Genomic DNA, 67,284 nt, shown 5'->3' with positions numbered 1-67,284 from the left:
GTGGCCCATCACCCAAAGGATTACCCTTGATTCAATGTAACTCTTGATTTTTCTAAGCTTTTTACTAATCCATTTTTCCCATGGTTTAGCAATGGCAAGATGCTGTTTATAAATATTCTGGGGTGGGGAGAGAGCTAGTCACCACCAAACAAAAGAAACAATTTCTCTTCTGTTTGCTCTGGAGGGAAAAGGATTATTACCACCAAAAATACCATTTAAATTCTGTGCAAACCTAAGAAGAGAGGTGAGTGCATAGCTCATTTCACAGTGGGAAGAGGATTGGCTAAAATAAGGCTGTGTGTATTAAGGGCTGCCCTTAACACTAACATTTCTAAAATGAAAAGGCAAGATAAGCATTATTGTATGAATGTTAAAAGATGGACAGAGTGTTTTAAAACCACACCTAAATTCTCAAAATTAACTTGTACAGAAATTTTGACTTTTTTTTTAAATGAAGAAATAATATAGCTCTCTAGCAGGCTAAAAGGCTACATTTTATTCTGCCATTTTTCTGACCTTTTTTAAAACCATGAACTCCTGAATGTAAATCTTTTAAAAAGTTTTTCTGCAATGGCTGTTATGGTTCAATCTAAATAACTATGTGTACTTAAAACCAAATGCTGATTATTTTCTTATGTTCTGTGTAGCAATGGTACATTTGCCCTTTCCGTGAAAAGATTTGGCTTTTGTGGACTGGATATATCCTTCAAAAAGAAAATCTGCTATCCAGAATGATGATTTTTTTTGAAGCATGTTTCCCTGCTCATATAAGAAGTAAAATGGAGTTGAGACAAAGGACTGAAATTGAAGAATGGGCTTATAGTTCATTCTTCAATTTCAGTTGAAATTTGGCTTTTTATAATGATGAATCTGTGGTATTATCAATACCATACATCATAAATATTTATGCTGTTAATGTTTTTTAAGAACTGTCACTTTTATTGTATAGGACCAAAGTTTAAATTGCAAAGGATTGAAATTCAAGTATCTTTTTTTATAAGTGAAACCCAAAAGGCCATGAAGCGGAAGTACAAACACAAATAAAAACAAAATGAAAAAAAATCAAAACAGAAATGATCCCATCAGATTGAGGTATAGCAATGGAGACACCGAGTGAAGATTAGTACATACTGAGTCCTTTCAAAATGCCCTCAGATTAAAACCCACTCTGAGCTGCTGGTACAAGTGATTATGGTCCCAGAGAGATGGCCTCATAGTTTATTTATCGTGTTTTGCGAAAGGCCCTCCTTGGTTGCCTCTCAAACAGATACTCCTGGGTTGGAAAATGAGCTCATTAGAGAGCAATGACATCATCATATTAACTGTCATGGGGTTAAGATGGGGAAGATTATTCCACCGGCCTGACATTGTTTACCTTTCCTCGCCTTGCCAATGAATATTTTGGAACAAAGTGAAGCTCTTAAAACTTATGATTCTCATTATTGTAGGTGTGATATAATAATTGTGTAAGACTTACACTTTAATTAAGAAAGATGAAAACCTTTTTTCTTTCCTTAAGTCAGCCCAAAGGTGCTATTTTACATATCAATACAGTTGCAAGGATGTCTTGTTATTTTGGGCTGCAGTGTTTCCTTACATCTGAAGAAAGCCCATTTTTGAAATTGGATCTTGCATTAAAACAAACAAGAAAAAATTATTTTAACTGTGTGCACTTTTTCAGAGTGAGCATTTGTACTTTTTTGGTTTTATCTGATTCTCTTGCATTAACAACTTACTGTTTTGTGAATAATGTGTCCTAAGGCAAATTAAGGAAAAGAAAATAATTATCTGTGAAAGCCTTTGTATAATAAACAAGTGACTCATACATTTGTTGTGGTTTCTTTAGTTTTTGATGAAGTTACCAGGATTTCTGCTGATTTGTATCTGCAACATTCAAATGTGCTTGTGTTCTTCAGGTTAATCTCCATATAATTTTTTTAAATATTTGTTCTATATCTGTGAAATACATCATTGGTATTTTAATAGGGATTGTGTTGAATCCATAAATTGCTTTGGGTAGTATGGACATTTGGATGTTAACTCTTTCAGTCCATGAACACAGTATATTCTTCCATTTATTGTGTCTTCCTTAATTTCTTTCTTCAGTTTTGTATAGTTTTCTGTACAGGTCTTTTACCCCCTTGATTAAGTTTATTCCCAGGTACTTTATTTCTCTTGTTGCTATAGCAAATATAGCGATTTTTTTTCCTGATTTCTGATTCTGATATTTCATTGTTGGTGTACAAAAATGCCCTCGATTTCTGAATATTGACTTTGTATCCTGCTGTTTTGCCAAATTCACTTATTAGGTCGAGTAGTTTTTTGGTGGAGTCTATGGCGTTTTCTCTGTACACTATCATGTTATCTGCAAACAATGATAGTTTTACTTCCTCCTTTCCAATTTGGATGCCTTTTATTTCTTTTTCTTGTCTGATCGCTCTGGCTAAGACTTCCAATACTATGTTGAATAGAAGTGGTGAAAGTGGACAACCTTGCCTTGTTCCTGATCTTAGTGGGAAAGTTTTAGTTTTTGCCCATAGAGTATGATGTTGGTTGTAGGTTTTCATATATGGCCTTTATTATGTTGAGGTTTGCCCCTTTTATTCCCACTTTGCTGAGTGTTTGTATCACAAATGGATGCTGTACTTTATCAAATGCTTTTTCCGTATCTATTGATATGATCGTATGGTTTTTGTCTTTCCTTTTTTTTATGTGATGTATTAAGTTTATTGATTTGTGAATATCGAACCATCCTTGCATCCCTGGGATGAATCCCACTTGATCATGGTGGATGATCTTTTTAATGTATTGCTGGATGTGGTTTGCCAATATTTTGTTGAGCATTTTAGTGTCTGTGTTCATCAGTGATATTGGCCTGCAGTTTTCTTTCCTGCTTGTGTCTTTATCTGTTTTTGCGATTGTGATGCTGCTGGCCTCATTAAAAGAGTTTGGGAGTCTTCCTTCTTCTTGGATTTTTTGGAATAGTCTGTGAAGGACAGTAGTTAGCTCTTTCTTAAATGTTTTGTAAAACTCTCCTGTAAAACTGTCTGGCTCAGGATTTTGTGTACCGGGAGTTCTCTGATTACTGCTTCAATTTTACCAGCTGTTTTCGGTCTGTTCTGGCTTTTTGCTTCTTCTTCATTCAGTGTTGGAAGGTTTTACTTTTCTAGAAATTTGTCCATTTCATCAAGGTTTTCAAATATTTTGGCATATGATTGCTCATAGCAATTTCTTACAATCCTTTGTGTTTCTGTGGTATCAGTTGTTATTTCTCCTTTTTCATTTCTGGTATTATTTATTTGGGTCCTCTCCCTTTTTATCTTGATGTGTCTGCTTAAAGGCTTGTTGATTTTGTTTATCTTTTCAAAGAACTAGCTCCTGGATTTGTTGATCCTTTGAATTGTTCTTTTAGTCTCTATGTCATTCAATTCTGCTCTGATCTTGATTATTTCCTTTCTTCTACTCATTCTGGGCTTTGTTTGTTGTTGTTTCTCCAGCTCTTGAAGCTGTAGGGTTAGGTTGTTTATTTAAAATGTTTCTACCTTTTTTAGGTAGGCCTGTATTGCTATGAACTTCCCTCTCAGGACTGCCTTCACTGTGTCCCATAGGTTTTGGACTGTTGTGTGTTCATTATCATTTGTTTCCAGAAACTTTTTGATACCTCCTTTGATCTCATTATTGACCCATTCATTGTTTAATAGCATGCTATTCAGCCTCCATGAATTTGAATGTTTTTGAGTTTTTTCCTTGAGGTTGGTTCCTAGTTTCAAGCCCTTGTGGTCTGAGAAAATGCTTGTTATGATTTCAATTTTCTTGCATTCGTTGAAGCTTGTTTTGTGTCCTGTCATGTGGTCTATCTTTGAAAATGTTCCATGTGCATTTGAAAAGAATGTGTATTTTGCTTCTTTGGGATGGAAGGTTCTATATACATTAGTTAAGCCCATTCGATTTAATACATCATTCAGTTCCACAATATCCCTGTTGATGTTTTGTTTGGGAGATATATCCATTGTTGAGAGTGGGGTGTTAAAATCCCCTACTGTCAGTGTGTTGCTGCCTATATCTTTCTAGAAGTCCTCCAAATTTCCCTTATGTATTTGGGGGCTCCTATGTTGGGTGCATATAGGTTTACAATGTGTATTTCTTCTCAATGGATTCTTATTTTGAGTATTATGAAGTGTCCTTCTGGGTCTCTTTTTATGGCCTTTGTTTTGAAATCTACTTTGTCTGATATGAGTATTACTACCCCTCCTTTTTTTTTCCTGTCCGCTTGCTTGGAATAGTTTTTTCCATCCCTTTACTTGCAGTCTGTGTAGGTCCTTTGTTCTGAGGTGGGTCTATTGTAGGCAGCATATATGTGGGTTATGTTTCCTTATCCATTTGGCTACCCTGTCTTTTGATTGGAGCATTTAATCCATTTACATTTAAGGTTATTATTGATAAGTACTTATTCATTTTTTCCCTTTGTACCTGTGTTCGCCTCTCTCTCACTCTTTTTCTTCATCTTCTTAAGGCATTCCCTTTAGCATATCTTGTAGTGCTGGTTTGGTGGAGGTATACTCTTTTAGCCTTGTCTGGGAAACTCCTTATTTTGCCTTCCATTTTAATTGAGAGCCTTGCTGGGTAGAGCAGTCTTGGTTGCAGGCCTTTGCTTTTTATTACTTGGAATATTTCTTACCATTCCCTTCTGGCTTGTAATGTTTCTCTTGAGAAGTTAGCTGCTAGCCGTATCGGGGCTCCCTTGTATGTTACTACCTCTTTCTCCCTTGCTGTCGTTAGGATTCTCTGTTTGTCTTTGATATTTGCGATTTTAATGATGATGTGTCTTGGAGTGGACCTCACTGGGTTCCTCTTGAATGGAACCCTCTGTGCTTCCTGGACTTGTGTGACTTTTTCTCTCCAACTAGTGAAGTTTTCCATCATGACTTTTTCAAACAGGTTCTCTATCCCTTGCTCCTCTTCTTTGCCTTCTGGTATCCCTATTATATGGATATCATTACGTTTCAGGTTGTCCTGCATTTCCCTAAACGCCTCTTCATTCTTTTTGAGTCTTTTTTTCATTTTCTTGCTCTTCATGGGAGCTTTTTTCCACCTTATCCTCCAGTTCACTGATTCGGTCCTCAGGCTCATCTAGCCTGCTTTTGATTCCTTCTACTCTGTTCTTCAATTCAGAAATGGTATTCTTCATTTCCTCCTACCTCTTATTGATAGTTTCTATGTCCTTTTTCATGCTGATATAGTTTGCAGTAAGTTCCTCATAGTTTCCCTGTAGTTTTTGGTAATTCTCTTTGAGCTCACTGAGCTTCCTTAGAACCATTGTTTTGAACCCAATATCTGACAGTTTACTTGCCTCTATTTCATTTAGTTCTCTTTCTGGGGATTTCTCCTTTCCCTTTGACTGGGGCGTGTTTCTTTGTCTTCCCATTATTTGTGAGACTCTTCTTTTTTACTGCTGCTTCTTAAATTGATCTGTCTTGATTTCCTGACTTTGTGGTGTGAACTTCTATGGTAGGAGACCACTGTTTTTTCTTTCTGGATCTGCCTCTGATGATATCAGATGTTGACCCCATCTGACCTTAGGCAGTCTGTAGGAGACTTCCAGGAATCAATCATCCGTGGCCATCTCCTTAAGCTGTTAATCTAGTCACTCTGTACTGAGCAGTCAGGCTGAGGCACCACAGGGCGGGTCAGAGTCCCTCCTGGGGGCAGGGTTATTGTGTCTTTTCATACTGTTGCCTCTCAGGGGAGGGGTCTGCCTGAGCCAAATGGCTGCTGCCATATGGGGAGGAGTTAGCCCCAGGATCCTGCCAGGTAATCCCTCAGTTCTCTCCCCAAAGCCTCCGTCTCCTGTCTCATCAAGTGTCTCTAGACCACTCTGTGCCTTTTTTAGCCAGGGATCTACTATCTGTGACTGCCACTCTGCACTCAGCAGTCAGGCTTACACACCACAGGGTGGGGTAGAGTCCCTCCTGGGGGTGGGACTATTGTGTTCTCTCACGCTGCTGCTGCTGCTCAGGGGAGTAGTTTGCCTGAGTAAGATGGCTGCTGCTGTATGAGGGATGAGTCAGCACCAGGATCCTGCCAGCTATTCTCTCAGTTCTCTGCCCAAAGCCTTCTTCCCCAGTCTCTTCTCAGATGTCTCCAGCCCACCCTGCCCCTGCCTTCGCTGGAACCCAGGGTAAGTGGCTGCAAACAAAAATGTATGTGTTGGCCCTTTAAACAGCTCTGCATTTCCAGCTGCCTGTCTCTGGCGGAGAACAACCCTGCTGTTTTTTGCAGCTGGCTGTTTTTCTGTATACTTTTTGGGCTCTGGCACTGTAGGCTGGAGATCCCCTAGGGTTCGGACCCTACTCTTCTCAGGGGGATCCAACTGGCTGTTTAAATATCCCTCTGGCGCTGCCGCCCGTGAGCGCCCCGCCAGCCTTCTTGAGTCTCTACCATGTTCCTTATCAGTCAGGTTGTGCTAGAGCCAATTCCTCTATCTGTCTGAGGTTATAAGGCTCCTCTCTCGCTATTGTTCAGTTGTTTGTTCCAGGTGATCTCTCTACAATTTAGTTGTAATTCCAGATTGGTCCTGGGAGTAGGTCTGTGTGACTTCCCTTCACTCCTCCACCAACTTGAAGTCTAGAATCTATTTCTAATCTGAGAGGTTCAGTGATTAGCGAGGAAAATGTTGCTTGCCAAAGCCCCTACTTGTAAGGCAGAATCAGGGGGAAGAGATTGCCAGGCCCAAGGTGCCTCTGGACATTCAATAAGACTGCATATTGTATGTGTTCATTCTCTGGCCAAATTGGATATTCGAACTTAGTCTTCTCCCATCTCCCAAAGTACAACAAACACTCCTCCATCACAAGTCATTGTTACTGTGTGCTCAGCTAATAATCCTATGACAGAGTTGTGACAGAGATAACATGGGCAACAAGGGTACGGGCAGAGATTAACTCAGGTAAATGATAATGCAAACAGAGAAAACAGCAAGTGCAAGTCCTGGATGGAAACCATCAAGCAAGACTCAGACAAGCCCTTGTTAGGGTCAGACAGTTCATAACTAAGAGACGACAAAGGAAGGGTGAACTAAGGTGTCAGGTCTCCATTAGTCTTGCCCCAAGGAGAGAAAGACACAAAAAGCCAAAGTACCAGACGTTAGGTTACGAGAACCCAAGGGCTGCGGCCCTATTACTGAGATGCTGATTCCGCGTGCAGCTCAGCAGATTCATAGTCTGCAGCTGCACCCTAATAAGATGACAAGGTGGGAAAACTCATCCTCATCAGAACCAAGGAGGCAATGAACTGTGCCTTAGGGACTCCCTGGGAGATAGGGGGGCAAATGTGAAGTGGCCTATGGTACTTTCTCCCAAGTGTCCCAGATTGTGTTCCAGGAAGATCACAGGGCATTCTCCTGAGGCTCAGGTCAGCTGGGACCAAACCCAGCCCAAGGGAGCAAAATGGACACACACACGGTCATCAGAGTGCCAGCAGAGCTGTCCCACTGTAGGAAACAGCTTGGATATTTCAGGAATATCCTGAAGGCCGGGGTGCTGGAGCACAGTAAGCCAAGGGCTAGTGGAAACAAGCTAAGGTTGCAGAAATAGGAATCAAATCATTCCAGGCCTCGCTGGTTGCAGTATAGAAGATGAATTTCATTCAAAACGTGAGAGATGTCATCGTGGGTTCCTCACTTGTACCAAATTACCACTCTGGTGCAGAATAATGGGAGAGGCTATGCACTTGTGAGGGCAGATGGTATGTGGGAGATCTCTTTTTCACCTTTTTCTCAATTTTGATATGAACCTAAAACTACTCTATAAAAATAAAATGTTTTTTAAAAAGTGGTTAGAAACAAAATTATAGCACTTCAAGTAAACATACCATTAAAAATGTGATGGAATGATATTGTAACAATACTGAACCCACATATTTTAATGCATATTTTAATGTTTTTAAATGAGCAAGTCTGGATAATGGAGTAAGTGGAGCAAGAATGTGTTATGAAGGCCAGTCAGGAAGCTCCTGCACACTGTACAGCCACACACACAGTGGCTGAGGTAAGCGAGAAAGTGGCGATGGCCGGACTGGGTGGATTTGACTTTCTGTTTTTGGAAATAGAACAAGAAATATCCACTAATTAAATTAGACTGGGAGAGGGCGTGGGCGAGAGAAAGGGAAGAAACAAGGATGACTGATAGGCATTTTTCTGGCTTGAGAAATCGGGAAAATCATGGGGAAAGTCAAGGTTCCAGAGAGGACAAGTGGGAGCAGGATCCAGAACACAGGTGGGAGGACTGGCCTTTTAAAGGAAAAAAGCTACTACGCCCATTAAATGAAAATAAGTTTCTATTTTCTCAATTATGTATAAAAAGTTAACAGCTTAATACTGAGGAAGGCAGTATTAAAGTCAAGCTAGAAAGTATGAAAAAATAGTAAAAAAAAATTATCTCAAAGGTGGAAAATGAGCTTCTTAGGGAAACCCAGGAAAATTGCTAAGCAGTATTGAAAATCCCCTTCAGCTCTGTAAGCATGAATCGGAAAATGGTCTATTATTCTCCAGCAAGGCTGAGCTTCTTAGGAACAGGCATGAAGCAGACATAAATCAAGCCTTAGTTGGTTTGGGTTTTAAAGAGGAATACTGTAAAGTCAGGGCAGAGGAAGTGAGGGCGTATACAAGGAAGCAACTGGGAACTCTGAATGAGAAAGAATCTGAGGACCAGAGGTGGGTGATATGTAATGAGACAATGAGGTTAAAGTGCAGAACTTCGGCAATGGAGAGGGAGGGGAGACAGGGAATGGAAAAGGAAATGCTCATAGTCAAGCTTACAGAAATTTCAGGGGCTGACAAGGATCTGGGCAGCTGTCAGCACTGAGGGCTCTAATGGGAAAAAGAAAATGACAGAAACTTCAAGGTCACGTGGTTAGATTTGTTATCCACAAGGCCAATGGAATGACTAAAATTACTGAAATAGTAAAGAAGAAACTGAGCCAAGAGAAAGTCTTGAAGGCATGAGCAGAAGGTTCTTCTGGGAGGTAAGACAATAAGGAAAGGAAGACGAGAACTTCAAAAAACTAAGGGAGAAATTACTTGGAAGTGGAACTAGAGCAAAGAGGATACCTATCTAACCTGCCCCTGAAGCACAAGGTATGAGTAGGAAAAAGCTTCTATTTTTGGCTAGAGAGTCCTAAATAGATACCTATGTTGGTAAGACGAGGAAGTGACTAGGATATTAGGAAAAGAGACCACAGATGTCAGAGTTAGTTGCTCTGAGCTTGAAGCTATCACTGGCCTATGTCCATGGAAGTTCAGCTTGCTGGTTTAGACCAGCAGTTGGCAAACTATGGCAAGCAAGACAAATCCAGCCTGCAGCCTATTGGTGAATGGCAATGCGGTAAGACTGGTTTTTACATTTTTAAAGGGTGGTAAAATATACAAACAAGATTATGTAACAGAAAGTGCATTTGGCCTGAAACATCTAAAATATTTACAACCTGGCTCTTACAAAAAAAATAATTTTTTTTTTTTTTTTTGTGCCAAGCCCTAGTTTATACAGAGATGCCAACAAAGTGAGTTACCAATACTCTTCCATGGCCGTGGGCTGCAGAAGCTAGACTCCTGACCTCACGGAGCCTAGGTTAAGGGGGCAGGAGTCAAGGCGGCAGGAAGAACACGTTCTATGGTCAATGATTAAGGGCTACTTGGGTCCTGCAAGGAGTGACATGACATAGTCCAAGATGGTAAATTCATTCATTCAACAAATATTTATCTGCTCTAGTTCCAAGCATTGTGACTTGTTATAAATTTTTTTTTTTTTTTACTTTTATAGCACAGGGAAAACTAGAAAAAATGTTTGAGGGGAAGGATGGTATGCCGTTTTCACAAGTTATTCGTCTAACAGTATGGCTTTTTAAATATCAAACCAGAAAAAACATTTATTATTCGCTGTACTGTAATTTATGACTCAATTTTTATAGCCATTTGAGACTAAATATGAACACCCAAAAAGGAAATTTTCCAAAGACTAAAGAAACCTCCATATGTAACCATAAAACCATACTGTCACACAGATTACTAAAGCAAAAGTCAGACAGCATCGGTTACATCTCTGCAAATGAAGTAATTAGAACCTTAAGAAGTTACAGAAATAAATTTTATTTTTAACTTTCAAAAGTAAAAATGCCATACCACTTTTAATAAATTGTTAACAAAACTTAGTTGATACCTAGTTAACCTCATACAGCATTAAATTTTATTTTTTTTCTTGAAAAAGACTTGCATTACATCCTTTAGAAATAGATTAAAGGATATTTGCACACAAGTTCTATGAAGAACAACATTCTACAGTATCCATGATATTCATGATTTTTAGAATTATGAATTATAGTAGATGCCATTTAACCTATCTTTTAGAAGAAAAAAAACCACACAGTCAGAAAAACTGATGCTCTAATCTTTAGGTCTGTTTCCACAAATAAAACCTATCACTTTTCACAATGAGAAAGCAGAAAATAATACACAAACAAAAAGAGTTATCCCTTTAACAAAAGATAGCTGATTACGTGTGGGAGACTAACAAAACAAGAATTGTCCCTGCATTTTTTTTTTACCACTTAACTCTAACTCAAAGATAATAAATAAAAATAATGTATAATCCATCAGTATATATGATTTCCATATCAAAATTTCCCTATTTTATAAGGAAAGAAAATAGGCTTAATGTTTAGGAGGACGATTACTGAAATATTGTTACTGAAAGGCAATTTTGTTATTATCACTGCTTAAGAAGTACCCACAGACCCTCTTAGAAAACAGGTTGCTGTCCAAGCCCCAAAATGTGAGATTAGGAGATCCTAAGTAAACATGAGGAAAAGAAGTAAAGCATTTTTTGTCCTTATTTATATTGCTCCTTCCAGCCCCAGATATTTAGATAAAGCAGTTCTCAAAGATTACTATTTTATTTTATTTCACTATATTTTAGCAACTTAATGTAAATAACATTCACTTTTAAATAAAAATAATAGTTTTTAAAACTGCGAGTGGGATTCTCATCTTGTAAGAGGGGCTAAATAGCAAATCCTTGTACCTAGGCAATTATTTACCATAATCAATTCAAGTGTGACTTGAGGTTCTCAAATTATTTATTTTCAACTCAAGTAAAGAACAATTAGGCCACCGCAGTCATTTCCTCATCGGAGTCACTTGATTCATCATTTAGTTCCAATTCCCCTAAGTCTTTGTCCACAGCTGTACCAGTTTCCTTCTTGCGCTTCTTGGGAACTGCATCATTGGCACACATTTTTCTCATTTTAATGTTTGGCAATTTCTTCAGGTCAAGATCCCATTCCCTACACAAAAGAAAGAGTATACAGGGTTGGCAGAGTCTGAGGTGGGGAAGTAGGAAAAAGTCAATATTCAAAACTCTGAAAGTAGCAAAATAATTTTTTTTAATTTACAGCAGATTCAAATACACTAGAAAGAAACAGTATAAATGCATTAAAGAGGATTCCCACATATTTAAACTCCCAAAGCAACACAGGAAACTGATACACACAAGTTACAAGGAGGCTCTGTTCCGCTGTTACCCTCCCCAACCTGAGCACTTCCGTCTGTCAGGCTCTACGGTACCAAGACTCTCACGAGTAGGAACTATATCACACCTGGCATATCTCCAAAATGCATAGTCAGAAAGGTGTTCTTTTTACACACAGGTAGTAAATCACAGGTAGGTTTCAGTAATCAAGCAACTTGTATGGTTATCATAGAAAATTTAGTTTTTCAACCTCAGAAATTTACTGTGACAATCCTGTGTTCATTTTCTTTAGCAGCAATGTGAAGACTGCTTTGAGAACTGAACTCCAGCAATACTAATAAATAGTCTAATGCTGGATTCTTCTCTCTCTTCTGGCTTTCTTCGGGAGAGGCAAAATGTTATTTTAGAAAAAAAATAGCACACACAAATGTAGCTAAATTAATTACTGTTTCAGGTAAAAACAATAACTAAGGTATAAAAAGAATCTTAAGCTCCATGTATCTAAATTATAAATATATATACATGAGCAAAAAAGTAAACTAACTTCTTAAACATGATTGGTGAATTTCCTAAGAATATTTTATAAGTATTAATAAGTACTAGGTATTTTTCTATGAATTCATAAGTATTAAAATATAAAATGAGCTTAAAGGTGTCAAAGAATATGAGACTTAATTTATCTAATTTGAATTAACAAAATTTCAGACCCATCAACACAGTCAAGATAAAAATATATATATTTTTTAGATTTTATTTATTTTTAGAGAAAAGGGAGGGAGGGGGGGAGAAACATGAATGTGTGGTTGCCTCTCATGCACCCCTAAATAGGGACCTGGCTCAGGCATGTGCCCTGATTAGGAATTGAACGGATGACCCTTTGATTCACAGGCCAGCATTCAATCCACTGATCCATACCACGAGGGCAAGATAAAAATATTTAATAAAAATCATTTTTTTAAAAACAAAGAAGCTGCCCTGGTGGGTGTGGCTCAGTGGATTTAGCCTCAGCCTATGAACGGAAAGGTCACTGGTTTGGTTCCCCATCACGACACATGCCTGGGTTGCCAGTCAGGTACCCAGGTGGAGGCGAGACAACCAAACAATGTATCTCTCACGCATTGATTTTCTCTCTCTCCTCCCTTCCTTCCACTGTCTCTAAAAGTAAATAAATAAAATCTTTAAAAAAAAAGAAAAGGAAAGCCATGTTAAAAAAAATTGACATCCTCCTCAGTGGTCTCTCAGTCAAAAAAGAGTACTATTAGCCCTAGCCAGTGTGGGCCAGTTGGTTGGAGCATCATCCTGCAGACCAAAAGGTCGTGGGCTCGATTCCTGGTCAAGGCACCTGCCTAGGTTGCAGGTTCAGTCCCTTGGCGGGGCACGTACCAAACAACTGATTGATGTTTCTCTCCCTCCCTTCTCCTTAAAATCAAGCATGTCCTCAGGTGAAGATTAAAAAAAAAAAAAAAGTGCTATTAGAGAAACCACGGACCCCCCGGTTCCGGGGACCTGCACCCTTTTCCAGGCATCACTTTCCATTAACCAGCTTCTCCAAAAGAGGGCACTGCAAACAGTCTGGGGTTTGACTCGGAACCATCAAACCTGTTGCTCTTACTTCTTCTTTTTAAAACATAAGAATTGGGGGAGGAATAGTTAAAATCGAGTTCTTGTAAGTATTACAGTAAGGTATTCTAAAATATTTTGAAAAGGAAATAAAAGCCTCATGACACTCTCATTGTACATCTGATGTTACAAATAGACACAACTTAGGAAAATTCTACTTTGTTTGATCAAAGAGAAAAAGTTTAAAAAACCTGATTTTCTGTCAACTCTGATGTCTAGACTCAAAAGAGAAGAAATTTTACGTCTCATGTATTTTACATGCTGTTTCAAAGAACAATCAAAGTAACAGACTCACCTAAAAGTTTTCAGATTACCTGCATTTACAATATCTGGAATCTCTGGGAAAGAAAATAATTTATATCCATTAGGCAAGGTTTCTAAATTACAACATTTCATAGTTTCCTCATTCATTATCTCAGAGGCAACAAATAATATTTGACAGCAAGAACATTCAAGGTAAAACAATTTCAAAGCAGTGTTACAATGCTATATGAAAGCCTTACAAGAATAAACAGCTTAGTTTAGGAAGGTGATTGAAGCAGAACACTATTAAATAATAAATTCTAGCATAGAGTCTGTAAAAGAAGACAAACCTACAGTAGTCCCCTCATCTGCAATTTCACTTCTCCAAGTTTCAGTCATCCGAGGTTAAGCGCAGTTCAAAAGTATGAAATGGAAAGTTACAGAAATGATTTCTAAGTTTTAAACTGCAAACCATTCTGACCAGCTTGATGAAATCTCGCAACATCCCACCCCATCCTGCCTGGGACATGAACCATCCCTCTGTTCCGTGCGTCAACCTACCTGCCTGTTGGCCACGGAGTAGCTGCCGTGGTCATCTGAACTACCGTTGTGGTATTGCATTGCTGTGTTCAAGTACGCCTTTTTTTTACTTAATAATGTCCCCAACACACAAGTAGTGATGCCAGCAATTTGCACAGGCCAAAGAGAAGCCATAAAGGGCTTCCTTTAAATGAAAAGGTAAGCACAGCACATCGGGCAGATTATGTTGCCAGACCATCTGAGTTTTTAAGACAAGCCAGAAATCTACATTTTTCATGTGAAATCACCAGATTTTTTAAATGTTGACAATTAATAAGCCAATCAAATACTATTTGTAGGCCATATGTATAGACTTTGGGTTATCACCTGGTTGTAGGTTTTGCAAGCTGTAAGTACCTTCTTCTATTAAGTGCTTTTCTTCAGGAAGTACTGGTAAACTAGTAACACACTTGTCTTAAAGAATGGTAAGAAGAGTTATTGTGCCCAAAATGAATATTTGATCTGTATAGTTTCTCAAGAATGACTGCAACAAGTATAGCTTGGTTCTACAAGAATTACAAAGACGAGAAGGACACAGCGCCTTCTCTAGAAACTTAGATGTAGTTGGAGATGGGCGCGTAGCAACTCTAACGCAGCACGTAGGTACGTCCCAGAGGGGAGAGGAAAACTGTACTCACAGGAGAAGGACATCATGTCGCTGTCACAACGGACAGTTTTGGGGAACGCAGGGGAAAAAAGAATGAATTGAAAACTGATTCCATATACTCACAAAAGAAAGGAAATCAAAGGAAGAAAATCAAAGTGAACTACTAAATGAAATAATAAACCTTTGAAACAAATTACAAATCTGATACTGCTACATGTTTTAGAAAGAAAAACAGAAAATCACAGTGAGCACACCGAGGCCATATCCTTCATACTGCTGCCGCTCACGCTCCATCGTCTGTCTGATGACTGTCTCCCGGGAAAAGTGCCGCCTGCCCTGCCTGTCTTTGATGCTGTTATGTAATTCAATCTGCTCCAGCTCACTGCTGAATCGGTTTAAATACCTGAAGAAGAAGAAAATGATCTGAGTTACAAAGTCTGTATATTCGGCTTATGTATTTCATTCAAAACCTAACCCCCAGCCTTCATCTGTCCTTTAAACGTTTAGATTCCTCTGAGTTCACGTTCTCAGACCTCACACCTTCCCTAGATAACGTAACCATTCTCAAAATTTCAGCAACCAAATCACGGCCTGCTATTGAAGTGCCTGTTTAACTCCCGATGCTCATTCAACCACCTCCTGAACGTCTCCGTCCGGGAAGTCCTGCAGAGGCTCAACGCTTCAAAGCTGCGCTTGTCCTCACCCCGTCCCCGCCAAACCTGCCCCTCCTCTTTTTCTCTCTATCCCAGGAAAGAGTCGGACCATTCGACCATTCATCCCATTGCCCAACTAGAGTGCTCTCCTTCACTTCTCCCCCTCCCTTTAGGGCACGTCTACGTTTTCACCAAGATCGAGGCTTCTGCCTTCTTTGTGTCTCCAGAATCCTTCACTTCTCTTTCACCGCAATGCTACTAATCTAGCAGAGGCTACCACCATCTCTTGCCTGGAGTGTTTAATCAGCCTCTCAAGGTCTCCTGGCCAGTCATGTCCCCCTAGGCCATTACCCTCATTCTCACTACTGTGACTTTTCTAAATTTTAAACATGATCATCTCAGGTGCTTGCTGTAAAAGCCTTCCATGGCTCTGAATGTCCTTTGATAAAGTCTAAATTCTTACAATGATAACTGAGGTCTTTCATGAGTTGATTGCCATCTATCATACCTGTCACAATTCCCTCCTCGAACCTATTATTTCAGTTCTATTAGATGTCGGGCAGATCCCTATATATGGCAAAGATCTCTCACCTCGGGGCCTGTCAGATACTGGTCTCTGCCTAGTGGCTCCTCAAATGACTTACCTCAATCTTCTGACTCCTACCCTTCAGGTGTCACTTTAGATGATATTTCCCCAGGAAGCCTTTACTGATCCCAAGGGATGAGCTTCCACTATGAGGTACAGAAAGGTTACAACCCTCAAGTGAAGAGGCTAGGGCACAGATCCAAAGGTTTTTTGACAACAAAGCCCATTTACTTTTTTCTCTAAAGCAAGATCAGAATTATCTCTTGAAGAACCAAACTGAAAAATTCCTTTTTCTGACTCTTTGCTCATAACATGCCAAGTGTTTACCTTTCAATTAATTCACAAGCATCTTTCTTTGAATAGCCTGCTTTTTTGGGATCAAGATGATTTTGAAACCACTGCAATTTTTCACCTATAGCAACAAGGGGCAAGATAAACATCACAGTTATCATTTAAGCAAAGAGGTATTCATTATAATTTTCAATATCAACGTGTTCTTAACAGTATCAAAATTTATTTCAATGCTAAATATAAAGCTTTGCGTAGGCTCAAAGCTAATTAAACCAGTCTGTAAGAAATTAAATTGTCACATCTTAATTTGGAGAGTAGATAGGAGAGGAATGTTCTTCTGTGTATATTTCTTACTCAATAAATATGCAGTAAGTTTTTTTAAAGGAATACTTTAAACATGAACATGAAATTTTAAGTGTTTAAAAAGCAAAGGACAGAACTTGTATGAAACTATAACATGAAGACATTAATGATGGAAATGGTATTTGCTGAATACTTAAGAAGCAGCAAGCACTAAGACAAGGGCTCCACAATCCTGTGATTTTAGTACTATTATTATTCCCACTCACACATGAGGAAGGTTAAGTCACCTGTTCAGGGCCTCACAGTTAGTAAATATATTAAGCATACAAGATACTCATTCCTGTGAGTAAATCAGACCATCACGGTCACTTACAGTGAGATTTCTCAAAATCAGAGATGAAGAAATGATACCCTACCTCAGATACTGATAATCCACTTAGAAATACCACTCCACTACCTGATGAAGTATTAGTTAAGGGTTCAGATACCTTTAATTTTAGTAATAAAGCCCAATAGTCACTATTTTGAAGTGTCAGGCTTATTAGTAAAAATCTCTAACAAATTTAATCCCCCCTTCTCTCCCATCCCCCGCAAAAAGGTTGTGAACACTGAGATACAGACTGAATATCTGGAAACATTACATAGGAATTGCTACTCCAAAAATACTTAGGCCATCATTCTAATGGTTAGACAGCTAATATTAAACTTCATTTATAAAAAGACAGACAGGTATAGGTAGGCAGACAGACAGACAGGCGGACAGAGATATATAGGTAAATAGGTAGCTAGGTAGTTAAGTAGGTGATTATAAACCTAACAATTCCTGAAAAACTAAGCAAGATATTATTAACATTATTCTAAGAGTTTAATGATTAATTTTATTTTGTTTTATTATAATCAAGTCTGGTAAAGAAAATTCACCTAGAAATATTATTTCACTAGAAGAGTCAAAACAAAAATAAGTATAGGGCAGAATTTCACTATACTCGAGACAAAATGTCAAAAAAAGTAAATCCACTTACCAATAAGATTAAGACGCAATGCTTTCTCATTCTTCAACCTTGGAAGAAAAGGTTCATGTGTTAGACAATTTCCAAAGCACATTTTAAAAATCTGTCAAAACAACAAAAAGAAAAACTGCCTAAAGAATCTTAACTCAAAGATCACTCTTTCAAAAATGTGAATTTAATTTGATCGATATAGAAACACTGAATATTTTGCTTCTTTTTTAAATCCCTGGGACAAAATGTTATTAGGAAATTTTTCTTAGCTCTTCAAAGACTCAAGGACACCTATAGAACAATCAGTTTTAAAAACACAAGTGAGAGCTTGACTGGATTATGAATGTTCAGGCAGGTATTGTATTATGCAGAATACTTGTGTACAAAAGAGTAATGAATACCATCTATAAGACTGAGTGCTGCCACCAAGACCAAAATACATTATTGTTGTCTTTCAAACTTTCAACAAGAACAAAACAGAATGTTCACTCTTCATAAATTTGAAAAAGAAATATAACAGTCCTGGCTGGTGTGGCTCAGTGGATTGAGTGCCGGCCTACAAACCAAAAGATCGTTGATTCAGTTTCCAGTCAGAGCACGTGTCTGGGTTGTGGACCAGGCTGCCAGTTAGAGGTACACAAGAGGCAACCACACAATGATGTTTCTCTCCCTCTCTTTCTCCCTCCCTTCCCTCTCTCTAAAAATATATACATAAAATCTTGAAAAGAAAATTATAACAAAGAAAAAGAACTCATCTACTCTCAGAGAACAGTCTAGGTAACATAGGCCTCCTTTTGTTGATATTCTGAATACTAATTCCTTCAGAAGAGACCTTTGGGTAGCTAGTGTTTGCCACACTATATGCCACTCACTAGGGATATACTGTCCCTGCCCCAACAAAGCAGACCAGATTTATTCTCCTACTTAAAACAATTAAAAAACTGGAAAATAAAATGAAGCTTCTTTTACAAAAATTTCTTTAGCCACAGAATAAAACATTACAATACAAAAAATTTAAAAAGGACCTGTATTCAGAACATACAAACAATTCTTCCTACCTAATGAGAGACCAAAAAACCCAATACAAAAAAGCATAAAAGATTTTAAGATTTCTCTCATCAAAGCAAAGGCATACAAATAACCAATAAACATACAAAAAGGTACGTAACATCGTTAGCCATCAAGATTACTAAGTGTGCAAATTAAAACCACACTGAAATACTACTATATTGGCTAAATGAAAACAAAACAAAAAAATAACTGATGCTGCATGGTTCAGTGGTTTGAGCGCCAGTCTGCGACTGGGAGGTCACAGGTTCAATTCCCAGTCAGGGCACATGCCTGGGTTGCACACCAGGTCCCCAGCTGGTGAAGTGTGAGAGGGAACCAACTGATCTTGCACATGTTTCTCTCCCTCTCTTTCTCCTTCTCTTCCCCATCTCTAAAAATAAATAAAGTCTAAAAAAAAAAAACCTGATAATGTTACCGTACGTCAGATGGAGTGCAGGTGAATTTCCCTCATTGGCAAAGTTGAGGCAGGGGGAGGTTCTTACACTGAGCATGTGAAAAGCCAGCAAGATAATTATGTAGACAAAAAAAGCCTTCCTTTAAGTACCAGACTGGGGATGGGACCACAGGAAAGCAGGCACATAAGCCACAGAAGTCAAAACAGCACAGGGGGAGGTGCTGGGCCAAAGACGCCTGTCAGTCTAGTATGGGGAAAGAAGGGATTGGTTGGAAGGTGACCCCACCCAAATTGTGCAAAAGTGTGGGAAGTTGATTGGTCATTTTGAGAAAGCACCTGCTCCATCCCAAACCCAAGCTAATGAAATCCCAGGGGAACATAGCTCTCTTGTTTGTGACCTGCACTCACACAGTGACACAGTGGACACTTGCCTGTCCTCTCCATGGCCATGTGGCTCATGACCTTGAGGAGGGACCCTCTCGCTCTCTCTTGCCCACCTGGTGATGCGCTCACCAGCGCGTCCCACGCTCTCGTGGGAGCACACAATCCTGTGGCCCTAACGGCCGCATGACCCATGGCCATGGGGGCTCCACAAGGGACCTTGAAGTGAAGAGCAGCCAGAAATAAAAGCAGCTACCTGCATGGGGACCAGGACCGCTTGGCAGCCACCTGCAAGCTCCACAGGACTCTACTTTTAAATGGAGAAGGAACTCTGGACTCTGGTTTTATGCTGGTCTTGCGAAGGAAACAGGCTGTGTGGTAGAAACCCACCATTCTCCCAGATCCTGCAGCACCTGAATAAAACCTCTTTCCTTTTGCACCTGCATCTGCCACATGAGTTTGGCTTTTATGGCAACAGGGAGCCGAACCTCCATCTTTGTTTGGTTAAAATAATACAATGTGTTTTAAAGGATATGGAGTAAATGTAACACATACACTGATGGTTAAAATCTAAAATGGGACAGTCATTTTGGATAAGGCAATTTCTTACATACTTAAACATTACACCTCTCATATAACCAACAATTCTTATAAACTTAATTTCTTATAAATAAAATGTCTTATATTCTTAAGTATAGCTCTACCATGTGACCCAGAGATTCCAGTTCTAGGAACTAAAATAAAAATAAAAATATATATCCACACAAATATTGTTTGTGAATGCTCAGGACAGCTTTATTTATAATAGTGGGGGCCAGCAAATTTTTTTCTTAAATGCCCAGAGAGTAAGATGTTAATACTTTGTAGGCCATGGGCCTGTCTCCATGGCAACTACTCATCTCTGCCATTGCAACCCAAAAGCAGCCACGGACAATGCAAAAGGAATGGGCATAGCTCCCTCCCAAGAAAACTTTTTTTTAACATGAAAGTGAGGGCTGGTCCCTTAGTTTGCAGACCCCGATAACAGCCAAAAACTCTAAACAATCCAAATGACCATCAACTTGTAAACAGATAAACAAATTGCATATTCATACAATGGAATACTATTCAGCAATAAAAGAGAAAGACAACTAATATGTAAAATGACATGGGTAAATTTCACAAACCTCATGCTAAGTGGAAAAAACTGGCACAAAATATTATATACAATATGATTTCATTTATACGAGACATTAGGAAAGACAAATCTCATCTATCAAAATAAAGAGCTGGGGGTGAAGGGGAGGGTTGTATGGGAAGATGCTCAGGGAATGTTCTGGGGGATGAAAATGCATTATATACTAATGATGGGGGTTACAACAGTGTATTGTCAAAACCCCAACTCTATACACTTAAAACATACCTGTTTTATTGTGTTATTCATACCTCAAAGTTGATTTTTAAAAAATAATGAATACTTTATAACAAGGTAGAAAACGGCTTTGAGAAAAATTCATTCTTTTCCAATAAGCCTGGAGGGTAGAATCTAGTTAGAAATCAGGTCGAATGAATTCAGTGAGGGCCTAAACTAGAGAGGTATGAGTTGGGATTAAGAGAAGTAAAGAAACACAAGATTAATTCTCAAAAGTAGTTATTTCCTAGGTATTTACCAATTAAGCTTCATTTCCCTTTGTTAATTTTTCATACTAAGTCATTTCATTCAGTATTGAGAACTCTTTACTACATTCCCTGGAGGATGATGTGTCAGTTCACAGCAACAAAATACTGAGAGATCCTAAAATAAAGCTAGAATCACGATACATGGCCATTTGCTGCCTGATGCTGAGATCCTAAAGTAAAGCTAAAACCATGATATAGCCGTTTGCCGCCTGTAAACTGAACTTTGCTTGAAATGTGCTAGTCTTTAAATCATACTAGTTCCTTTTCATGTGAATGGGAAGTATTTCACATAGTTCTAAATTAGAGCATTCAAATACTGAACCTGAAGAACATGTCTGAACTCTTACTCTGATGCTGTCCACTCCTGCAGCATCTTTAAGTCATCAGAGGCCATCAGCAAGAGCCAATCTGACCAACCCGGCAGGTCTGGTTTTGTAGCCTTCACCACTGGGGAAAGGCACTGCACCCTAACACACACCTTCCCAGGTCCCTGTCCCCCTTTCTCTCTAAAAAGAAACCTTAGGAAGTGGTACAAAGAATCCTGGGTTCTGTGAAAAAGTATAGAGACTAGATGCTCCAAGCTGCCTGGCTACCTTTGTTCCTTAGAAAACCAAATGTCTTTGGTAGGCAGACAGTAACAAAAGGTGGCAGTATCTAAAATGGTCCCCACAGATTCCTGCCTCTTCACATTCATGTCCTCACTCTCCATCCCATAGTCCTTTTTGGTTTTTCTTCACTGCACTCGTCAGAACCTATTTAAATGTATGTGTGTTTTAGATAAGCTCTGTAAGAGCTGAATTCTGGTTTACTGTTTTACCTTCAGTGCATAAGACATACTTAACATACTTATTAAAGGAAGAAGAAAAATAGTGATGAAGGGGAAATGTGTAAATGTACTTTTCACCAACACGTAATACAAATAATAAAAAGACACTTACTTCTCCTTTTTTTCTTGTTTGTGGGCCTCCCTCGTGATTTGAGCTGCTTTTCTACTATACGGATGGATGACTTTTTTTTCCCGTCCTACATTTTTTCCCTTTAGTGCTTTAGGCTAAAATGCAGGAAAACATATGACATGTAAGTCAGATACATAGGATTTCTGTCAAAAAGTTTTACAAATTTTTTAAAATTTTGAAATTTTAAATTCAGATATAAATGTTAAAAACAGTAACATAACAGAAATACTTTGAGATAGAAACACTACACCAGGACTCAGGAGATAAGCCAGACCTGTTAAATAATTCAAACAGTCTTTGTTTCCATGGTCATAGTAGAAATGATCTATTCAGAAATATTCTCCATGATGTAAAAAAATAAAGAAAGGGTCGAGAAAGCCAGTTCTACAATTGTTCCATCCTCAAAATAGACACAGAGAAGCAGATAGTGAGGGGACTCACAGCTGGAAATCTGTTACAGTTAAGAAAGTTAAGGGGGTGGCGGGAGGAAGGAACACAGGCTGCTAATGGGAGCTTGACTGGGGAAGTTGTACATGGAACAGAGTGGGCGGTGAATCAAACAAAATCGAAGCTGGGCTCCTAGGAAAAGAGGAACAGAGGAAATACTAGAAGCCATCTCAAAAGAAGCATGCCCAAAAGGAAACAAATTATTTTCCCTTTCAAGCTTTATGCCAATTAACTAGGTCATAATTCATTCCATTCTCTAGACATTTCAGTAAGTCTTTAATCCTGTATGACTCTATATCTTATCACACCTATTATTATTTAGGAAATAGATCTGGCTTCCTATAATAAAAAAAACCCAAACAATAACAACTTAACCGAAAAAATTTAGTTCTCATGGAAAAAGTAGCAGCTGGAGGCTCTGCCCCATTAGTCCCTCAGAAATCCAGGCTCCTTCCAGCTTGTTATCTACTATCTTTAGGCTATAACCTCCTGCACCTACACATGGTTCAAGACAGTGTACTACCAAGCCTAAACTCCAGCCAGTGAGCAGTAGAAAAGAAAATCAAAAGGCATAAGAGCAAGATCTGGGAAGTTGCTGAGCCTTCTGCTGACCAAAATTTAATCAGAGCTGTATGAGGGAGAAATGTAAATATAACCTTTATTCTCAGAAAAAAAATAAATTACTATAGAAGAAAAAGGAAGAGTCTATTAGAAGACAGCTAGCAGTCTCTAACATACCTAATATTCAAAAAGATCAAGTGTTTCTAGAATCTTCTCTTCAAAATACTGTCATTGCCTCAATTCGGCCTCATGCTCCTTCATGACAGGGGTGGCCTTCAGAGGCCCCCTTCTGACCCTTTCCTCAGAGGGCACAGAGCTTGTTTTCTCTATAACACTGACTCTACTAGCTCATAGCTAGGTCCTCAGTCCGTAACATGGAAAACAATCTACCTCAACCTACTTCTCCATTATTATCTCTCTTCCTTCAAAATATCCATCTTTCCATTCTCACTGAACTGCCCACCATTTCCAGAACACGCCTTGCTGTTTTACAACTTCTTGAGACTGTACTATTTATCTCTACCTGCAAAATCCTTTTCTTTGCTTGTCCTTTGGTAAGACACAGCTCAAAGTCACTTCCTTTGTAAAATTAATGAACAGGACCACCAATTCCTTATTCACACATGTATTCATTCCTTCAACAAATATTTAGTAAAATATTTGACAAAGATTTTCTGCTCACTTCTTGATAAACGTGGCCAGAGAAGAGAGCTCCAAGTCTGAAACCCAGATGGCGCTGTTGGTTGGTTTCAGGGAAAAGGGAGTTAAGAGTAAAACCATCATAAAACAGTATGTGCATTCTTTTGTGTGTCTCTGCTCACGTGGAGGTGAGAGGCAGTGAAGAAGAAGGTGTGAGGAGAATTTTTTGTATGTGAAGCTTACCTAGTAAACATGAATCAAGTAAAAACTTCCAGAACTGATGATTGGCTGCCTCTAAGATGGCCCCCCATGAATCCCAACCCCTGATATTCATGCCCATATCTAATCCCCTCCCCTTGAGTGTAGACCTAGTGACTCGCTTTCAATAAACAGCATTTGGCAAAAGCAATGAGATTTCAACCCCGAGCTTAGGTTTTGAAAGGACTCTGGCTTCTGTCTTAGCTACTGTCTGCTGGAGACCAGTTCTCATGCAGTGAGCTGCCCTAGAGAGAGGCCTATGTGACAACTACCTGGAGACTTCCAGCAAAGAGGCAGTGCAGAACTGGGGCCCCCAGTCCAGAAGCCCATGAAGTGCTGACTGTACCAAGAATCATGGGAGTGAGCTGGGCAGTGGATCCTCTCCAGCTGTGCCTCAGGGTTAAGTCACAGCCCAGATTATACCTTCATTGCAACCTTGTAAGAAACTCAGAGGCAAAAACCTGGTAAACCATGCTTGATCCTTGACCCAGAGAAACCGTGCAATAATAAATGCTATTGTTTTAAGCCACTAAATTTTGGGATAGTCTTGTTGCACAGAAAGAGATAAACTAATGCAAGACCAAAAAACCAAACAAAAAAAACTAAAGCCAAAGTGTGCTCTTTGAAAAGATACTTGTTTCACTTCCTAACAAACAAGTCACAAAAACCTCAAGAAAAAAAAAAAAATCTCTGAAGCTGCTAAAACTTAACTGAAGTTAGAGATATGTAACACTGTTTCAGCAATGTTTATGCATATAAACATTTCCTTTAAAGACTTAGAACTTTTTTTAGAACAAGAAATACTTTGATATCCTTAGAATATGAAAATGTCCTCATAGTTTTAGAAGATCTCAAACTCTGCGACTTAAAGAGTTGTGGCTAGGCTTTATACAAAGAATGTATAAAGAAGCTGAACTTGTATTCTCACCCAACTATAGTTTATAATTCCTTATAATAACTTATTCATAAAACAGTTGCCTCAAGGCAGAATATATACACATTCAGGCTCATGATAATCATATATATATATATCAGTGTGTGTGTGTGTGTGTGTATATATATGGCACAGAAAAATGTATAAGACACTACACTTCAAAACATTTTCCTATTTTTCAATATGACAATAAAAAAATACAACAAAATGCTTCAACAGGAAAAACTGAATTAAAACCCTATCAATAAAATGTTAATCTATTAAGCAGTCTATTCAAACTAAATATCTTAACTAAAAAGTAATTCATCTCTATTATTCAGGGGTTCTCCAAATTTATTCTGTACAGCATCTGATGATTCATGAATAGTATGGAACATAAACTGGGGGTGAGTTTAAGGTGTATTTTTTATGGGAGATTAACATTTTATGTTTTAAAAGGTACCAAATTTAACTTTTAAAGATATAGCAAAAATACAGTATCTCTTCATAGGCATAACTAATAGACTGTTTCTGAATAGATGCAACTACTTAGAAATGTTTCTGGCACCAAAGAAATATTCTAGTCAGAAAACTTGTATTGAAAGTATCTCCTTCCGATAATCTTTAGTGATTATTTTAGAAAATTTATTCTAAACTATTCTTTGAATTCAGAATTGCAAGTTACAAAAGAAAACACATAGTTTACTAAAAAAAAACAAAAGCAACAGAGGGAGTTATTTCAGGGGCACCATGTTTCATATATTCCCATTAAAAGAAAAAAATATAAAAAGAAACAGGGTGTAGGATTGTGTTCTAAGGGTAAGTGGGCGGAGGGGAATGGATGAAGGTGGTCAATGGGTACAAACTTCCAGTTATAAGATGAGTAAGTTCTGAGGACCTAAGGTACAACATGGTGATTATAGTTAAAAATATTGTACTGTATACTTGAAAGTTACAAAGGGAGTAAATCTTAGAAGTTTTCCAACAGGGGAAAAAGGGTAACTGTGAAGTAGAAGATTTGTTAACTAAGCTTATTGTGCAAGTAATTTCACAATATAATCATATATGTATGACAAACCATCACATCATACATCTTAAACTTCCACAATATTATGTCAATTATATCTCAGTACAGCTGGGAAAAAAAAAAAAACGAGAAGTATAAGCTCACACTTATGGGTGTGGCCCCAACAGCACACAATTCTTGTCATTAAGGAACATGTAGAAAGTCAATTATAATTAATGCTTATAGTAATCAAGGGAGAATGATAGCATACTTTTTCATGGTTTATAATCTAGCCAGGTAAATAAGCACATTTATACTCTATAATAACAGGCTTATACAAAAAGGAGTATACCTGTGAGTGCCCAGTGGCCTAATACACACCAAAATTAAAAGCACTAAAACCTTTTTAAAATGCAGAATAATAAGTGTTGGGTGGGATGAATTAGTTTGAAAAGATTCTTCAAGTTAGTTAAATTTTGATGTAAGGAAAAGATATAAACTTGTGAAGAAGCTCTAGGAAAGATTCACAGTAAACAAAAATAAATGATCAAGAAACAAAAATAGACAACTACAAGCTGTAATGTCACTACTGAGGACTATCACTGAAGTTCATTAACACAACTAACATTTACTAAATAATGGATCTAGGAATAATTGGTTTGCATTTAATTTTCACAATAATTCTCTGAGATAGGCATTATGGTTTCCCCATGTGAACAGGTAGAATAACTAACAGGGATTAAGTAATTTCACCAAGATCACAATTTAATAAAGATACAGGTGCCAAACCATCTTCTGGTATGCCATAGCCCACATTCTGAGCTGTACTGAAAGAAGTTTAGAGTACCTATTGTAAAAGTCTAGATGGGAAACCCCCAGTTCCAAGCTGAGTTCAAATTCAAGGGAGGACACAGCAGAGTTGCGGAAAATATACCAGTAAAATGAGAGGGCAGAAAATGTGCCAACGATCAAAGATTTATATGCCATTGTTTCGACTCTTGCAACAAGGCAATACACTCCTACCATACAGCCTGACAAAGGTTCTGATAGTCAAAGTCTGCAGGCCAATGTCAATCAACCCCTGAATCACTCACATACCATCGCATTATTGTTTTTTATGTTCCACTCTGAAAAGGCTATAATATAAAATTATAAGGGGTTGGAAAGAGGACAAGTATAGTGATAAACAAAAACTGAATTTACACAAATGTGTATGTATACAATCTGAAGCAAAACGACTAGATAGATATGAAAGACAAAAATAGCCAGACGACAAATAGAAAAAGGACCAGAGAAAGAGGAAAAAAGATGTTGCAGCCAGAGCGTCCTACTTCCTATAATGATTTTATTAAAAACTAGTTGAAAAGTATTTGTAAAACATGTTCTTATTCAAGAATTATTCTCAAAAACATAAGAATCGGTGAAAAAAGAAACCTTAGAAACAACAAATAGTTTTGTAACGCAAACTTAACTAGCAACCATTAAGAAAAGTAAGTGAATTATAAGTACATTACTTGGATACTGTTTACCTCTGAGCGTTCCTGATGGTTAGTTTCAAGAAGGGGAACACAGAGGTTTTCAAAAGCTATGTTGTTTTATCTCCTAAACTGGATAATGGATTAACAAGACTTCCTTACACCGCTAATCTTTATACTTAAGTGTTATATAAACACTCAGGTCTCGGTTTTTAATAAAAACAGCTTAATAAAGTTTCAGTGCCTTAGCAGGAATGGGGCGTCAAGGCAAGATTTAGGGCGTGAGTGGGTCCCTAGACAGCGGTGAACAGATACCAAGAGACGACCGGGCCCACGCAGTCTAAACCGGGAAGAGAAGGGGCACGAGGGTGAGGAAGCACGTGTTTACGAGTTTCGCAGAATAGCAAGTAAATGTACAGGTGCAGATTTTCCCCCGAGGGGGCAGTGATCGGTAAGAAGTTAAACACGAGGCGAGAAGCAGCAAGGCGCCCGGCGAGCACCGAGAACTCAGAAACAGAGTTCCAAGGTCCAGACGCAGCCTACCCTCCTTCCAGCGGCTTCGCCCAGCACCTCCAACCCCAGCGTACCACCCAGTGTAATCATTTCGCATCCTCCCCTCTCCCAGCTTCCCAAAACCACGCCCTTCCTCCCCCATCGGGAGCCTGCTCGCGAACCAAACAGCTTAAAAGGAGCGGGAGGGGGCCCACCATGGTGACGTCCTCGCAGCCCCGGCCGGAGCATCTGCACTCCACACCTGGGCAACTTCACCTACTGCAGCACCAGCAGCTGACAGCAGGACCCCGGCCCAAACACGTGGAGCCGCAGAAACCTAAGGCGGACCGGACAGGAAAAGGAGGGGCGAGTACGTCTCTCTAAAACGTCCGGGGGGAACCGAGACCTGGTCTTTTTGGCCCGTGGGACTTTTAAGTCCTAGTCCAGCAGGGGGCCTCCCTGCGTCCAGGGGAGAGTGCGCTGGGAGGGCGCTTGGGGCCGGAGGGTGAACCTGGCCCAGTGCGAACTGCGAGAGAGAGATTTGAGCCAGGCTCCCCGACGCCTGCGGCTACAGACCCCCAGTGTCGTAGCCGGATCAAGGGCAAGAGACCAGGTGCACAGCTCCACAGCCGGACGAGGCTCTCCTCTTGGGGGCACCGGCCTCGCAGAGGCTGGCCCCTTCCCCGGAGGGCTGCTCACGAATGACAACATGAATCCCCCCAGTTCTCTTCTTCAATCCAACACCCCACCGCCAAGGGATCACTGTAGATGGTTTGGAGATACCTTTAGAGATATTTTCCTATGCTTTAACAAATACACAGAGATGTATGTGTTTGTATATAATGGTTAAGTATTTGTTAACATTAGATATTGACACAATAAGAATACATGCTTAATTTCCAGGGTAACCATTAAAAGGATAGAAACAGTGTGCATAACGTCTAATAAGATACAAATAAGTAGAGAAAATCAATAGGATAATAACTAAAAAACGAATTCAAAGCAAGGAAATAAGGAGAAAAAAAGAAACAAGACTGTAGGGAAAATAGAAAACAAAAATAGGGTGGTAGATTTAAATCCATAGAGCAATAATTGTGGACTAAGTACCGTAATTAAAATATTAACACGACATTTTGGATTTAAAATGTAGACTGTGTCCTGTTTATGAGATTTCTAAAATATTAGGAAACAAACTTTTAAAATCAAAGATAGAAGAGGTATGCTAAGTAAATACTAATGAAAAGAATGTTAGTATAGCTATATTAATGTTAAACAAAATGGACTAAGTCAAGATGTATTATGGTAGAAAAGATTACTTCATAATAAAAAGTATCTATTTTAAATATATGTGCACTTAGTAATATAGCACCACATATATAATGGAAAACTGATAAAATCTCAAGAAGTAGAAAGACCACTGGTTTCAGTGGGGACTTACCCGTTTTTAGCACAAAAACTGATAAAATATTAAAAATGATTTAGAAGACAACCACAACACAACTAGAGCTAACAGGTCTAATTAGAATACTGCTTCCCGTGCTCGCAAGAATGCATCTCCCAGCCTCCACCTCACCGCCTGACCCTGGCAACAAACCTATTGTTTTACACATCGATCTTACCCTCACTTGCTCCATACTCAGCCTACTAAACTAACCAAATTCAAAACATGAAAGAAAAAATGAACTCAGCATCTTTCTTTTATAAAATTTTAACAAAACTCAACAGTTCAGATCAAATATAAGTAAGCTTAGGTGTTTCCATCCTCTCAATGCAACTCACCCTCACAAAGAGAATATACTTGTATTTTTTTCACAGATCACTGTGACCTCCTGAGTAATCATTATGAGTGTTGTTTTCCTACTAAAACCAAGTAGGAATTGCATTTACCAAATTCTTACAATTTATATTTTTCCCTCCAAAGCTATTTGTATTAGTGATGTGGCTAGGTTTTTTTACTTCAAGTGCACACTACAATAAATACTTTTCCATGCCATTTGAAAAAAATTAGGAAAAAAATTTAAACAAAGGTAAAACACAACGTTTATTTTTAACAGATTTTAAAATCAAGAGTCAAAACTGACAGCTTTATGGTTTTATGGTTTACTTTTTCCAACAGTTTTCAGACATTTTTAATTGTGAATACTTTTAGGTGAGTGTGTATTCTCCAGTTTGTCACAGGCCCCTCCAGCCTTGTGACACAGTATCTGACATCCACATGTACCTCCCTAGCCGAGTAGGCACTTGAGTTTGCCAATCTCTACTTTGTGTGAATAAACTAACAGTGATAAATGAATAGTTTCTTCCTATTTGCAGAAAACTTTTGACTGTATTTCGAATGACCTAAAAGGGGTAATTTTTCCAAGACAACTAAATTTTTGGCATCCTTACTTAAAAACATTTGGCCGGTCTTTTGTCAGTAACAACCTTTTCTAAATCAGCGAAATAGAATGTTGCATCATGTCTTTGATTTATTTGACTAAATTGTGTTCACAGCCACATTAGGTAATTTTGCATTATCAAATTATGCATGCTATATACTTACATGGTTATTTTCTATTGTATATTTGTAAATATATTCTAAAAGATTAAAATGCTTAAAGGAAATATTAATGACTTTTATATAACTTTTCAAACTTCCCTTTAAAAAATATCAGAACACCTTAAAATATTTTACATATACTTTACAAAATATTATTTTTTTATACTATTAAAGTCCAAGCTCATAGAATTACAGCAGGGAATTCATACTCACTATCTAGGGTATTAAATCTACAAGACCACATTCTTTTCTTAACAAAACTGACCTTTAGTAATATTAAAAGCTTTCTATTTAATACTTTGGGAAACAGTTGTGCAATACTTTGAATGAATTAAAGAATTTGGGAACTTGAAATGTTAAGCAGTTGCTATTTCTCCCATCTTTTTTCATGTGAACACTTCCTCATAGATCATTTTTAAATTATCATGTCTACCACTTGCTTGACAATTAGAACTCTTCTTAGCCAATATTAACAGCTTTCCAGTCAGCTGCAAGTAGTTTGTTCTTATAGTGCTGTGAATTCTTTTCTCTAATTTCCATCTTTACTCCTAGTCCAACTCTAGTTTGTCTTCATTTTGTTTTACTTTGTCTAATAAGATAAGCAAACATTTATTGGCAAAGGGAATTGGAAGTAATGCATAAAGGATGACTTCTTAAGGACTTTTCTTAATCCAACATTCCTTCAACAAGTGTTAAAAGCTTGTTAGTTTTTATGATTTATTCTAATATGTATCCTTAAAAATGAAAATGACAGAACTAGTTTAAATAGAAAATAATATTTTTTAAAAATTCTGAGATATAAAATAGCAAAACTCCCTGAGTTACTTTACAACCTGATTGAATACTGAAATTGTCTGAGGAGATTTTGAAATTGCAGATGTCCAGATACATCACCCAGAAATTCTAACTTAATTGGTTTGGAATGTATCCTGGATATGAGATTTTTAAAAACTCCCCAGATACCTCTAAAAGTACAACCACTATTGAGAACTACTGGCCTATCTGCAGATGATTCTCCATTCTTAACTTTGAATACACATGAAAATTAATGCATGCATTTTAAAAATATAGCTTCCCAGACTATACTTCCAGAGACTGAATTTCATTTTTTTCTGGGTGTTTTGTTTCTGTTTGGTTGGCTTTTATTTACTTTTTGTTTCTTTTTTTCAGTGTCATTATTTTAATATGAAATCAATGGTAAGAATTATTACTCAAGAATCAAGATGTTCATTGTCAGTTTTTTCATTTGTTTTGTTTTGATGACAAGTTATAACGTTTGTCAGCTAGAAGAGTTCACTGGCACAAAAATGTAGTTTTATAACTAAAGTGAATTAATTTTGTTTTAAAAATCATAATATTGTTTTAGGGTATACCAAGGAAAATGCAGCTCTAGACACTTTGCCATTGAGTGGTTTTAGATTTGATCTTCTTGTAATTTTTGGTCAAATATGTTAGTGTATTTTTGTCTATAAGTCAGAATTTTTGATTGATCTGTGAAAGCCTCTTGACAGAGTTACCACATCAGATTGGAAGTGGTTTGGGGTAATTCCTGTCATTGCTCTGCTGAAAAGAATGATGCCCCCAATACAGTATGAATGCTTACAAAAGAAGCACCAACTCACAAGTAGCTTCCTATAATACATGGACATAAAAATACCCCCTTGTGAATGTATACTATGAGGAAAGGTAAAAAGAAATTTAATTATTTTTTAAAATGCTGGCCATGCAAGTAACAAAGTTTATTTTTAAAATCCATTCAGTTGGGGCTTGCAAGGTGCAGAAAAAGAGGTGGAGACACGCGGTGCATCCCAAGTCTCACAACAGGCCCTAGTCTCGCGCGCGACAAAGTCTGGCCGCTTGCGCACCCTCTGCTGAGCTCCCAGCCTCGAGGGGGCGGGGCAAGGATGCAGGCGACAGGCGACAGAACGGTTGCGGGTAGTGCCGGTAACGTCTGCTCTGTGGGAACCATGGAGAATACCATCAAGGCAGACGACGCCAAGCCCGATGCAGACACCCTGCAGGTGCTGCGGGACCTGGCCAACCGCCTGCGGATTCACTCCATCAGGGCCACGTGTGCCTGCAACTCGGGCCACCCCACGTCGTGCTGCAGCGCGGCCGAGATCCTGTCCGTGCTCTTCTTCCACACGATGAGGTACAAACCGGCAGACCCAGGGCACCCCGACAATGACAGATTCGTCCTCTCCAAGGGCCACGCGGCTCCGATCCTCTATGCTGCTTGGGCAGAGGTGGGAGATGTCAGCGAGTCAGACTTGCTGAACTTGAGGAAGATTCACTGTGACTTGGAGGGACATCCCACCCCGAGACTGTCATTTGTTGATGTGGCAACCGGATCGCTCGGGCAAGGATTAGGTGCTGCGTGCGGCATGGCTTATACTGGCAAGTTCTTTGACGAGGCCAGCTACCGGGTGTTCTGCCTTATGGGAGACGGCGAATCCTCGGAAGGCTCCGTCTGGGAGGCGCTGGCCTTTGCTTCCCACTACAATTTGGACAATCTCGTGGCAGTCTTTGACGTGAACCGTTTGGGACAAAGTGGCCCCTCGCCCCTTGAGCACTGCACAGACATCTATCAGAAACGCTGTGAAGCCTTTGGCTGGAATACTTACGTAGTGGATGGCCATGATGTGGAGGCGTTGTGCCAAGCCTTTTGGGAAGCAGCTCAGGTGAAGAACAAACCCACTGCCATCGTTGCGAAGACCTTCAAGGGCCGGGGTATTCCAAACGTTGAAGATGCGGAAAACTGGCATGGAAAGCCAATGCCGAAAGAAAGAGCAGACGCGATCATCAAATTAATTGAGAGTCAGATACAAACCAACAGGAATCTCGTACCGAAACCCCCTGTTGAAGACTCACCCCACATCAGCATCAAGAATATAAAAATGACCTCTCTGACTGATTATAAAGTTGGTGACAAGATAGCTGCTCAGAAAGCATGTGGTTTGGCTTTGGCTAAACTGGGCCATGCAAATACAAGGGTTATTGTCCTGGATAGCGACACAAAGAACTTCACCTTTTCAGAGATATTCAAGAAAGAACACCCTGAGCGTTTTATTGAGTGTTTTATTGCTGAGCAAAACATGGTAAGTGTGGCACTGGGCTGTGCCACACGTGATCGAACGGTTGCGTTTGTTAGTACCTTTGCTGCCTTTTTAACTCGAGCATTTGATCAGATCCGGATGGGAGCCATATCTCAAACCAATATTAATCTTATTGGTTCCCACTGCGGGGTATCCATTGGTGAAGCTGAGCCCTCCCAGATGGCCCTGGAGGATCTAGCCATGTTCCGAAGCGTTCCCAATTGCACTGTTTTCTACCCAAGCGATGCAGTCTCGACAGAGCATGCTGTTTATCTGGCTGCCGATACCAAAGGGATGTGCTTCATTCGGACAAGCCCATCAGAAACTGCAGTGATCTATACCCCGCAAGAAAATTTTGAGATTGGACAGGCCAAGGTCATCCGCCACAATGCCAAAGACAAAGTCACAGTTATTGGAGCTGGAGTTACTCTGCATGAAGCCTTAGCAGCTGCCGATGATCTTTCTGAACAAGGTATTTCTATCCGCGTCATTGACCCATTTACCATTAAACCCCTGGACGCTGCCACCATCATCTCCAATGCAAAAGCTACAGGCGGTCGGGTTATCACAGTGGAGGATCACTACCGAGAAGGCGGCATTGGGGAGGCTGTATGTGCAGCTGTCTCTGGGGAGCCTGACGTCCTTGTTCGTCAGCTGGCAGTGTCAGGAGTCCCTCCGGGTGGGAAACCGAGTGAACTGCTGGATATGTTTGGAATCAGTGCCAGACACATCATAGCAGCTGTGAAATATACTTTAATGAATTAAAATCACTGTGTTCTTTAAAAGTTTCTTGGCTTTGGTCTCAAAATGCTGTTATCTAGCTCCATTACATGCATGCTCAATGTTACAAAATTATTTATATTGTATTTTTAAAAAATCATTTAACATCTTTCTTTAGTCCTAATTCAGACATTCAAGTTAACTATCCTGTTAAACTGTGACTATATACACAGATACTCTCATTTTTGAATCACTGAGTTATGTTATAACATTTTAAGTAACAACAGCAAACAAAACATCTACAATGAATACAAAGTTTTCTAGGACTATAAATGACTGGATTGAGAATCAACATAGAGGTAATAGTTTCTTAAATGGGTGTAATTTCCTTGTAAGAAAATAAAATCGGTTACTATAGGATCATTGTACAAATTTGGGGGAAAAAATACCTCAGTTGTCTTACACACACACACACACAGAAATCCAGTTGTATTTTCCAGCATGAGATCTGTAACTGTGTTTTCCAATATAGTCATTCCCATCTAGTAACATCAAATGCTACATATATCCACGAATGGGGTGCTATTGAATAACAAATCTCCATCCTTCTTTTGCAAACATTGGAGGTAATAGTGATTCAGACACAGTGTAAAATAGATAAAATGCTAGCAAAAAACCACTTGTCATAATTTGAGTGTGCATACTGGGAAAGAGCTTCAGCTTTTATAGCTTGTAACATATATGTAGGGTTCAAAATGATCTGTTTGCAACAAACATGCATAAATACACATTTAATAATGACAGTAAATCAGGGTTTGTTTTTATGACTAATGGGATCTCAGAGAACACCAAAAATATTTTTTTGTAGGAAGGGGGCAAAGCCCTTAAGAATCCTGTAAGGTTTCAGTGCATAAGGCATCAGCCACGGGCTAGCAACTCCAGAGAGAAGAAATAGGAGGTGAGATTTTTTTGTCTTGTGTCTATAATTCTTCAAGTAAGATGGTATCAATGCAGTTTTGTTTTATTATCTAGACTTAAACCCCTCAAGAGTTTCTTCTGATGAACAGAAGTGTTCACTTTAATGTAGTCCTATTTATCATTGTTTTCTCTCTCTGGTTAGCACCTTTTGTGTTACATTTAAAAAACCTTTGCCTTCCCCAAGGTTATTGAAGATACTCCCTTGTATTTTCTTCTGCACACTTTATACTTTTATCTTTCATATACAGGATCTACCATTCATTTGGAATCATTATGTGTAGTGTGAGGTTGGGGGGAATATAATTTTTGACACAATTGTATATAGCACCCTTAGAAAAATTCCTTTCCCTTACTACACCAGACTGTTACCTTTCTCATAAATCAGGTAACTGTAAATGTATGGATTTGTTTCTCTCCTATCGGTCTATTTGTTTATTTTTGTGCCAGGCTATACTGTCTTACTTATCACTGCTTTTTTCATAAGTCCTAATATTTAGTATCTTAACTCTTCCATTTCCTCCACTTTTCATTTTTCAGATTGCTTTGCCTATTCTTGGCCCTTTGAATTTTCATATGAATTCAGAAATAGGCTGTCAATTTAAAAAAAAAGTAGTTGTATCTTGATGCAATAGCATCTGGGTTATATTTCCTTTTAATATTCTTACAGAGATCTCATCAAGGTAATTTTAGAAAGTTAGATTTCAGTCTTCAAACTGAGGTAGATGTACCCTGGGGGTAGCTGGGCACCCCTTGGGGAGGGGGTAGGACATGAAGACTTTCCAAATCTTATCTAAGCACAGGATATTTTTATGGGAATCTATTTTCAGAAACTTAAATCCATGGCTTTGTTCCTAAAAAGGACCTGCCTGAGAATACCCCTGTGATTTTTTCCCAATATCTTCTTTCATAATTACCCCTCTTCTACTTTTCAGAACAAAGCCACACTTTTCACCCATCCTAACTGTCATCACTCACTGTTGGCTGTGAAGTCCTTGGAGTGCCAAACAAAGAGGCATTTCAAAATACTGATTCTGCCAAATCCTCCTTTAATGAAGTGACCATGAACCAGCAATGATCATCTGTGTCTGCTTGCCTTTCTGATAATTTTGGAAAAGGTAAAGCCTGGAATTAGAAAGTTACTTTAATCCATATGGTTATTATCTGAACACGAGGTCTTACATTTTTGAGTGGTGGCAACGATGATGACATGTTTGTTTAGGAAGTTTTTTTTTCTTCTATCCCTCACTTACTGTCAAAACATTGAGAGCCCATGCTTCGCTCTCCTGAGATCCTTTGCTCAGGAAAGCAAAGCAAAGAACATAGTAAGAAATTGTGAAGGTGGCAGCACTTCCTTCTAGTCCACGAATCCTGACAAGCCTATGCCTTATCTGCCTATGAGTTTATGGAATAGTGAGCGTTTGGGAAAAGCATTTTCAGCCTCCTCATAAAGGAGAAGATCAAGACTCTCATTGCCTTGTGTCTATAGCATGAAATTATACTTCACATGATTCCAAGGCAGAAAAAGTTAAAAGCTCCATGTTTATTTCTGATCGACCCATGGATTGCTTAGTTTTTTACACTGCTTGTTTAAATTCACAGGAGACATGTTTTTCTTGAGTTGTGAGAAGATTCCTGGATAATGTACAGCCACATACGCTATTTCATTTGGGTGTAAAGCTCAAGCTTCTTTTCACTGATAGACCACTTCCCTGCGTTTTTAAATCTTTGATATTCCTCGTTATCTCTGCTGGCGCATATTGCTTCCATGTACTTACTAGATTTAAATTGACCTAATCCAGTTTATTGTGGATTCTCCTGTATAAATAGTGCATTTAAGAGATGATTATTAATATACCTACTGTAAACCTTACATTTACTTTTGGTCCCATGTCTTCTATTATTTATTTATTATTTTCACAAATTAGATAAAAATTGCTCATAAAAGCAAAACACCTTAATGCAGGGACAAGGCAAATGTCCCCCTGTTACAACCTAGAACAATCTAAGATGTGGTGTCCTGAAGAACTCACTTCATTTAGGCAGAATTAATTTGTCCCTTTCAGATTTGATATGCCATTCTAATTCCATCAGATACATTAAAAATTCTTTAGCATTTTATTTTAAAAATCAATTATAATAAGGTAACAGAAATTATATACTTAAAATAATAATTAAAAATTAGATGTAACTTTAATGTTGGGCATATGTGAGGAAAAATTTCAAGATGACTGGTTTAGTTAATGGCTGCCCATTTGTACCAGGTAGACATGCTGGTCTAAAGGTGAATCCAGACCCCAAAAGCCATTCTATTCCAGTGTGAGATTGGAATATATATAAAAATTATTTTTTACAAAAACTAACTAAAAAGCTTTTGAGTTTCCAGGCTAACACAAGTTATCCCAAGATAACTCTGTAGTAAAAAAGAACAGCTTAAAAATTTATTTTAATTTTTTAAAAATGCTATGCCTTGTGATTCACCAATGTTACATATAAAGCAAACTTTTATTTTGTTCTATTTGAGTTTCCTTTTTCTGAACTTAAATAGATTTGCTGATCAGATAGACTAACTTTACTTTTACATAATGTTTATGATTATGACAAATTAAAATTTACTCACCTTAATTGAGTTATTATTCTGATAAGCTTTGTTTCAAAACTAATCGTGTTCTGTGGTACGTCAGCTTTACAATAATTTCCAAGACCTTCAGGTAGCTTAAAAACTTGGATTGATATTTACAATTCAGAGGATACACTCTGCGGACAAGCTCCTGAGCAGACATCAGTCAGACGGCTCTCAGACCATGTCAGTGGACTGACTGCCTCAGAATATTCAGGACTCAGCTGAGATAGAATGGGACTACTAACCCAAGACCCATCTACCTAACCAACAATGAAAATATTTAAAAATAATATCTGATTCTCATGGCCTCCTCCTTCTCAAAATTGAAAAACTCTGACTACGTCTCCCTATTTTTGTGGCAAATTAACTTCTGGTAGTTATTTCAGTAAGAAACTGTCCTCCGTCTTACCAAGTTTTGATTGGTTACATTACACAACCAGAGCGGTACCTGGATTGTCCTGTTTGAGAATGGTGTGACTAGCCATTTCAAGGAACAAATACTGATACACTTGTAAGGCCAATGTCTGCAAAGTCCTCCCAGGAAAACTGACTTGGTATAGGTGGTAAGGAAGTTAAGGAACCTTAACAAATATAAAACCCTCAAGAAAAGAAGATTTCATCCCAGTTTTTGGATTTTGTGGTGAAAATTGGCAAAGAGGGTTCTTTGGACTTGGATTCCTATTCCCAAGATAGCGAATTATGAAGGATTCTTAAACACATGGAATTATTAGACTCTGTCTCTCTCCTGCTGTTTACATACACATGTAACTCTTACCCTTCTCTGTCTTTTCTACTTTTCCTCCACACTCAGCACAACCAAAATATCTGACACCATACAAAAAAGACACGGCCTCTACAATATGCATACTTTATTGTACCAGATACCACACTTTTAGTTACTGTGAAAATGACTCCCCCTTGTTGTTTATGAAAGTAGTTCATGAATTCCTAGCCAAGACTCTTTGCTGGGTCCCACAAAGATCAGATCCTCCTCCAGTTCCGTTTCCCCACACAGTGTCACTGCAGGCTGTTGGCCACTATGCTCCCCCAGACATGGCTCAACCACGTCCTTCTTTCCATTTTGTTCTCTGGACAATTTCCCATAATTTTGACAGTTTTTCCCTCTTTACATGGCATACTTTTACCTCTTTCTTTAGCTTCCATCATTCCTCATGCTCTCTCGGACTTCATTAACTACCTTATGTTTTTTTAAACCTTCAGGAGAACAGAAGCAGTAGCTAGAGGAAGGGAGAAGCTAGATTGCAATAGGTAGGAATGGAGTAAGTAGTGAAAAAGTCAACAAGTGATTTAGGCAAGCATTCTGAGATTTTTTTTTAATCCCTAATATTACAGTCCTTTAAAAGGAAATAGGTTCATGGGTGTTTAAGATTAGTGGATACAGAGCTGTGGGTCAGGATTAGAAATCAGTGAAGAAAGCAAGCTATAAAACTTTAAAGATTAAGGCAGAAATATATTAAACCCAGAACACTGAAGGAAGTGACTTTGAATTAAGTAAAAAGAGAGAATGAGTTTCATAAAAGCTTAGAGATACTAAAAAGTGATAATGGTATTTGAATTTAAAGAAGAAAGCAGACAGGTAGTACTCATCTCAGATATATAGGAGGCCAAGTTACCCATTGGGAGCCTGGGACAAACTATACATTTATTCATGAGCTATAGAGCTTATACATCACTATTCTAAGAACTCAAAATGTCACCTCTGTCATGGTGTCAGTCATCTTCATTCTTGCCCTTTCCCAGCTTGGCTGTTATTAGTCTACCTTAAAAATTTATCTCTTGTAAGTCAGTCACAGGAAGACAAATATCACATGATTTCACATAGATGTGGAATCTAAAGAACAATTTAAATGAGCAAACAGGACAAAAACAAACTCATAGATACAGAGAGCAGACTAATGGTTGCCAGAGGGAAGGCAGGTTGAGGGACCGAGTACAAAAGGTGAAAAGATTGAGAAGTACAAAGTGGTCGTTACAAAACAGTCACCTGGATGTAAAGTACAGCATAGGGAATATAGTCAATAACACTGTAACAACTATGTGTGGTGCCAGATGGGTATTGGAAATATCAGGGGAAACACTTTGTAAAGTATTGATATATGATTGTCTAACCACTCTGCTCTATGCCTAAAACTAATACAAAATAATGCTGAATGTAAACTATAATTGAAAAAATAAATAAAATTATATAAAGAATGAATTACTTAGAGGAAAAAATTAAATATTCATTTCTTCCCTCATAAAATAAATAGATTATAGTTATTGGTGTTAGCTTACGTTTATATTTATAAATGTAAATATAAAGTAGAAGTTTAAAACTTCTATTTAGTTTAGCCACATCTAGCATTTTTAAAGACTATTTCTCTATTGTACATGTATTTAGTGGAAGACAGAACAATGCTGTGTAGTATGGTCTTCCTCTTGAAAACCTACTGAAAGCACCCTTTTTACTATCATCTCTTTGATCTTAAGTGCGCTATTCAAGTGTTCATAATGCTGAGTCACATCATTTTTCATTTTTAGATAATTACCTGAATCACATTGTATGATAACATATTTCCCAACCATTTAGAATCTTTTGGACTTGTGTTATTCAACACTGATATTGTGGAACCAAAACAGGAAATACATCAATTACTCAACAGATTTGGGGATGACTTTAACCCTGAGGGACACAGAAAGATACATTTTATGAGCAATGTTGATGCCTCTTCTTAAGAATTTGACTGCATCATACACTGATTTCTGCACCATCAGTGTTCATGCCCTCAAAGTCTTCTGCCTCACCTTCTTTTTCCATCACTCCTTCTGCCTTTGTACTTGAGAATTTCTCTGTATCTTCATTTATTTCTATATTTTAAGTTGTTTAATAAATATATACTATGCAGAGGATACCCTTTAGGCCTTGGAGAAACAGAGATCAAAAAAATGTTTAAACACTGAGAGAGGTTCCTCTCCAGCAGGAAAGATATACCTGTGAGTAATATTCACAAGGCACAGGCAGATATTACATTGAAACATGGGAAACTGTTATTTTTAAAAGTCAAAATTATTCAGATCTTAACAGGTTCATATGGTTTAACTATAATATGTCAATGTAGATTATTAGAGTATTGCTTCAAGTATTAATAAAAAAATGACAGATGTATATTAGGCAGCAAAGAAATTGGGACAGAAAATAGGAATATTAGATGAAAAGAAGAGTATATTCCATACACAGGGAAAACCTTCTGGGCTTGAAGGTATCAAGTAATTTGATATATTCTAGGGAGTGTAAGAAGCCTATTGTTGAAAGATCTTAAGTAGCTAGACTGTGTTTAAATTTCACTCCACCACTGATTTGCTCTTAACTTCTCTGTCCCTGAGTTACTTCATCTGTTACAAAATGAAGATAATAATAGGACTAATTTGATAAGGTTATTAGAAGATTAAATGAGTTAATGTATAAGACTTTCAGACCAGCATCTGGCAAAAAGTAAGCACTAGTCAATGTGAGTTGTTAGTGTTGAACGGTTAAGATAGAAGAAACCTCATCTTACCTTACATTCCTGAAAAAAAAAATCTCTCTCTCCCCTTTCCTCGGCCCTCTGCTCAGGAAGCGTCTGATGGCATCATTTCCTTACTTAATTCACTGTGACTTGGCTCCACCAATTTTCTCTCTTTATCCTGCCTTCTCTCTCTCCCTAAGGATATCAAAACTCTCTTCCTCCCTGAGGAGGCCTCATACTGAAGTCAGCGGGAGGTGAGCTGACACACTGCTCCTCAATTTTCCCTTCTGAATGCTTTGCCGTTGGCACAGGCCCGCCCACGGTGCAGAACTGCAAGGCTCCCGGAGCCGCCGGGCGCCTCATCCGATAGCACATTTTACTCACCGCACTGGCTTCAGATCATGTCGGGGGTTTTCAACACTGAAACTGGCCTTGTATCATGACTACAGCTTCAAATTTTTTAATTGTTTTTACTTTAGATTTTGAAATTATACAAGAAAATGCATATTTATTTAAATGAAAAAAAAAGAATGCAAAGTTTTACTAGTAAAAATTCAATGATCTCACACTTCCCAACCATCTCTTTTATGTGCTAACCACTGTGAACAGCCCAATCTTTTCATTCTCTCTAGCCTCTTCTTTCTTGAGGAAAGACAAATGGCCTTTCCTCAGAATGTTTTTTGGATATATAACAGATGCGAAATTTTTAATTTTGTTTACCCATTACAGTCAAACTTTCTTCTTACAATTACAGTATAATATAAAAAACTCTTCAGGTCAGTGGGCATAGATACAGCTTATATTTTTTATAACTTCAAGGCCTGGGTATAACATAATTTATTTGGCATTCCCCAATTAGTAGATTTACTGAACTTGGAAACTATCCTGTGGTTGTGTACAAAGATACCCTATTTGTAGGAAATCATACTGAAATTTTTAGAGGTAAAGGAAGGCAATGATATCTGCAATTTACTCTCAAAAAATTCTGAGCAAATAATATATATTAATTCTCTCTGTGAGTGTAAGTATATACATAGTGTATATATTAGTATATGGCTGTTCTTTGCACTATCTTGCAACTTTTATGTAATTTAAAATTATTTCCCAATATAAAATTTAAGATAAAAAGCAGAAAATGATAAATACAAAATCTTTAATGTGAAAAAAGCAAAGAAATCAGGGAGGGGAGGAGTATACAGATGAATGTCAGATATTAATGTTCTCAGTGACAGATTGACAACTGTTCTTCTAATCACTATGCTCTTAAACTATGTATAATTTACAGATACTCATGTATGTGTAAAATAGTACATTAGAATGGAGGATAAAGGAAAAAATAACTATAAAAATGATTTGAGAAAGAAAATTACAAAACAATTATGCCTATAATGTTGTCCGAATGATTTAATGATATATAAGCAATATATTTAGAAAAGGTGAGGCAATTTGTGAAAGATAATTGAATATTTGAGAGAGAATTTCCCAGCCACTGGAGCTACAATGAGACTTTTAAGGTCAGGAGCTGTGGTTGTGTTGGAGGTCTGGCAACTCTATGAGTCCTAAGGAACTCATTTGCTTAATGATGACAAATGCCAGGACCTTGAAAGATACGCTTGACTGAGCTGAGACCTGCCCTGAAGTTCAGAGAAAAATATCCCTCAGGAGTTAAAGCCTTTTCATGTTTACTTGTTTCTCAAATTTGAAAATCAAAAATATAGATTCACCAGCACTCACAGAGTAATTATTTTATACAAAGAACTGTACTAGGAGATATGGGAAATAAATAAATACAGAACTGGCATGATTTTCAACTTAAGAAATTAACACAATAAACAGAAATGAATGTGTTATGAGGAAACACATGAAATGTCATGAAAGAATGATGCATAAAGGATTTTCTAGGAGGTGAAAGTATTTGGGAGTCCTATAGAAAGTCAGTGGATCAAGAAAGGATTATGAACAAAGTTGCTTCTAAGTAGACCTTGGAGCTCAGTAAGGTTGCAACAGGTACACATCACTGGAAGGACCAGAGCAAGAAATTCATACGAATAGCAGAGTCAGCATGAGAAAGATGACGTTAACACACAGATTGTGCACTGTTCAGACTGATGAAGAATTATCCAGCTGACTGCAGATTCAGGAGAACACATGAGTCATGGAGAGTCTAGGAAAGGGACTTAGAGATGGACTGTGCCAGGCATTGCTGGGGGAGCTGAGTGAGGAATATTTCCCAAAAGCAGTGAGCACATACTCCAGCAGCGCAGGCAGACATCTAAATGGTGTGGTGGTGAGTGCTGTCCTTCTGCCCAACCTGAATTGCACCTGCTCTGCATAAAAGAATCAGATGCCAAGCAGAGGTTCTCCATCTTGCCCATGGCTGAGACACAGCCACAGCTCAAACATCTTCAAGTATGGATGTCGTTGGGGTCTTCCTGAACTCTCTCATTTCTAGCATGTTGTTCTAAACTCAAAATTAGGGGTTTGTGTCATATCTCAAAGTTGTTTTCCAGTTTGGTTCTAATTGTTTTCTTTGAGGCAAGCATCATTTAATATGTTTGTATGAAATTGTAGTTGTTCCCTAATTTCAATATAGAAATAGTTTCTTCACTGGTTTCTTTTTTTTTTTTTTCTGTTGTTTTATTTTCTTTGGATTTTGTTTTATTTTATTTATTTGCTTGTGGGATATTTACTTCCACTTAAAGTTCAATTAGGGGAGGTAAGCAAATATGCACTATTTTGCCATCTTACCTGGAAGTTAAATGTTTTCTTCTTTGATTAAATGTCATAGGAGACAGAAACGCTCTTAGGAAGCCCATGGCTACAGTTTAGTTGTACCAGCTCAAAAGCATGAAAGAGTTTATTTTTCAGTCTGTTACTGGCTATGAAATGAAGCATTCCTAGAATGTCTAAATTAAATTGAAACAGGGTTTGGTTTGGTTTTGTTTTATAGACGGCCTAATCTGTCCAGGAAGGAATTATTCCAACAGTTACAAAGGTCAGCCCAGTAGCCTTAAGTCATCCAGTTCCTCACTCCTCTCACATTGTAGCCTAATTTCCACATAAAGTGCAGGTCCTCACAGACCATCTCACTCAAGGGTAGCACACTCTCCTCTAAAGAAGAAGTGCTATTTTATTAGCCCCGGTTACATTTTCCAGGGTTTTTGTCATTTCCCCAGCGTGAAAACCTCTTGGTAGCATCCTCAACAACTGGGCAAAGAGAAAGTGTTATGAATAATCTGAATTGCTTTAAATAACTTTCCTGTTGGCTCAGACCCCAGGCACCTTTACTAAAACCACGTTGAGGTGTAGGAGGAATCCTAAAATGGTACAGCTAAGGGGAACTACACCCTTATTTTGAAAAGTTAAACTTATTGTTATTATGTAGCTTAAATTAGAGAACTTGCATAACCTGGCCAAGGTTGACCAGAGCTGAATTAAATAGATAAGACTCAAACTCAGGCTTCCAGACTGGGCTTTTTTTTTACTTCACCATTCACGACTCCTGGGGGTGAAAGATGCACCGGCCATTTGAACCTTCTCTCCTCCAGTGAATTCTCCCCAAAAAATTAGCTTGAAAAAATTTTGTCAGTATTTTTAAATTATGTAAAATTATTATGCTCTGTTCTCTGGTTTCAGAGCACGTTATATATATCTATTTTGCCATTTTTGTAAGGTATTGTAGTTTTGTTTTGTTCTTGCACGGCCTTCTCTGTCAAACAATGATTTCAGAAAAGAATAGAGAAGCATTCATCTCTGTCTTACCAGTTCTGGGTGGAGTGAATGTTAAACAATGGTTATTAATAAATACCTGCAAAAATAATAATCATACTGTTTGGTCTGTAATTTTCTAACTCTTAAAATCCTATTACTTGAATTTTTATGTTTTATTATATGCAATCACATTTGAACACACCTCTGGCAGGTCATTGCCAAAATTTTAATGATATATAGTCACAAATAAAAAAAGGCATTGCTCAAGTTGCACTTCCTCTGCTCTAACCGTCGCAGCCCACTGAGCAAAGGTCCCTTAGGGCTCCCACGGCGGTGCTCACGTTTATCTCATTACTTGGTCTAAGGTACATCTTATCTAACAGGCATATTTCCCCCGTGTTGAGATTTTAAATGCCTCAGCTATGCTGCAATAATTTCACTAAGACTGTGGCTTCAGAAACAGTGAAATAAAAATAAAGATGTAGATTCCTTTCTTTATAGAAAATGTCTTCAGTCAAGAAAAAAAAGAACATCTGTATAACAGGTCTTTCTTAGCCTTATTCAAATACTCTCTAACATGCTCATCATGGCAGCTTTCTGTTCAATGTGAAATTGTTCACACACGCACACATACACACGCACAGACCACAGATACACCCCAAATTATGGAATTTGAAACTACTAAAACTAGGAATGTGGACTTTATCTGATTCACAGAGGAATGAATGGCAACAATGTAAGGAAGGACAAGTTAACATACAATGTTTCAGGGTGCAGTTCAGTATTCCTGTCATTCCTGCAGAACATTTCCTTTTGTCACACCACTCACCATGTCCGCAAATGCAGTGAAGCTGAAATAGCACTTCGGGGCTTTCATGCAAAATCCATTCCTGCGTGACCCACCTGCCTGTGAATCTACTTTCTTGGTTAAATAATTGCACTACTATAATTTCCCATGATCAGAAAGGCATGCTTATTGGATAATCAAAATATAAACAGAATCCATCGTTAGTATAAGCAGGCTCCGTCACGCACTGGTTATTTTAAAGTGAGATTATAAAGAACTTTCCAAAGATCTTCAAATCCAGTCCTCAGATGTCTCCATATTAAGCCCTGAACATCATAATATTTTGGTTCAGATTTCTTAGTTTTGAGGTCCTGAATTTATTAAAACATATTTCAATCTTTCTCTAGTTAGTCATGTTTATTATGTAACTGTGTATTTTATACCTGTTTATGAGAGCTTATTGAAATGGGTTTTTAGGGAGTAAAAGCCAAGTAAAAAATAATGAAGGATTTCTACTTTATTGGGTCAGTTTTGGGGGGATAAAAATATGCTTGGAGGGTACACTTTCAGCCTCCAATAGTCTTTATAGTTTTAAACTCTTTTGTTTTATATTGCAAGGCCATAACTTGTTTATCATATGAAAATGTAAAGAAAATGTTATCTAACAAAAATGATAAATAGTTAAATCACAACACCTTCCAAATGAATTTAGATGGTGTTCATATAGCAGAATATGTGCACTCTATGTGCTAAACCGAATGCAAGCTCCTAGACAACAAGTGCTATTTCATGTATCTGCAGAATCTCATTTCTTAATAAATATTAAAATTAATCAGGATATGTCAAAATTTGAACACACAGAGAGGAATTTTTCATGTGTCTATAAACACCTCAATGTCTAACGTTCAACAAATTGGGACTCTCATAATATAGATTTCTGATAGAGAATGTTTATAATTAGTTTATTTTACTTTTCAGTTAGTGGCTGAATGACAGGAAAAAGCAAATAGAGTTGAAGAATTGCAGAATAATAGCAATTTTCCGGCCTCATATTGATCAATGGGAACCCCATACACACACACTGACAAGTCATAAATCTTTTCTTTCTGTATGTGTACAGCAGGGGTTCTTAACCTGCAGTCCCAGGGCCATGGGTGGAAATAAAAATTAAATATTTTTGCCTTCACGTCTAATTGAAGTTTAGCATTTGTTCCAATTAGCGTATGGAAAATTAAACAAAAATGATAAAAACACACCATTGGTAGTACAGTAAAAATCATAGGTTTTTTTTTAATGTCACAAATCATTGTTGCAAATATATTTATGTCTTTTACTATCTTGAAATTATTGTTATTAGCCATTAAATTATTATTTATTATAATAACTTAAAAATATTTATAAATATTTTGGTTATTGTATTTCAGTATGATTTTTTTCTACTGTATACTTATGCATTTTATTTTATGCATTTAAAAACATTATCTGACGAGGAAACAGTAGCCTTCGCCACACTGCAAAAGGGTCTATGTGTAGAAAACAGGAAAATTGCTCCTCAGAGACTTCCATATCCTGATGCCCTGAACCTGTGATTATGTTACCTTACCTGGCAAAAGAGACTTTGCAGGTGCGATTTAGTGAATGATATTGAGGTGGGGAGATTATCGGGGGTTAATTTTTAGATTAAGTTTAATGTAATCACAGGGTCCTTATAAGAGGGAAGCAGGAGCGTGAAAGTCAGAGACAGGCGCTGCGGTGGTGGGAGCAGAGGTTGGTGCGATGCGCTTTGGAGCCGGAGGGAGGAGCCAGAAGCCAAGGGATTCAGGGGGCCTCTGGGCGCTGGAAGAGCCAAAGACATGAGTTTTCCTCTGGGGACTTCAGAAGGAATGAGGCCTGAGGACAACCTCATTGAACTCTTTTTGAGCTCAGTGAGACTCTTTTTGGACTTCTTACCTCAGCAACTGCAAGAACGTAATTTGTGTTGTTTGGAGCCACCAAGTTTGTGGAAATTTGTTACAGGAGTGGTGGGAAACTAAGGCACCGCGGCATCGAAGAGGCAGGGACATCTGAGAGGGTATTCGCTTGCTCCCCTCGTAATACCAGTTTTCCTGGGACTTAGGAGAAGTGATTTCAATGTTTTGTATGCAGAACATGGTCTTGGTTCCAAAGACTATTACTAAGAACAAGTGCTTTGTTTTCTTGGAAATAGTTCAGGACTAAATGTTTTTAGAGTAGTAACACAATTACATTGGCTTTATACCAGAAATAAAAGAATAGATATATTTTCTGTTATCTGGGGAATAATAATCACTTTTCGAAACTCAGACTGAATATAGCTAAGACCTAGTATTTACACAAATGACATTGTTTACTCAAAGGCCGTTTTTTATACAGTGTAATTTTGAAAGGCTTGAAAGGCATTTTACTATAATGATAGTTAACTTATTTCAGCTGGAAAACAACAGTGTTTTGATGCTTTATTCATGTTCACACAGTATTGCAATAATAATTCTTTAAAGGCTAAGACAATGACCTAAACTGCCCTTGTCACTCTTAAGACTACATGGACTGGCAATTGACCATTATGTAAGACTGTAAATAACACAAGCCTGCAGACTCCATGTTGCAATGACACCTTCCTCTCACCACCCTGATGCACACATAAAAACAGAAGTTTTTTTAAGGACGTATTTTGAAATTTTTATTTATTGATTTGAAAGAGAGAGAAGGAAGCATCAATTTGTTGTTTCACTTATTTATGCATTCGCTGGTTGCTTCCTATATGTGCTCTGACTGGAGATTGAACCCATAACCTTGGCATATAAGGGCAAGACTCCAGCCAACTGAGCTACCCAGCTAGGATCAAATCCATATGGTTGATAAAACTGAAAATTATTTGTATTTTTAAGTTATTGTACATAAAATATACTGTTGTTTTATCCACCTAATGGTATTGAAAATCGCCTATCTCTTTTATAAAAGCAGCTTGAGGAGCTAGCATAATTTTGATAATGAAAATGTCATTGTTTTACATGTTAGTGTAGCTCTTTGTGGAAACATTTCAAAGGCAATTCAATCATTTGTAAGCATCATCTTTATAATGCTAAAGCTACTTACCGTTGCTATTTAATTCTTTGAAATCACACTGTATGATAACTGATTCTTGGCAACCAAAAATTTTTTAATACAAAATATGTAAAGGGAATTATTCTTTAATGACACAGGTTCATTGTATGTGTATAAGCTTTAAAATCATTCCAATAAATGACAGGTTCCAAATTTGCCCAGTGATGTAAATGTTTTTGTATTCAATTCAATAGGCCTCAGGTTTATTGTATGAATTCTACTTAGATTAAAAGCTCGATAAATTACATTCATGTTTGTTTTTAAGTCAGTACGAGATCTAATAGTTCTGGGAAATGTTCAAGTGTTCTTAGCCAGATTTCCTAGTTAGCCCTTAGTGCTTGAGCAAAAGCCTTATTACCAATGAATACTTTGATCTCCTGTGCCTAGGAATGCATAGTTGTTCCTTATACAAATTATGAAAATTCAGCTAAAAAGATCAGGTATGTAGAATATCAGTCTGCATCACTGAGTACTGATTCTGAAAGTAATGTTAAAGATGAACAAATGCCTTCATTTTTACATTTTAGGAAACAGTAATGCACAGAAAGGGTAAGAGACTTGTACAAATGAAAGCAGTTAGCATAGACAAAGCTAGAAAACTGAGTCTTCTTCCTTCTGAACCCATATTCATTCCATTACATCATATTAGTTTGTCTTCAAATCAATTCAGTCCAATGTATTTGACTCAGTATAGTCAAACACCAATATGTGTCAGATATTGTGCTGAGTGACAGACAAAAAAATTAATAAAAGATATAATGTACTCTTAAAGAAAAAATGTAAATAAATCCATGGTATTAATTTGAGATCTGCACCATAATAAAAATAGTGGGGGGCCCAAAGAGAGTTGTTAGCTCAATTGAGGAATCACTGAAGTCTTTACCAAAGAGTCAATTCCAGAATTGAGTTTGAGGGGAGGTCATTTATTTGTCAAACCTAACGGGAGAGTATTCCTGTCAGAGAGAAAGAGAAAGCATGGGTAAAGGCAAGAAAGAATGTCCTTTTCTGTGATCTTTTCCTGACTACACCTCTAACAGTAGAAATCACAGCAGGAAAACAGTTACTTCCTATCCTTCAGCTAAGACTGCCCTAGCCCTGGCCCCTATGACTCAATTGGCAGGAACTAAGTGAGTCCCAGAGAATCTCTCCTGTTCTCCGGACACTAAGAGAGAGACTAACAGGTACAGGTGTCAACAGAAGGCTGCCCGACCCCTGGCCTCCACCTCTCTGTCAGTGGAAGCGAACGGGGGGCCCATACCCTGTATGGCACAAGGTGCCCAACCCAGATCTCACAGCCTCACAACTGCATTCTGCTTGTATTTTACCCCAGATTACCTCAGTCACTCCATGAAACTCAAGACTTCCAAATCAACTCTCATCCCCCAGCTTCTCATCCTCATAAAATTCTGTAACTCGTAGTGAGTCTACAGCAAAATCTTTCATCTCAAGAGCACCATATTTACGTTCCACTGTGCCACCATGCAATTTTCCAAAGGTTGTCTTCTCTCCCAGTTAGAGAGCTCCAAGTCAAGGCACACAGGCTGACTAGAGGGGCCCTGTTTTTAGTCCCCTGCTCCTTATGCATGACACCCTTTGGGGGAATACAACCTATACACCTGTCAGTGATGACTTGGATCCTGAGTCACTATTTGGACTGTTCCCTTCACCTTCTCAACTTTAAGTGAAATCTAACTGCCCTGGAGATATTGTTTCTCTTGCATACCTTTTAAGAGAATCTGTTTTCCTCTCCTTTACTCTTTGGGTAATGTTGAGTAGTTGCAATAAAATTGTGTAGATGCTCACCAATCAAAGACCACAAGAAACACCAGAATCAAAATTAGCTTATTACTTGTTGCACGAGAGATCATACCCCATGGGAAAACAATGGGTACCTCAGTAAAGTATTACGAGGGGGTTGTTGGAGGATTGGGGCTCTTGTTGGGTGATTTTGAAGAGGAGCCAAGGAAGTGTGTTTTGCTCTGGACTGGGTAATTCTATGATTGTTTACCTTCCTTTTTATCTAGGAAGTAGGTGGAAAGGAGTGGGGCTAAAGCTGTAATCGATAAAAGAAATAGCAGTCGCTCATGTAGCATGCAGCGGGTCATGCTTGATTACTTTTGTGATTTGCACAGTGTTCTATTTTGCAAGGCTCAGAAATGATTAAGGGGTATAATCTTGGCTTTGCTCACTCTATCACAGTCATTCACAGAATGACCCTGGCTGATGTGGATGTTCTATGAAATTGTTCCTATTAAGGAAGAAAAAGCAGAGCCTTGCCCTGAGTGCCATGTCAGCCGTCAGCCGGTAGCAGCTGGGTCGCCTCTTTTCTTTTTCAATCAGTATCTTTGGCAGGTTTTTTTCTTTCCATAATGGAAACGCGTTAACACTTCATCATTAAGGTATTTGTATAATTTTTCATAGATATTTTAACAAAGGTAATAAAATTAATTTTATTCTTACTGAGAATTTTTATCATGAATGAATATTAAGCTAGGTCGTTCCAGAACAATGGTGAAGTGACGGGACTGGGTCTAGATCACTATCACTAATGTGTCCAGTTTCCTACGCCTCCTTGCCTTTAGGCTCTTCATCCTCTAAACTATACTCCATGTTAACATTTTAATCATATTTCTAAAGTATAAATCATCACATCCCTTTAAAGTTTATTCAGTAATAATAATTAAGTTCCCGTAATGAATTCCAAAGCCTCTTCATAAAAATGCCTTCAAGTTACAATCCCCTGTTTATATCCTTACCTACCTCCCCTTGTAATTCCCTCACATACCCTTCAATTTATTTGTGTCTACATATTCATTAAGTCAACAAATATTTGATTGAGTGCCAAGTAACATCCCAAGTATTGTGACTACAGCAGTGAATAAAAGAAATAAAATTCTTTGCCCTCACAGACTTTACAACCTTCAGGGAGTGAGAGTCAATAAAAAATAATTCCTAAATATCTCTCTTTAATGTGTTTCTTAGCCAAAGTGAAAAACTGATTTATTAATGAAGAATGAGAGCGGATTATAATAAGCTTAATCAGACAGTCACACTCCAGTTGCAGCTGCTCTCTTTACTGTGGCATTTTATCAGAGCTCAGTACACCTTTCACAAACGATTTTTTTCCTCTTAAATAAGAAGTAGAGTCCTCCAGAAGCAATTTGCTTTTACCTGGAAGAAACAGCAAGACATTTAGCATTTTATGTCAGAACTAGGCCAGCCCTGGCTCCTTGCTGTCATCTAAGAAACCGGAATTGGGTCATCCCCCCATCCCCCCATCCCACAGGGTATCTTATTGACACTATGCCGATGACGGCATGCCCGTTGAATCTGAACAGCAGGAAGTGGAAATATTCTAAATGCTTTAGTAAGACACAGGGATAAAAGATGCATCCCTGGAAAATACAAGGGTCTGTCAACTCCTGAAGTTTCTAGGAGAGGAGGTGGTAAAGTGGTCTTTAATTTCACCTATCAAATGAAGTACATGTTCCTGCGACCTTGCAGTCTTTGCTAAAAGACCACAATGTTTAGTATTTGGAAGCCACATACATTATACTTACTGAATCATCTGAAGACTCGTAAGCTTTTAGTGGAACCTAGAAAAAATACTCCAGATGTTACAGGCTGAAGTTTAAGTAGCTCTGATATTTTTTATCTGTATGGTACAAGAAATCTTATGATGCTTAAATGCTCCATAAATATGATCTGTGACGACACTAGCTGGCTTTGGTAGGAAAATCATGACATAGTCTTAGAATTATGGAGCAAATCCAAGTCACTTTTGGAAAGTAAGTCTCATTTTGTTTGTCTGAACATCTGATCGTCAGATATTGAAAGGCATTAAGAACTGACATACTCATCAAGAACTAAGCATTATGAGATCAATTCAAAATGTAGATAGCACATAGTAGCATTCTATGTTCAATTGAAATATACTTATTTGGAGTATGTCCTGAAAGCCCAAGGAAGCTACATTAACGGGATGTTCACACTTCTGCTCATTCTGCTCCTCCCTCAACCCACATCTAAGCATCCATAAGTTCCTGTGACCCCTTTTTTTGGAGAGAAAATAATTGGATGTAATTTAAAATGATTTTGTAGATATGATGGCATTTACTAGTAGTGACCTACTGTGACTCTAAAGTAATCGAAGATATGAATAACACTATCAACATTTGAACTAATTGACCTTTATAGAATGCTACACCCAACAATGATAGAAAATACTTTCTTTTCAAGTGCCTATGCAGTAGTCATCTGGTTAGATCATATGGTGGGTTATTCACAATATCTCAATAAAGATCACAAAAAATAAAGAATTAAAACCAAATGGTATATTTTTTATAATATGGTATAAAAAATAAATAACAGGATATATTTGAAAAATAAAAAATATTTGAAAATTATCAAATATAATACATGATATCAAAACTTACAGAAAATAGGTAAAACAATCTTGAAAAAAAGAAAACAAACTTAGAGCTCTTACACTACCTAAGTTCAAGACTAACCATAAAGCTCTAATATAGGACTGGCATACATAGGCATGAGTTCAACTGAACAGAATAGAGGGACTCTAGTAATAGACCGACCCATATACAGCCAACTGATGTGCAACCAAGGTGCCAAGTTCATTCAGTGAACAAAGAAAAGCTTTTTAAAGAATGTTGCTATATCACAGATATCTGCATGGAAGAACAATAACAACAACAAAAAATTGTTCCTTATTTCACACCAAACACAAAAATTGTTTTGATATAGATCTTGTACCTATATATTTTGTTATAAAGCAAACTCAGAACCATAAATCTGCTAGAAGAAGACAGGAGGTTATCTTTGAGAACTTGGAATCAGCAAAATATCTGGGACAAGATGCAAATAGCACTAACCAAAACCTTGAAAATTAATTAATTAAATTTCATAAAAAAATCTAAAATGTGTGTTCTTCAAAATGCAACGTTAGTAAAATAAATGAACAAGCCATTTTGAGAAAAATATTTATAACACATATGACAAAGTATTTGTATCCATAATAAATAAAGAAACCTACAAAAAGTAAGAAGAACGCATCCTATTCTTTTTAAATGAGCCAAAGATCTGGACACTTTACCACAAGATTTACTAATGCTCAATAAACACACCAGGAATCTGCAAATTAAAACAATAAATGAGCTATCATTTTATATCCACTAGAATAGCTAAAATCGAACGGACAAACTCTACTGCCTTTTAGTAAAGATATGGAGCAATTGGTTATGGCACTTGGGATTTCCTTAGAGAATTATCCCCCTGCACTCAGGTCATGTGCTTCAGGTGAAGTGGAATCTACCAGCAGACTTCAGGAATAGGCAGGAGACTTAAGCCTGGACAATGACAGTTTCAGCAGGTGTATTACTTGCTACAAGTTGGCTCAATTGAAGTTATTAAAGTCAGCCTTGGGGCTCTTAATTCTCAGGAAAGAAATGTTTCTTTTTTTGTATTGGCACCAAAACTGGTAGCATATAAACCAAGTACAGTGAATGATCATTTGACTGTCACAAAGGCCGAGACTTCACAGAAAGAAAGCTACCGCAGTTACATGGAGCCAAGAGATGGCACTGAAGTCAGCAGTGCATGAGCTCACTGCAATCCTGGAGATGTAACTTAGAAAAGGCAATAACTTCTCCTTTGCCTCAGTCCCATTGAATTCTACTTTTTATTTGGAGCCAAAAAAAAAAAATCTTGATTAAAATGGAAGCAAACCAGATTTAATTTTTTCTTTGGCAGTAAACAAAATGAATCTAGAATATATGTTAGAACACATCTGTGTACTATATTATTTTTGATGCAAGACCTGAGGGGGCCATTAATTTTTTTCTGCTATTTATAAGTAAACTTTTAACAAGCTTCTTCTAAAAAAGATATAAGATATACTATAATATGCTCTATTAATTTTAAACTAAGACTGTAATTCTGGGGGAGAGGGAGAAACAGGCTAAAGTGAATGTGCCCATTTGATTAAACTACAAAGGGACCAGCAGTGCCACAAGAAATAAAAATCCATCCTCTAAAGTGGTTGGGATGGAGAATGAACGGGAATATTGGTGGTACATATTACTTTCAGGCCAGAAAATCAGAGAATAACCAAGTTATTCTTTGCCACTGGTCAAATGAAATTGCTAGATTTAGAAAAATCCAATTCTATAAGTCTGAGAATGTCTGCAGGTGGTAACCTGATACGGAGGATTACTCAGAAAATTTGAGACGAGGCTGGTTGAAAAAGGTGAAAGAATTAAGAAGTACAAGTTGCTAGGTACAAAATAGTCATGGGGATATAAAGTACAGCATAGCAAATATAGTCAATAGTATTATAATAACTATGTATAGTGTCAGGTGGGTACTTGAATTATCAAGGGGATCATTTTATGTAATGGTCTAACCACTAAGCCCCACTCTTGAAACTAATATAAAATAATATTCAGTGTCTAATTGAAAAATAAAGTTAAAAAAATAAATTTGAGTGAAAACTACCATCAAGAAAATATTTATTTAAAAGCATGGAATGGTTGTCTCTATCATCAGTCATAAACAGATTTTCAAAGTAAAAAGAATGCATGACATGCAACATATCTAATTAGTCAAACTGACTATAGTCCAAAATTCACAACTTTTAAAAGTAAAATATGATAAATAAATATAATTATTGGTGTTATCTTTGGAATACATTTTAAAAACCAAATTAAGCTAAAATTATTATGTTAAAACATAACAACAGTCTTCAGCTCATTATATCTCATCCTTCTAATAATCGAAATTTCTTTTGTTTGGGTTCTAAATCAGGCATACAGGTCTATTTCAGATAATAAGAAAAAACATACTTTAATAGTGTTTAATTTAATAGCTGTATTTGCTTTAACAGCTTATTATTACTAAATACAATGCAATTTTCTCTAAATGCATTATTATATTTAATCCTTACAATTACCTCATGTTATACATTTCATTAAGGTCATAGCAAAGATGAGGCAACTAAGAATTACTAAAGTCAAATAAATAAATATCTTGTCACAAGCTAAGCAGCATATGTGGGATTTGTCTGTCTCACTTCACATCCCATATACAAGTCAAAGTATCAGAAAAAAATTTTGAAATAAACTTTGGCTTAAAGAATGAAGTAAAAAAAAAATCCCCAAATTTAGGAGCTACATAAATAAAGATATACAGAACTAAGGACAACCCAGCACTCAAATGACTGTAACTGGGTTTAGCTCAGTTTTAATGGATATCCCTCTTGGGGAATGTAATCTGAATACAGCAAATCTTTAAAAAATTAAGTGCTGACAATTTTTTGCAGCTCCATTGGCAGAAACAAAGCTCATTTCCAACCTTAAGCAATATCTTGAAGAATCTAAATTAATTAATATCTTATATAAAAATAAAACCATCAAATTATTGCAGATAAACTTGGAGAATATTTGCACATTCTTAGATTTGTCAACAGATGTGGAAAAAGGAAGATCTTCTTAAATAAGACAGCATACCCAGAAGCCATGGGAGAAAAAAAGCAGACAATTTGATTGTAGTGTTATATTCAACTATATTGTTTCCTATGTGCTTAGTACTAATACTTTTACCATCATATTCACTGCAATTTTTCCTGACTCTATTGTTTGTCTTTTAAATTTGTTTAATATTTAGCATTACTGGTATACGAAGAGCTCTTATCAATTAATAACAATAAGGCAAAAAAAATCAGAGAAAATAAGAAACAAAAAATATAAACAGACAATTCACAGAGGATAAAATTCAAGCACCAACAAGCATGCAGAACTATCTTCAACAACTGGTAGTAAGAGAAACACAAAATGAAACCATAATGAGATGCTATTTTTAACTCATCAGGTTGGCAAAAATTAAGAGTGAAAATATCTCCTGCTGACAATGTTTCAGAAAAACAAGAGGGAGACTTACCAATCATTTTTTGGAACGTTAGTTGTCAATAACTGTTAATATAAAAAGACATACCCTTTGACTCAGGAGGCCTGTTGTTTTTTTAATCTCACTTCTTCTGGGAAAGAAAAAAAACCTTTATGCAAAAAAAAAAAACCTTTAAAAAATTTTATATAAAGGTATAGACACACACATATAAAGGTATACACACACATAAATTTTATATAAAGGTATATTTATATAAAATGTATTTTTATACCTTTATATGTAAGTTTTTATAACATGGAAACACCCAAATGAATTTAATATTGATGTAATACTATTATTTAACTTACCATTGATATGCTTAAATCCTTATTTTAGTTTGTGATTCATTATATGTGTTATTAACATACAATATCATAGTGTATAAAATGTAATACAAGGTTTTAATTAATTTTTTCTATAATTTTCTACTAGTTTAGTAATTCCCAAATTGTTCCATGTGTATTTGGGATTTTGCACAATGGCAAAAAAAAAATTTTAAATGTGATTTAATGGAAGGCACACAGGGCTGAGAGTCAAGAGAGCTGGTGGCAATCACTCAGCTTTAAGAATGTCTTCAAAATCATTTGCTTTCTTGATTTCCAAGTCTGCTCTGTGAAATGAGCATTCCATTTAACTTTTTGGTGCTTGGCTTCCTTTTAAGAACATTTTTTCTGGACCTTAATCTCCTGGGTGCTAAACTGGCACTTTATGTACAATAATCCGTGACTTAAGAATTTTTTTCCACAAATGACAGATAACGAAACAGAAGGCCAGAGAAGTTGTTTTGCATTCCAAAAGTCAAGCAGCCAAAAAATGTCAGAGCAAATATCTGAACTTAGAGCTGATAACAAAATAGCTGTTTTTAACTGTTTATCAGCTCTCAACCATACATGTCATTTTGGCACCAAATTGCTCCACCATCTGATCCCACCATGACTATTAATCCTGACTCTACTTGTCTCCAGTGATTCTCTCACTGCTACCTCAGTTTTCCTGCTTTCCTACACCTCCAGAGCTTTTCTTACCAAAATAAGTTCACTCTTGTTTTTCCTTTCCTCATCGCTTTATCCACAATCATATCTCCATATCATCTAATTTCATGGACCATCTCTTGCTCTCCTGAATTCCTTTCACATCTACAGCTCAACCGTTATCATCATTTTAGTACTTTATTGTAGTTTAAGATGTTTCCATTACAAAAGTCCCCATTATCTCCTAGTGAATTTTGAGTAACTTAATGGTGAGAATTATACCTTGTAAATCTTTTTTTACCACATTCCATTGTTATTTTAATGCTGGTCATAAAATAAAAGCTTAATTCCTACTGATTGAATTCCTTTTGGGAATTGATATGTAAATTATTTGAAAACTTGGAAACATGACACACATATGTTAATGATTATCTCCAAATTTTGTATCTCACTTCTCTTTATCCAATGAGATTTTATACAATGATTTGTTAGTTTTCAGTTATCCTTCTAAAAGCATAGTCTTTATTGTTGACTGTAGGCCAACAGTGAGCCAACGTGTCTATAGTCTTTCAGAGTAAGCTTCTTTCAGTAGTAATGACCAGTATTGTGCAGCAGTACCTATAATACACTAGACATTATTACCATTTAATCCATAAAGCCTCAAAGAAATGGGAATTATTCACCGTTTCATACACACCATCTACAATTCCCAAACAACTTATCAGGATAGCCATTACGTATAGGTACAGAAGCCAAAAATCAAGGACACCAAGGATTTGCCTGAGTCTACTCCAATAAAGACAGGTGTTATTATTGCAAGCCAGTAAGGTCTTATTTCAAAGTCTCTGATGTTAGACAATGTAACACAGCCAATAGGTATTTTTTAGTACATATATTATATACATGTAAAGTACAGGGAGGAAGTCAGTAGTTGATATTAACATCTTGTTTCTTTTGCTGTATTTTCTATATTATTTCTATTAAACTTTTTGGTGATGTTTTAAATGGGGGGGAGGGGAGCCTGGAATGTGCTAGGTAGGAAAGAATGTGATATAAACACATTCAAAGAAAAGTATGTTTATCCCTCATTTCTAAAAGTAATTATTTCCTCTAACACAATAGAATAAGTATAACCTTTTTCTTATGTTAGATACGAATGCCAAAATTCCTAAAATATTTGATAATTGAATGGTTATTTTATACTACGCATTTATATTGATAAATCTAGTCTATTTTGTATCTTGTAAAGTCCAAAGTATCGTTTAAACACACAGATGGAGGCTGAAGTAAAAGGATAAAAGTCAAAACATATGCCATATTCTCAGTAAAAGGCATCAGAGCCCGCAAACTGCAGGTAGAGTTAATTAACTTTAGGAAACTTCCCAGAAATAACTCATCTTGGATCATGTTTGTGAGTTAGTGCACTGATTAAATTAATAAACCAGTAAGCCACAGATCCTGGAAACTAAAGAAGATAAAGTATATCTTAGAAACACTAAGTTTCTAAGGTTCATGAGATAGTGTTGTAATGACAGCTATGTTACTAACTGATAAGGACTTTCAAAAAGGCTGTGTGGAAAGTGGAAACTGGTGTGTCATGAGGGAGAAGGGCTCTGATTCTAGACGGTTGCTCCCAGATATATTTATCTCAAAAACAGAGAAAATCAATTTATGAGAGTACTAGAGCCTGTCAGTTGTGCCTTAGGAACATCTCACCTTATGGGTTATAATAATAAGTTCAATAGGCAACAATATTTAATAAAATTTACTTTCCAGAATCATCAGGAATATTGACTCATTATTAGGCTAGGATAATATTAGTTTCTTCTCCATTCGAAATAAGTACATTGGAATTCAGTTTTTAAATCATGCTGTAGTCAGAAGATCAGACCACAATAGTTTGATTTAGACTCTGTTAAAATTGATTTTTAGAAAAATGGAAGTATGGAGACCAGATCTTGACCCCTGGTGGTCTTACCTGAAGCAAGTTCTACTTCCACCCTCGCACCAGAGATTAGACCCAAGTTAAAGAACTGAGTAACAAACAGTGGGGCTCTGAGTGCATTTATCTTATCTGTGTCCTGGAAAATGGCCTGACTCCAAGGAAAATTCATGACTCTATTTTATCTCTCCCCTCTATGGGGAGAATAGAAGGCAGCATTCTAAAAGTATATAACTTTATAACTGACGGAAGAGAAGCAAAAATTCTATGTTGATTTTGATTAAATGTCCTCTAACAGCATTTGTTATCTTGGTTTAAATCAGATATGTACAAGATAGTTATACAATGTATATTCATAAATACTTTTAAATTTTTGATTAATAGATTTTCAAGCACGTACATTTTTGATCAAAAATTCCCTCTGATTTACTACAGGAGTTTCCAAATTAAAAGCCCCCTTAAAAGAGCCTTCACTGACAAAACAATTACTTAATGATGTCAAATCTTAATATTCTATGATAGATGACTTTCTTAAGTTACTTATATATATCATTTTCAGTGACAGAATTTCATGAAAATCCAGCTGCATGTAGCTAACAGACTTTGGGTTTCAACTGTGTTGAGACATAATTGGCTTATGACTTTGGGGCTAAAACTGGCTGGTTTCATAATGTTGTTGCTTTGTTTAGGGGTAAACCAGCATAAAAGGTAATGTTGACTTTAGCCAAAAAACTGACAAAGATAGAAATCTGCTTGCCAGTTATAACAGTTATGAATATATTCCAATTGCCTTTGTTTATCAACAAGAAACCATTTGATTAGGGAGTCTCCTCTTTAAGGGGCTTTTTGGGAAGGTGTTTAGAGATGCTATGTGCTTTCCCTTTATTCATATTTAAGCTTTCTGCCTCCTTCTGTTTCTTATTTTTGCCTGATACTTGATGTAATTCAATTTTATCCCATTCCTAGTTTAGGAATCTCTTGAAATTCAGGTTTATACTAGAGTATGAGAGATTCAAAACTCTTAACATTGACTCTGGAATACACTTAAACTCAAGAAAAACACTAGAATAAGTTTGGTTTTCACTAGGCCAAATCCAGAGCCAGATTTTTAAACTCTATTCAAAATAAATGGAACCCTCCTGACTTGTTTTTAAGAGGAGAATGTGGGAAGAAGACAAGACCACAGTTGTGGCAGCAATCACAGCTTCTAAGAACTGTCATTTGAGTTTTAAATCTGATTGACGTGGACATTTGCTGTGTTATTAGAAGCAGTATCAGTCTGATAACCACAGACTAGGTTAATATTTTGAATAAAAACTTAGTTTGAAGAAATATGTTCCCAGAGATGAGTGGTCTGAAATCTTTTAGGAATAAATTCCTCTTAAGAAATGCTTAGTTTTCCCTTGTAATGTTATCACAATAAAGATACGGCCTGCCAGGAAAGATCTTCACTGGTGGGGGAAATAGTCCTACTTAATAATACATCTCCTCTAATCAGATTTTTTTTTAACTAATAAAAGGTGCTTGTCTTATTTTTTTTTTCATTTTGTGGATGGAGAATGTGGAAACCAGAAAGACAAGGCAACTTTCTCTAGATTGCATAGTTTCTTAGTGATAAAATGAAGATTATACATGCTTCAACAAGCTGACTTTTTGCATACTAATAAATTTATTACTATAGAAGATGATAACTATAATGCTTCCAGTGATCCTAATATTCTAGTCCAATATATAATGCCTAATCTTCATCATTAACATATCTGATACATGAAATAAGATATTGGAAATTTGAGCAAAATATGAATAATCTTACTTGATTATGCCTGGAAAGTTGCTCATACTCCTTGTTAGAGAATATTTTTCTAAAAATGACTTGAATATTCATGTATGTCAAATAAGAGTGCCTGTCATCTGCATACTTCTCAATAAACATTGACAAGTACTTATTCAATTCTTCTCATTTTCACTATTTCATACGAACGAAAAAAAATTTAAAAACTCCTGTCATTACCAAATATCCTGCTTATGAAATGTCACAGTTTCCAAAGCTGCAGCTTTTTGTACATTAGCTATATTTCTGGTGGGTGTTTATTCATCACCTTACTATTCTAAGTAAAAATTTCTCCAAATCATAATGTAAGATGGATTCACTAACTCCCTACCCACTGGGCATTGATTCATATGCACTTTGGTTTCATATAATTGTCCTTTCTTCTTTCAGAATTTATCTTGTCTATTAGCACCAAAGTTCTTTATTAATGTATTTATGTGTGATTTGTTATTAACAGATATTTGTCATGATCCAGTTAAAATCAAAACACTGCATCAGATCTTCTTGGAAGCATAGAAATGAGTCTAAAGCTATGCTTCCTACCTGTTTCAAAGGATCTCCTCTTTTTTTTATTTTTTAATTACAGTTGACATACAATATTATATTAGTTTCAGGTATAAAAGGACACCATTTCTTAGAGTAAATTTGTGGTCAATTGAATGTAGCTTAACTTTAAATTATGAATTTCTTCTAAATAACAGACATGTGTATAATATATTTATTACAAGCAATTAGGGTAGGTAGTTTGGGTATAAATATAGTTGAAATTCATGAATTTGACAAGTGGTATACATGCAATACAAAACAAATAACATGAAGGCTAAAGCACTGAAATTTAATTTCTTTCACTGGGGAAATAAATGGGAATGTCAGGATGTGCAATCAAGTTTTGAGAAGAATTGTGTTTTGTTTAAAGGGCTGTTGTGTTAAAAGTTTCAATATGAAGTCCAGTAAAATTGTCTATTGAACACTTGAAGTTAGGTTATAAAACTCAGGTTAGAAGTAGAGTTTGAAGATAAAGTTTTAAATTGTATAAACAAAAATAGATGTGATATCAGATGCAGTTTCCACTGAGGATATAGAAGAACTAAATACACTATAATTCTAACATTTTTCAAGATATCATTTTTTAGTTCTGAAGACAATTTTTCCATCATTTTGAAAATAATATTCTTCTATGCTGGATTTAGAGATGTTCTGGAAAGCTAAGGACCTAAGGGTCCAGTTCAGACTGAGGTATAGAGTTGTTGCACTATATTTTTTGTACATAAAATTGCTTCTAAAGCAGTAACACACAAGGAAAATTGGCAGAGTGACTGTGCTGAGTATTTTTCTCTATGTGCTGGTATAGAGGGGAACTAAAAGCACAAACGTTGAAGTCAAAGCCTGGGTCCAAATCCTGATTTCAGCAACGTAGGTTTTTACAGCTTTGGACAGGTTATTTCACTCCCTGTGATCCTTAGCTTCTCATCTGTAACAAGTGGATATTAATATCAACTTCAAAGTTGGTGTAAAGATTACATTAAATGAATATTGTGTTAAGTAATGCATATTATGACAGTTGCTCTTATAATTGTCGTCATTGCTATTATTACCTAGTGGCAAATTTGTTCATTTGGAATTGGTAGGCTATCAAGATGGTGTTATTTGAGCATTGTAAAATAGAGTTAAGGTAATCAAATGTTGCCCAGTTGCCACATTTTGATGGATCCACTTTAGTAAGGAAATAGAGAACTCCAAATAATCACCAAACCCTTCAATTTCAGGAAAATGTGTGGATACAATTTAAAAGAATTAATGATTAAATTCCTAAAGCCCTTATTTTGGACCTTTGTCAAATTGGTTTATGCTAAGCAAAAGATACAACTATAAAGCACACTTTTGTTATCTCTAATATTTATGCAAGACCAAGTAATTTGTGAAGATGTATCAATTCCTTTTTTGGATCTTACAATTTAAGTTGTTAAGTTATTCTCAATTTACAATTATGACTGTATGAGACACAAATGCACACATTTATCTCATACCAAGTTTGAGGTCAAAATTAGTTAGGATAGGCAAAGCAGCCAACAGTGAAACTCCTGAAACTCAGTGGTTTAAAGAAGAGGATTTCTTTCTTTTGTAACAACTCAAAGCAGATATCAAAGTCAGCAGAATGGCAGTCCTTTACATAATTACTCATTAATCAGCTTCTGTCATTTTTGATATGTTACATCCAAGGTCATCTAAATCAAACATTGCCATCCTTCATTTAGAAGTGGGAAGAAACATGGAGAAACATACGCAGGAGACATAATTCATCATCTCTTAATGTGGCATGTGATCTCCAATTATATATCACTGGGCAGAACCCAGTTCTTATAGACAAAACTGGCTGTAGGGAAATGGAGCCTTGTTCTATGTCAAGGAAGTAGAGGACAATGAGTTTGAGTAAACCATATTTTTAACAAATGCTAAAACTAACATACTTAGTTGAAATGGTTTCTCTATTCACTGATTACTTTTGTGAGATTTCTTAGAGGCATACAATTTGTTCTGCTTCAGTTTCCTGGGCATATCACCTGATAAAAACCTGAGTCTCTATATCTTAAAACTTGATGTACTACCACTGGTAAATGTTAACAAGAGTAAGGGACGGAAAAGAACACATGTCTATTGGTTTGAAAATGGAACCTTAAGTGAAACCATTAATCCATGGCAATTTCATGTTCTCTTAGGTCGCCATGGTAATGAAAATGAATCAGATTTTCATGGGGCAAAATTACTTCAAAAATGTGACTTATATAGGGAATAATTATTTCTTAGTTTTCATGTCCATTTTCACAACATGAATACTCTCCTGATTTTAACCCTTTTCTGCAGTGTTGGTGCTGTTTTCAGTGAATGATGTTGCAATATTTGCAGTAAATAATGGATCATTTCACTATTCATATTTTTACTTGCTGAAAATTCATACAAAAGATTCCTGTCCTTTTTCATCTGGATAAATGTAGAATAGAAGCAAAATAAATTGATATGTGAATGAAAAATCTGAATTAATTTAGTATGAAATTTTCTAGCTCATTTAGTGGCTATGGGGTTTGAATCTTAAATGTCACAGAAGATGTCCTTAGTTTTCTATTTTCAGGTGAAGTTTCAGATGAAAACTCTGATAGCTTGTCACTTTACTTTTTCCTACTCTCTAAATTCTGTCTGGGACTATACTTCATTATAAATCAGTTTTGCATTGTTAGTATCCACTCAACCTAGCAATTATCTGATATTTATTGAGAGGCTATTTAGAATAATGTGTATTAAAAGTAGGTAGTTTATGAGATACAAACAAATATAAGACAAACAAGATTCTTGTTCTGAAGAAACAGTCTACTGAGAAGCCTAGACCACAAAAAGGTAATTAAAAATAAATTACGAAGTGAAAAGATAGAAATTTCTCATCAGGTATTGTTTGAAAATGATCACTGAAATGTGTAATAAAAGGAAAAGACTTAGACTTTACATTATTGATGTCATCCTTACTAGTGGCATGTAAAGTGGCAGTTTTGTTATGTATATCCTGTTATTTATTAAATAATTTAATCTGATCACCCAACATGTGTTAAGTGTTTAGCTTAAACACTGTATAGCAATGAATAAAACATGGTTCCTGACCCCAAGAAGCTTATAGTCTAGTGGGGTGATGAACAGTAAATTACACCCATTATCATAATAGTTTCAGAATTCTTTTTTTTTGTCATGATGAGAACTTTTAAGATTTACTCTCTTAGCAACTTTCAAACATATGATACAGTATTATTAACTGTAATCTTATTCTGTACATTATCTCTCCTAGATTTCTTCCTTCCTTCCTTCCTTCCTTCCTTCCTTCCTTCCTTCCTCTCTCTCTCACTCTCCCTCTCTCTCTTTTGATCTTCTTTTCTTCTTTCTTTCCTTCCCTCATTTTCAGATTCCACATATAAGTGAGATCATATGGTATTTGTCTTTGTCAAACTTATTCTACTTATCATAGTGCCCTCCATGTCCTTCCATGTTGTTGCAAAAGACAAGATCTCTTTTTCGGTAGCTGAAGAATGTCTCTTTGTGTGTGTGTATCACATCTTCTTTATCTATTCATCCATTGATGGACACTTAAGCTGTTTCCATATCTTGACTATTGTAAATAATTCTGTAATGAACATGAAAGTGCATATATCTTTTTGAGTTAGTATTTTTGTTCCCCTGGAAAAAAATAACCAAAAGTGGAATTGTTAGCTAGATCTTATGGTATTTTTAATTTTTTGAGGAAACTGCACATTGTTTTTCAGAGTGGCTGCACCAATTTAAAATCCCACTAACAGAGCACAAGCATTTCCTTTTCTCCACATCTTTGCCAACACTTGCTCTTTCTTGTCTTTTTTATGATAGCAAAAGGATAGATTATTTGAAATTTATATTTTTTAATTATTTTTTCTATATTTTTATTAAATATATTCAAGTGACATTGGTTAATAAAATTATATAGGTTTCAGGTGTACAATCCTGTAAGACATCATCTGTAGATCGTATCGTGTGTTGACCACTCCAAGCCAAGTCCCCTTCCGTCACCACTTACTCGCCCTTTACCCCCTTCTACCTCCCCTCTCCGCCTTTACCTCTGGCAATCATCATACTGTGCTCTGTGTCTATGAAGTTTTATTTTTCTCTGAAATCCTTTATTTTTTTTTACCCAGCTTCGCAACCCTCCTCTTAGGCAGCGCTGCTCACAACGGCACACTCCCTTTTCTGCTCCCTGTCCTGGCACCTTCACGCCTCGATGGGATAGCCGTTTCCGCCATCGCAAACCATGGGGCACTCCGTTACCCCTGACTGAGGCCTCTCAGTCTTGCTCCTGTCTTTGTAAAACCCCCACTTAGTCAAATACCTTCATTAACCTACCATCTTTTCCCTCCCAGCAATCAGACAGATACACTAATGCAACAGTTATATCATTTAAATACCTATTACATGATTAAATATTATTGTAACCCTCGGCAGGTAGAATTCCAAATACTGTTTCTAGCTTTTCCTAAACTGTTTTCCTTGGTGCTCTTAAGTTCCATAATGTGCTAAGTGTTGTTCTTAAAATGGGGAATTTCTTCTGGAGATTCACCTATTAATATTTCACAGAAGGCTGTTAGAACACCTAAAGGAATTTGCACACACACAAAAAAGAATTTGCTCTAAATAATTTTGTAACATTAGGTATAAAATATGCCTCCCTCTTTTGGTTAGTTTTATAAGTTTGCCGGAGTTTAGTTTTAAAAATAACAGTATTTTACTCTACTAAAATATAGAACCATAATAGTTCTTGTGACAGAAGTTAGATTTAAAATGATAATGTTAAATACATTTTCTCCATATTAATCACCCAACACCACAATAAGGTATTAGCATCCCATTTTGTAAATGGGACTCAGTGAAGATAAATGAATCATACAAATTTGCCTAGTGATTAAGTAGTAGGAAAAAAGTATTCAAATCTATCTATTTGTTTCTAAAACCTTTGAAATAATGTGGTTTCAGTTTAAAATTTTTTTGATTTCCTTTCTAAATGTACACTTAATTCCAAACTATTCCAAAATATTCCAGATATTTAAGTTCTTGGTAGATTTTTATTACCTCTAAGACTTGGTAGATTTTTATAAGTTCTTTTCCATTAACTTTTTTTTTAATTAAAAAGAAGAAAAAGAATACTGTATTTAGTAGAAAAACTAATGGCAACAAAACAATTAAATGTAAAATTTTAAAACCATTAGTAGTAAATTAGTTTCCCAAGCCTTGTTTCTCAGGCTTTATTCTTTAAATAATTTAATTTAGAATAAAACTACCTATGATA

At 36.8% G+C, this 67,284-nt stretch overlaps 2 protein-coding genes across 2 annotated transcripts; one reads left to right on the top strand and one right to left on the bottom strand.

Moving 5' to 3' along the window:
• Window positions 1-10,215: 10,215 nt before the first annotated feature.
• Window positions 10,216-28,026, bottom strand: TMA16 (translation machinery associated 16 homolog). Its single transcript, XM_054575957.1, has 7 exons — window positions 27,870-28,026; window positions 21,846-21,958; window positions 17,424-17,461; window positions 16,135-16,219; window positions 14,823-14,971; window positions 13,435-13,477; window positions 10,216-11,334 (listed from the first exon to the last, which is right to left on the bottom strand). Exons 1-7 carry the CDS (start codon window positions 27,870-27,872, stop codon window positions 11,154-11,156), a joined length of 612 nt encoding a protein of 203 aa, XP_054431932.1. The 5' UTR covers window positions 27,873-28,026; the 3' UTR covers window positions 10,216-11,153.
• Window positions 28,027-32,097: 4,071 nt separating this feature from the next.
• On the top strand, window positions 32,098-34,053 carry TKTL2 (transketolase like 2). The gene has a single exon (XM_054575981.1). The coding sequence runs from the start codon at window positions 32,098-32,100 to the stop codon at window positions 34,051-34,053; it is 1,956 nt and encodes a 651-aa protein (XP_054431956.1).
• Window positions 34,054-67,284: the final 33,231 nt, after the last annotated feature.

This window comes from Pteronotus mesoamericanus, unplaced genomic scaffold (assembly GCF_021234165.1).
Source record: "Pteronotus mesoamericanus isolate MK-2021 breed Mesoamerican mustached bat unplaced genomic scaffold, CSHL_Meso_final contig_32, whole genome shotgun sequence".
Lineage (NCBI taxonomy): Eukaryota > Metazoa > Chordata > Mammalia > Chiroptera > Mormoopidae > Pteronotus > Pteronotus mesoamericanus.
The sequence above is the reverse complement of the archived record's forward strand: the minus strand, read 5'-3'. Positions and strand labels throughout refer to the sequence as shown.

What these genes read in the sequence shown, in the direction of transcription:
- TMA16 (XM_054575957.1), bottom strand. An exon ending in ATTGCGTCTTAATCTTATTG is followed by an intron (nt 16,220 to 17,423) that starts GTAAGTGGATTT and finishes TTGTTGCTATAG; the next exon opens with GTGAAAAATTGCAGTGGTTT. An exon ending in GGTAATCTGAAAACTTTTAG is followed by an intron (nt 11,335 to 13,434) that starts GTGAGTCTGTTA and finishes TCTTTTGTGTAG; the next exon opens with GGAATGGGATCTTGACCTGA.
- TKTL2 (XM_054575981.1), top strand. Translation starts at nt 32,098, where the DNA reads ATGCAGGCGACAGGCGACAGAACGGTTGCGGGTAGTGCCGGTAACGTC.